We start from the raw sequence: 72,089 nt of genomic DNA on the forward strand, positions 1-72,089 counted from the left end.
TTAGTTAATATGAGATTGTGGGAACAACAAGTATAATAATACTATAATTATTTATGTATATATAGATATAAAATATCATAAAATTATGTTTAAAATAGTTAGATGAAGAAAGTGTCACACACCAGGACACTAATGACAATGCTTTAACTATGTGTAAATGTTTATTTAAAAAAAAAAAATCAATGAAAACAAAGTTAGCAAGAATATATACATAAATAAATATAAACAAATATAAATATACTGTATGTAAAAAATAAAATAAACATACCTCTTATAGTCTAGCTCTTTGCCAATATTTTGCAGATTAATTGCTCATATTTTCACTTTATGTGAGTTTTGTTGCATCTTTATATCTGCAATGTTTTCCCCAGATTATTCTTGAGAAAAAGTGAAAAGCCCTATGCTTTGACAAGTGCTGTTTCTGCTATGCTTTAAATAAAGTAAGCCTCAAAGACTCAAATAGCCACAAAGTAATAGTTTTAATGACTTATTTCAGCATTTTTATCAGGCGTGAGCATTATTTAGCAAGCCGCACTTCAGCTCCCAGCTTTATGAATAAATTATGCAAATGACTATGTACTGCTCATAGCTTTACTGTTTGCAGATTTTTTTATACCCTGCTGTTATTGTATTTTTTGTAACCTTCAGTTATTTGTCATTTTGTGATTATTCAGAGCTCATCTTATACTTGATATGATGTATTTGGTTGTCAACATTATTGTGACTTTTATGTCAAAAAATTAGGTCCACACGAGGCACGGGGTAAATGCACACAAATGAAAATATGCTAGAATGTGTAAATAATATCAAAATAAAAGTCATTGTATTGGCTTAATCTTACGGAGTTCATTGAATATATCTGGGCCAGCCTAGATTACTCAGTGGCCCACCGGGAAAACTCCTGGTGCTCCAGATGGCCAGTCTGCCCCTGCATGAAACCGTTCATAAGAAACTAACTATATCACTTAGCCTTGAAGCATGACAATAATAAAATATTAAGTTGCCCAAAGGTGCTTCCAATTTATAGCAGTTACATGTTGAAAAGCAGGCCTATCTCCATTCTAAAACACTTTCATTCATTAGTGTTAAGACACAATCACAAAATGATAAGACAAATGGGCGATAATGGAAATAGTGTCGCTGGACTCACAATAAACTCATGAAGACTTGACTTGAGGTTGAGCTCATTGAACTTTGAAATTAATTCACTGTTAACTTTGAGAGTTTTCCAGAAGAGAGATATTATCATTTAGCACATTATTCCTACTGTTAGCTCCAGGCGGAATAAACACCATTAGTCATTCTGAGCAGTAAATATTCAGTGATACCTGCTGTGTTGTTTTGTTTGAGTGATTTCGCAGCCAACATTTGCTGATTTACATCATCTTTACGTGACAAGTCTATTCTGTGTAAACACCATCAAAAGGAAACAATAGTTGAATTAAATCCATTCGAAATGAAACAGTAAAAGAATGCTAGCGCAAAGCTGCCTTCATCTTAAACACAATGTACATAACTATGTCTCAGATAACCAAGTTGTAATACTGTATTTGTTTATATAAGAGCTGAATAACACACCACCATGTTGATAAAGAAACAGGCGTTGTGCCCATGGACGTGTCAGCAAACATACACATTAACACGTGCGATCTTTGTACAAGAATTTTGTCCTCTTTACCTCCCAGGTGCAATGAGCTACAGGAATGGGTATAGGCTCAGTGCCAAATCCCAGTTAAGCAGCTCTTACTGCCCATTGAGCTGTGCCCGCTAGATCGATCATTGCAAGTATTTTGCCTAATGCTGCCATTTAGCGAGCAAAACTAATGGCTGATATCCCTGCTGCCTTAAGCACAGATTCAGCTCATGGGGCCAACTTTGTGTACCGCTGGTTACGTTAATTTGCATACTAGTAAAATATTTGGATCTAAATTTGGATAGAAGATTTTGATTCAGAATTAATATTGTATTATACTTATTATAAATTATTTTGATTGATATTAAGGATGTGCATTTTGAGCATCTATGTACACTAATCTTAAACCAAAAACAAAACAAAAAAGAAAATTTTCTCCATTTGCTCCCAAAACATTTTTTTTCTCTCTCTCTTTCTGCTACTGTTTGGAACTTCTGCTCTTTAGTGGGTGGGTCTTCTTGGTACCATTTACAGGTTGCACTCTTTTAACTTCTTGCCATTTATATTTTGAACAGATATCTGTCAGCTTTTTCAATTTCTTCAGTAATATCCTCTAAATAAAAAGCACAAAATGACTGACATTTGCAGTGTAAAAACATTACTAATAGTTGACCATTGTCACGGCGCTGGGGAAACAGGACCCAATAGCAGAGGAGATAAATGTCAGTCTTTTATGAAACACAAAAGGCGCTCCAGCGCCAGCTCATCCAAACTCAATAAGGAAAGCCGCTAAGCAGGCAAGGGATGAGAGTTCGTGAGATGGGTGTGTGCGTTTCAAGGCCCAGGCGAGTGATTCTCCCGACATGCGGGGACAGATCCGTGGAAACCTCCTCCAACAACACTGGCGATCTGCAGGAAAACACAATTCCGCATACACTCACAATCACTGTCACAAACGCACGACAGCAAGCACAAACAGAAATAATGATCCAACAATGGACATGGCACACGAGGGGAAATAAATAGGGGGAAACAAACAAGAGACCGTGACATTACCAGAGAGCACATGGTGGAAAATCGCACACAGCGATAACCCACCGCCAGACCTGTGCACCCACACAAAACATGAACACGAAACACAAGACAGACAGGGGACGATGATGTCATGGTTCTCGTCAGATAAACCTGACCGGTTGACAGAACCATGACATCACCGGAGAGCGCATGGCGGTGACACGTGCATGGTGGTCTAAACAACCGGACCTGTGTGCTCACACAAAGGGGGAATACAAAGCACAAAGGCAGGCCGATACTGCCATGGTCCAGTCAGGTAGAACCTCAACCTGACAAGGTGACTGGGCCATGACTGGGCAGTGACAGTATCCTCCCTCGAAGGGACGCCTCCTGGCAAACACTTAACAAAGAACAAACAACATCCAGGAAAGGGAGGGAAACCAGGGAGGGAGTTTAGGGACAGGGGTGGGGTCTGGCGGCCTGGGAGGGGGCCTCAGGGCAAGGACAGGGAACTGGGGGACCACTGCCAGACAAGGTTCAGGGGGAAGCGTCTCAGGGGGCGATGCTGTGGACAGCTCCAATGTGGATGCTGATAGCAGCAGGGGAACAGCCTTCATGGCTGTGAACACAGGCAGGGACAGGGAAACAACCTCCATGGTCGTGGGCACTGGCAGTGGCAGGGGACCAGCCCTCGTGGCTGTGAACATTGGCAGGGACAGGGGAACAGTCTCAGTAGCTGTGAGCGCTGGCAGTGACAGGGGACCGGCCTCCATGGCCGGGAGTGCTGGCAGCAGGGGAACAGCCTCCGTGGCTCTGGGTGCTGGCAACAGCAGCAGCAGTGGAACAGCCTTCTTGGCTCTGGGTGCTGGCAGTGGCAGCAGGGGAACTGCCTTCATGGCTCTGGATGCTGGCAGCGGCAGCAGGGGAACAGCCTTCGTGGCTCTGGGTGCTGGCAGCAGGGGAACAGCCTTCGTGGCTCTGGGTGCTGGCAGTGGCAGCAGGGGAACAGACTTCATGGCTCTGGGTGCTGGCAGCAGCAACAGGGGAACAGCCTTCATGGCTCTGGGTGCTGGCAGCAGCAGCAATGGAACAGCCTTCGTGGCTCTGGGTGCTGGCAGCGGGACAGCTGAGGCTTCAGGCACTGGCTCTGGGACGGACAAGGCCTTAGGAGCTGGTTCTGGGATGGACAAGGCTTCAGGCACTGGCTCTAGGACAGACAAGGCTTCAAGAACTGGCTTGTTTACTGTGGCAGGCATGGCCACTGGCTCATTGGCAATGGCAGGCGTGGGCGCTGGTTCGTTGGCCGTGGCAGGCGTGGGCGCTGGCCCATTGGCCGTGGCAGGCATGGGCGCTGGCCCGTTGGCTGTGGCAGGTGTGGGCGCATCCAGAGGCAAGCCAGGACCAGAAGATGGGCGGAGCCACTGAACTGCTGCGGTGAGCTCTGCCAGCTGCGATGCTATCCTCCCCAGAACGAGGCTCGAAGCGGAGATCTGAATCTGGTGCAGCCTCATCTGGGTTTCTCACTGCGAGAGGGCAGAGTGAAGAGATGATCCCTCTGCTGGGTCCATGTGTGGTTGGATCATTCTGTCATGGTGCTGGGGAAACCAAGAGCAGAAGAGATAAATGTCAGCCTTTATCAATCACAAAATCACAAAAGGCACTCCAGCACCAGCTCGTCCGAGCTCAATAAGGAAAGCCGCTATGCGGGCAAGGGATGAGAGTTCGTGAGATGGGTGTGTGCATTTCAAGACCCAGGCGAGAGATTCTCCCGGCACGCAGGCACAGATCCATGGAATCCTCCTCCAACAATACTGTGTGCTTCAGTCTGCAGGATCTGCAGGAAAACACACTTCCACATACACTCACAATCACTGTCACAAATGCACGACAGCAAGCACAAACAGAAATAGATCCATGGAATCCTCCTCCAACAATACTGTGTGCTTCAGTCTGCGCGATCTGCAGGAAAACACACTTCCATATACACTCACAATCACTGTCAAAAACGCACGACAGCAAGCACAAATAGAAACAATGATCCAACAATGGACATGGCACATGAGGGGAAATAAATAGGGGAAAACAAACAAGAGACATCTTCCGCTCGCAGCTGAAGGTTGTAACAAATCAGCGTTCCTATGGAAACAATCAGGGTTCACATGGAAGCACTGATCCAGCATGCCAGCAGCAGCTGAAAACCATAAGTGCAAAATGTAAAAACATTCTGACATAACAGACAAAGGACGATGATGCCACGGCCCTGCACAGTCATAGCACCCAACCTGGCAAGGTGCCATAACCGTGACATCACCAGAGGGCACACGGTGGCAAATCACGCACAGCGATAACCCACCATTAGACCCACGCGCCCACACAAAACACGAACACTAAACACAAGACAGACAGGGGATGGTGATGTCATGGTCCTCGTCAGACAAAGCCCAACCTGACCGGTTGACAAAACCATGACATCACCGGAAAGCGGCGGTGATGCGCACACGGTGGTCCAAACAACCGGACCCGTGTGCTCACACAAAGGGGGAACACAAAACACAAGGGCATGGTCCAGTCAGGTAGAACCTCAACCTGACAATGTGACTGGGCCATGACAACCATACTGTACATCCTTCCAGAAATCTTTTTTACACTGCTGAGCATTTACCTTTAAAATAAATAACTTGACCATAATGTGCAAAAAAACTTGGTGTGAACAGGCCTTTAGACAATCTTTCTTCTTCCCTGGGTGGGTTAACGTGGTGTGAGAGTGTCTTCAAATTCAGAAGGACATTATGTATAATCTGAATGGTTAAGTATAGTCTTATCTACTCAGGAGACCCAGAGACTCATCTTCCATGTGTCCCCAGCCCACATAGACTTGGGGAGCCATTTGAGGAATTGGGGTGGGGGAGATGAGATAAAGTAGGGATTTAAGGATAGAGACTAAGTAGACCCTTCCATCCTTGTAAATGGGTAATGAATGTATAAAGTAGCATTAACTGGGATCTTGGGGGGATGGTTTGGCTAGCAGTTGAAAGGACGATGGATGTTAAAAGAGGCTCAGGGGGGTTGGCTTTGGTTTGTGTTCCTGGGAGTTTTTTTTTTAAGAGGAGTCATTAAAAAATCCAGGAGGTTCACAATTCCATCTGTGCTTAGTTTGTAAGAGCACTCTATAAAAACATAAACTGTTCTGAGATCAGTTGTTGAATGTGGTCAGTAATTACATTAACCTGAGGACTCTCAATTTGGATGTACAATGTCTCCACAAGGGCCTAAAGCCACTACAAAACTGAAGCTTGTCACCCTGTGCACATTTAGTTTCTTGTTTTTTAGTCGACATTATGGTGGCACTTTATACAACTAATTGCAGACTACGCAGTGAACAACAAGACCATTCTCCTCTATGACCGCTACAAACTAGAAAGTTTATTCTTGGAGTTTATTCTTGTCAACATGTCAACAAAGAACACGAAAGAAGGATCTGACATTGTATTTATTGTGAATTGCACAGAGCATGACAAAAGAATATAAGAGACAAAAAATATGGCTGAGAGAGTCTTTGGGGGGACGCAGAAAGCAATTTGCGTGCTTTGATTGGCTCCCTCTTCCTAATGCATCACTCAGTATGTTTACATGCACTTTAAAAGTTCGATATCTGTCGGACTAAAATAATAATTCATCCTTTTAAAATGTAACCGCCTAAAATTGTACGAGTTTGATTTTTGCGAAGTCAGACTAACAGACCTAGATAATGTGGTTGAAGCTCAGCTTCGTTCGCATGTACAGTATACACGTTTATTGGACCACAGTTGGCCTCTGCATTGTGCACATGCTCTGAAAAAAAGAGGTGATTCACGAAGTGTAAAAACTCTTCCTCAGTTGACGTCCCTCCTTCAAACATTTGATGCCCAAATGACATTGTGTCTAGTGATGGGTCATTCATGAACGATTCGTTCATTTTGAACGAATCTTTTATGTGACTCAGAAGAACGAGTAGTCTCAGAGAGTGATTCGTTCATTTTGTGTTGGCTGCGCATGTGCATTGCGCAACCTCCGTTCGTTTGTTACGTTATAACTGCATAGGCACTGTACAGGAAACAGAAATGATTAGTTCACCTTTCAAGATTCCAGAGGTGAACTAATCATTTCTGTTTCACATAATTTGTCCTTGGCTGCATTATCAGTTTATCCTTATTGGGACTATAATCAAAGATTGCGTAAGTAGACATGTTGGGGGGGGGATTTGGCTATTGAAAATGTAACAGTTAATTCTCCTCAAATGAACGAAATGACTTGAATAAAGATTCATTAATTTTGCTGAACGAGACTCAAAGATCCAAGTTAGTAAAATGATATGATCTTCCCATCACTAGTTGTGTCATGTTTACTTGGACAGACAGATGAAGACTACGCAAAAACACTGTAGCTCAAGCGGTCTTTCGGTCTCACTATTTCATGGGCTGTTGGTCTTCGCTGCTGCCTCAATAATCTGGATAGTATGCACACCTGACGAATCTTCTGAAAGATTTCAAACCAGGACCCCCCCACCCTGAACAACAGAAAAATGACCAAAGAGAGAACCTGTTGCCAACCCTAAAAATTACAATGCCCACCCCCCAGTGATCGCACCGCTCCTGCTCAGTGAGCACACTAGAAACACATCTGGAGACATAAAACATCCAAGGGTGATGGGCTTCAGTCCTGTAATATGAGCTTGGCCTAAAACACAGAGCAAAGGTTTGCATGCCTGGTCAATTACACAACTCGGCCCAATACATCCAATAAGATTAATTTTTTATTATACATTTTATTATTATTTTCTCCCACAATTATGTCGCATGTCAACTGCAAGATTTGGACCTCGCTGATAGAGGTTCTTTCTTTACTAGAACCTTTCAATAAGACACAGTATTTCTCAGATGGGATAAACACATTTTTTGCTAGCTTGTGGAATTTATGAAACGTACACAGATTATGTAAAGGGCTGATATTATTGTCTTAGACATTGATCTAAAATAGTCTTTGGGAGGAAAGGGTCAAGAGGTCTAGAGCACATTCAAAATCAAACACAAACAATGACTAAATGGATGAAAGCTTTTCTCTTCCTCTCAATCTCAAAAGGAAGAGGAAATGAGTATTGATATAATCAGAATGTGAATGGACCATCATGTTAATGTGTGTGTGTGTGTGTGTGTGTGTGTGTGTGTGTGTGTGTGCGTGCGTGTGTGTACGTGAGTGCACTTGTGAGCATAACACATGATTGTTGGTAATTACTATGTGCTCTTTACGAGATAAAAACAACACTTGTATCCCTCAATGACAGTCATTCATTTGTGCACAGCGCACATAGGCCAGATATAGCGTTCACATTTAACTCATAATCTTTACATGCAGAGAAGCACTTATCAGATCCATAATGAAAAATTCAATACTTTATGTAGAATGACTTATAAATAAACCAATGATTCACATAATTATTGAAAACAAATGTATTTAGCAGTGAATATGAAAAATTAGTGTTGATATACAGCCCCACATTAGATATAATTACTAATTCATTTATATTCTACAACTGTGAGCAAGTTTATGTTTTCTAGGTGCAAGAGAAATAATGTTGGAAATGTTTTAGTTGCACACCCGCACACACACTCACGAACACATCCACGCACAGCAAAAATGTTTAGAACAAACAATTAAAAAGCAACTTTTTAATCATAATTTCAAATGTGCATATTTTATTTTAATGCAGATTTATTATCAAGTGGAGACATAGGGAATGGAGACCAGTGGGAAGTTGGTGAGAAAAAAAAGAAACGAAACGAAACTACATAATACATACTGCATCTACTGTAATTTCTTGGGTGAGTAAATTGTAAATAAAATTAAATAAATAAAACATTAAAAAAAATCTTTAATCCATCCATCCATCCAACCCTTTTTTTTTTTCATTTGACTTCATAATCAAATTTAGTTTGAAATTTGACATTTAAAATTGTTTAAGTATTTATCTTGAAATCCATCCATAGCACATAACATATCAGAGAGGGTTACATAAATTTTTGAGCTTTGCTCATAGTGAATCACTCTCTATGACTAATACAGATATTCCCATAATAAGCACATGTCCCTTTTCTCCTGTGTGTTGTACTGATTACATATCTGTGGTTCCTGGGCCTATTAATCAGCCTAATGGACTAGTAAATCTAGTTTTAAAGAAAATAACCTGTTTAGGGTTTATACATATGAAGCAACATGAGGATGCAGTTGGTGCTTGCAGACTTTGCAGATGTTTGGCAGACCTCACCAAGTCAAGAGATTTATGCGATCGAAGTGAAGGAGATGGTAAAAAAAAATGCTCATCTCAGATTCACTCTGTAAACATTTAAAGTGTTACTGTTCTCATGTCACCTATTCATGGGTTTAAGCCGACACCTGAGAATGAGTATAATCCCAGGCCATTCTCATAAAACAATCATAAACAAAAACCTTATTATTTCTAGTGGTCATTGTTAGTCAAGGCTTAATAACATTTATAGAAATGTTAATTCTGGTCCTTTAATGTGATTGGACAAGCGGTATACCAAGTGTGCTGATATTCAGTATAACAGTACTGGGACTCTTCACAGCATGTTTATATCACTCTTCACGTTTGTCTGTTTTCGTAGAGAGTTCTTAGTGCAGGGCAGTCTCATGATGAAGACATCACCTAAGCAACTTTTTGCCTGCATCATGAAAACGTCCTTGTCATTTCATTATCACCTCAGTTTGAACGATTCCATTATAAGCTTGCCAATCATCAGATTTATAATGCATTTACTGTAACCACAATATGTTTTATTATACTCATTAAAAATATATTATTTTAATTACATTATACTATAATATGGATATTTAGTCACACAGCAGTTCCATGTGAAGAACAGAGTGAAACTGAAGGTTTTAATCGCCAAAACCTCTCCATGAAGGCAGCCAAAAATATACATTTAAAACATTTGCATGTTGTAATCATTCACAAGATATGCAAGAGTCAACAGCATGTGACATCACTGATGTCAAAGCTGTCGTAACACTTGCTGAGGTGGCAATTTTTAATGTTTCAATGAGAGCAGGATTTGTGTGTTATGACAGAACAGGATGTTGATCATTTCATAAAGGCTTAAATTTGGATCTGTTCCTCAAACAAAGCGATCACACAGCATTGGAAGATCTGGAATACAGTGCACAAATAGCATGGATTATTTTTATGATAAATATATATATATATATATATATATATATATATATATATATATATATATATATATTTTTTTTTTTTTTTTTTTTTTTTAGCCACAACTCTGACGTTCTAAAAAATCCCTTTGTGTCCCACGGCAAAAAATACAATGAGCAAATAAGCTATACATAAATAAAGCAATGAGTAAATGATGATAGAATTTTCCATTAACTCATTTTGAAATGTAGCCTTTGGAAAGTACTGAAATCATTGAAATGAGGTGAATTTGACATTTAAAATGCAGTAAAAGGGTGACGTTTTAGTGATTCAGGCAACAGACCAAGGACGATGATTTGGTGGCTCTGGCAAAAAGTCATTATCAGAATCAGAATCAGAATCAGCTTTATTGCCAAGTATGCTTACACACACAAGGAATTTGTCTTGGTGACAGGAGCTTCCAGTGTACAACAATACAAAACAATAAAAAAAAAAAAAAACAGCAGCAAGACATAGATAATAATAATAAAAAAAAAAAATAGTTATACACATACGTACATACACACACAGACACACAAATACACTATATTGCCAAAAGTATTCGCTCACCCATCCAAATAACTGAATTCAGGTGTTCCAATCACTTCCATGGCCACAGGTGTATAAAATGAAGCACCTAGGCATGCAGACTGCTTCTACAAACATTTGTGAAAGAATGGGCCGCTCTCAGGCGCTCAGTGAATTCCAGCGTGGTACTGTGATAGGATGCCACCTGTGCAACAAGTCCAGTCGTGAAATTTCCTCGCAACTAAATATTCCACAGTCAACTGTCAGTGGTATTATAACAAAGTGGAAGCAATTGGGAATGACAGCAACTCAGCCATGAAGTGGTAGGCCACGTAAAATGACAGAGTATGCTGAGGCGCATAGTGCGCAGAGGTCGCCAACTTTCTGCAGAGTCAATCGCTACAGACCTCCAAAGTTCATGTGGCCTTCAGATTAGCTCAAGAACAGTGCATAGAGAGCTTCATGGAATGGGTTTCCATGGCCGAGCAGCTGCATCCAAGCCATACATCACCAAGTGCAATGCAAAGCGTCGGATGCAGTGGTGTAAAGCACGCCGCCACTGGACTCTAGAGCAGTGGAGACGCGTTCTCTGGAGTGACGAATCACGCTTCTCCATCTGGCAATCTGATGGACGAGTCTGGGTTTGGCGGTTGCCAGGAGAACGGTACTTGTCTGACTGCATTGTGCCAACTGTGAAGTTTGGTGGAGGGGGGATTATGGTGTGGGGTTGTTTTTCAGGAGCTGGGCTTGGCCCCTTAGTTCCAGTGAAAGGAACTCTGAATGCTTCAACATACCAAGAGATTTTGGACAATTCTATGCTCCCAACTTTGTGGGAACAGTTTGGGGATGACCCCTTCCTGTTCCAACATGACTGCGGACCAGTGCACAAAGCAAGGTCCATAAAGACATGGATGAGCGAGTTTGGTGTGGAAGAACTTGACTAGCCTGCACAGAGTCCTGACCTCAACCCGATAGAGCACCTTTGGGATGAATTAGAGCGAAGACTGCGAGCCAGGCCTTCTCGTCCAACATCAGTGTCTGACCTCACAAATGCGCTTTTGGAAGAATGGTCAAAAAGTCCCATAAACACACTCCTAAACCTTGTGGAAAGCCTTCCCAGAAGAGTTGAAGCTGTTATAGCTGCAAAGGGTGGGCCGACTTTTTGAATATACAAACTAAAGTAAAAAAACAAAACAAAAAAAAAACAACTTCATTCATATTCAAATGGTTTCCGCTTTTCGTGCCTTGCTTCTAACTGATTCTCGCAAAGCTGCGAGTTTAAGAGCTCAAGCTTTAAGAGCTTTGTGTTCGCGCTGCTCTGTCCATTGAGACGTATCAGTCTACAGAGCCATACAGGTGCATTAGCTGAGGTTGTGCCTCCACCTGTGTATTTGACGCTGCCAAATCAGATACTTCAGATGCGTCAATAGACTTCAAAATCAGATGAACTGCGGTACAAATACATACCAACCCGTATAATTGAAAACCAACTGATATACTCCAAGTCTAGATAAACGTTTTAATGCAAAGAGGAACTTGACGATACATTTGATTATTATGACTGATAAACGGGGGTGTTTATCAGTCATAATAATCAAATGTATCGTCAAGTTACATTTGTAACCTAATGACCGCCTCTCTACTAATTTGCTCTGAGCACCCCCTGGCATCCTTTGAACACCCCCTGGGGGGTGGTACCACCACCGCCACCATTCTAAATGAAATGATAATATACTATCCAGACCAGAACCTATTATTATTTTATAATTATTTGTATCAAGTGTAGGAATTACAAGTAAATAAAAAAAAAGTACTAATGTAATCAGTTAAGATATATGCTCTGACTTTTGAACTATGTTGTAACAAATCCCTTAGTTCCAGGAAATGAGGAAGCGGGAGACGGCTTACTTCATTCCAATATTACAGTCTTTTATTTAACACAAAACCTCACTTTTCAGCGGAACACTCTTAAATCACCCACACACACAGCTTGACGCTCTTCTCTCTCTCTCGTCTGCCGCCGTCAAACAGTTGTTAGCACATGTGTAAATCCTTAACCACTCGGCTTTCCTGAACCTCACTCTCCACAGATCGGCGCTCGATCACACCCCTGCCTCCACATACCCCATCGTCCAATCCGATAGATAAAATCGGCCACAGCCATCTGCACCCCCGGCCTGTGGACCACCTTGAATTTAAAGGGCTGAAGTGCCAGATACATACCAACAAGTGATCCACATGTTGGTATCCTTCATGCGGTGGAGCCATTGGAGCGGGGCGTGAGCTGAAGAGAGGGTGAAGGCCCTTTCAAGCAGGTAGTACCGGAGGGTGAGGACCTCCCATTTCATGGCCATGCACTCTTTCTCTATCGTGCTGTACTTCGTCTCTCGCACTGAGAGCTTCCGACTAATGTACAGCATGGGGTGTTCCTCCCCCTCCACTACCTGGGATAATACAGCCCCCAACCCCCTATCCGACATGTCTGTCTGTAACAAAAAAGGGAGAGAGAAGTCAGAGGATGCAAGAGTGGTCTGCCACAGAGTGCAGCTTTCACTTGTATAAACGCCTATTGTCATGGATCTGTCCACTGGACCGGGTCTGGTGTTCCTTTTTAGTGAGATCAGTCAGCGGGCTGGTGACATCCAAATATGTAGGTACAAACCTACTATAATAGCCAGCCAGCCCCAGGAACTATCTCACCTCCTTTTTAGTCTTGGGTCTCGGACAAGCCGAAATAGCTGCTGTTTTATCAATTTGGGGATGCACTTTTCCTGACCCAAGTGGAAACCCAGATACTGTACTTTCACCCATCCAATTGCACACTTCCTTGGATTCACTCCTGCCTGTCTTAGCAATCTCACGACGGCCCTCAGATGCTGTATATGCTGCTGCCAATCATTGCTATAAATAATAATATCATCTAGGTAGGCAGCGGCATATGCAGCGTGCGAGTGGAGAATTTGTCCATGAGTTGGTGCCCCATGAAACATAGCTGGGGCCCCAAACAAACCGAACAGAAGGGTAACGTATTGGTGTAAGCCAAACGGAGTGGAAAAGGCAGTTTTTTCTCGGGACATGGGAGTCAAGGGGATCTGCCAATATTCCTTTGTTAAATCCATTGTCGAATAAAAGCAAGCCGCACCTAACTGATAGAGCAGTTCGTCAATGTGAGGCATTGGGTACGCGTCGAATTTAGACATTGCGTTAACTTTTATATAGTCCACACAAAACTGGACTGTCCCATTGGACTTCAGCACCAAAACCACCAGGCTGGCCCAGTCACTGTGGGACTCCTCGATCACACCCATATTGAGCATGGCCATGAGTTCTTCCTGTAGCTGAGTGCCCCTGTTGTACAGCCAGCACTGTCGCTCCTGGGCCTGGAGCAAATTCTCCTGTGTTAGTTGCCCCAATGTGTGGAGTTTTGCTCTCAGGTCCAGAACGTATTGAATTTCGTTCTTACTCTCCGAAGGTCCCTCCTCCAAATTTTCCCTCAGAACATCTAGGATGCCCCGGGGCTTGTGCCTGTGAAGTAACTAAAAGGGGGGAAACCCTATGGAGGCCTGTGGGACCTCTCATACTGCAAATAACAGGGGTTCTAGCCACTTATCCCAATTTTGCGCATCTTCATGTACGAACTTCCGAACCATATTTTTAGGGGTCAGATTAAATTGCTCGACTAGGCCATCCGTCTGAGGATGATAAACACTGGTGTGGATCTACTTAATCCCCAGTAGTTCATAAAGTTCTTTCGAAGGGGACCTCGATCAATGGAAGAGGGTGTAATGGTGCTTTGGAGTGGCCGGTGGATTCACCAACTGACATTCGCGACATGCAGCACACCATCTGCGTACATCCCCACAAATGCCCGGCCAATAAAAACGGGCCATGAGATGGTTCAGTTTCTTATATTGCCCTAAATGTCCTGCCATTGGATTATAATGAGCCGCCTGGAAGACCATTTCCCTGTGGCTTTTTGGAATTAACAGCTGGGTTGTATCTACTTTTGATTGAGCGTCCTGCGTCACTCGATACAACCTATCTTTAATAATTGAAAAGTAGGGATAGGAGAGCACAACATGGGGCTGAAGCTCATCAATTACTCTCACTTGGTCAAAGGCGTGCCTGAGAGACTCATCTCTTGTCTGCTCCAGCAAACCCTCACTTCCCTCCGGTTTTCCCTGATGTGGAGCTGATGTCGATGGCCCAGGTGACACCTCCCCAGCCAATGCTGCACAAATCCCACACTGAATTACCCTATTGCAGGACCCATCCACACACATTCTCCTTAATAATGTTTGAAATGCTGGCCAATTTGTACCCAAAATCAGTGGATGGGTGAGGCGGGGACTAACCGCTGCCTCTATTCTATGTTTTTGTCCATGAAATTGAACAATAACAGGCACTAAAGGGTAATCATGTATATCCCCATGCACACACCTGACCTTTACCTGGTGTGCTATACCCAAAGCCTCACCTTGAACCAAGCTTTGGTGAATCGAAGTCTAATTACAACCTGAATCCACCAAGGCTTGATATGTACCCCCTTGGATACTCACTGGTATATGGTATATCCCTGCTTGATCGGCGGCTTGTGACGCGTCGGGAACCTGGACCCATGGACCCACGTCCATCACAGGGCATTGATCCTGGATGTGTTCCGGTTCCCCACAGCACCAGCACACCGGCCCAGACCTTGTCTCTACACCTGCGGCCCTGGTTTACCAACTTGGCGGGGAGGGGAAACAGAAACAAAGGGATTCAGAGCAATAGAACCCCCCCGGATGGTGGCACTGGACCCACTCCACCATTCCCTTCGGCAGACGGTCAACGAACTGCTCTAGCACCAACAGGTTGACCATTCCATTGGCGCCGCGATCCTCAGCCAGCAACCACCTCCAACAGGTGTCACAGAGCTGTTGGGCAAAGGCAAATGATGGCCAAACTCACCGAATGCTGTTCAGGGTTATGGCCAACCCGTTGCAGGATGGCTTGTTTCAGGTCCAAGTACTCCAGCAGACTAATGACAGATAGCTGTTGTGCCGCAAGCTGAGCCTCCCCCGACAACAGCGGCAACAGACGGACCACCCACAGTGCACGAGACCACCTGTGAAGGCTTCGGGGTCATCCTGTGATCCCATTTTCACCAGCGTGATCTGAGGCACAGCAGGCGCGGTCAGGGTCGCGGCTGGAGTACCCCTCTGTGGCAGCAAGCTCCAGATCACCTGCCAGTCCTCCGCCTGGGCTTGCATCAGGGCTTCCCCTTTTATCTCCATGTCACAGCTCACTGGGAATACAAACAGGTGTTAGCACAGGTGTAAATCCTTAACCTCTCAGCTTTCCCGGACCTCACTCTCCACAGATCGGCACTCGATCACACCCCCGCCTCCACATATGTATGCCTAATTTATTGTCTATATATATATAAATCAGTGATTTGTAAATTAAATTCACCATTTGCTATATTGAAAGCACTACAATTACACATTATATGATGTTATAATGTGAATTTCATTGTTTTTTTAATGTACAATCATTTTAAATCAGATGATTGCAACACGCTCCAAAAAAGCTGGGACAGTCGAGTGTTTACCACTGTGAAACATCACCATTTGTACTAATAACACTTACTAAGCATTTGGGCACTGAAGACACAAGTTTGTTAAGTTTAGAAAGTGGAATTTCCCCCATTCATCCATTGTGTAGGTCTTTAGCTGCACAATTGTACAAAGTCTTTGTTGCCATATGGTGTGCTTCATAATGTGCCACACATTCTTAATTGGAGACAGGTCAGGACTTCAGGCAGGCCAATCTAGCACCCACACTCTCTGCTCACACAGCCATGCACATGTAATCTAGGAAATATGTGGTTTGAAATTGTCCTGCTGGAAAATGCAGGGACGTCCCTGGAAAAGACGGTGCTGGATGGCAGTATATGTTGCTCCAAAATTTTTACATATATGTCTGCATTCATGGTGTTCTCACAGATATAGCACTGGCTTTTGGACCTCACTCTAATAACAGCTTGGATGGTCCTTTTCCTCTTTGGCCCGGATGACATGACGGCTGTGTTTTTCAAAAACTTTTTGAAATGTGGACTCTTCAGACCAAAAACACAGTTCCACTGTTCTACTTTCTATCTAAGATGAGACTGAGCCCAGAGAAGTCAGCAGCACTTCTGGACAGTGTTGGTGTAGGGCTTCTGCTTTGCATAGTAAAGACTTAACTTGCATCTGTGGATGCAGTGGTGAGTTGTGTTGACTAACAAAGGTTTGCTAAAGTTATCCCAAGCCCATGTTCATGATATACATTACAGACGAATGCTGTTTTTTAAGACAGTGACATCTGAGGGATCAGAAATCACGCACATTCAAAAGTGGTTTTCGTCTTGCCTTTTACACACAGAGATTTGACCAGATTCCTTGAAACTTTTAACTATATTGTGCACTGTAGAGTGTGAAATGCCCCAAATCCTTCCAATTTGTCTTTGGGGAACATTGGTCTCAAAGTGCGGGATTATTTGCTGAAGCATCTCTTGGCAAATTGACAAATTGAACGATCCTTGCTCTTGAAGGACTAGTTGTTTTTGGAGGCTCCTTATACATTATACAGTGCTATGACACAATTGTCTCACCTGTTCAACATCTCCTGTTTCACATCGCCTTGCTATTTCAACTAGTCAAACTGTTATTAGTCTTAAATTGCCCATCTAAACTTTTTTGGAGTATGTTAAAAATCAGCTAATTTGAAATTACTGTACATTTGAAAAAAAAAAAAAAACAATGAAATTCACATGGTAAAACATCATATAATATGTAGTTGCAGCGCTTTCAATATAGCAAAGGGTGAATATAATTTACAAATCACTCCTTTTTGTTTTTATTAGCATTATTCATACTGTCCCAACTTTTATGGAATTGGGGTTGTAGTTCATATAGTTACATATAGTTCAGCCAAAAAGGAAAATTCTGTCATCATATACTATGGTGTTGTTCTAAACCCCATATGATTTTCTTTCTTGCATGGAACAGAAAATGAGACGTTAGGCTATATGTTAGTCTCAGTCACCATTCACTTCCATTGAAAGTGAATGCTGACTGAGGATGACATTTTTCCAACATCTCCTTTTGTGTTACACAGAAGAAAGGAAGTCATATGGGTTTGGTACAACATGAGGGTGAATTTTTGTAATTTTCATTTTATATATATATATATATATATATATATATATATATATATATATATTACTTTTTTTTCAGTTAACTCTCCCTTTAAGTCTTTTTTATAAAAGCAATAGAATTATTGAACTCTTTAGTAAGGGCAGTTTGATTTCCTGAATTCAAACTGAGTAAAACAAATTAAAATAAACAAAAAATACTAAAATTAAGAACACAAACTACAAATCTCCCACATGATTGTCTCCGTCTTTTGAGTCAAAGAGGACACATAAGTGAGAAAATTAGTGACTAAATAATCCTAGAACTGGCAAAGATGAAGTGAGGAAAAAGAGTTGGTGAATGTGTGGAGACAGGGATGAAGAAAATCAATTAGCTGGCTTGCAGAAGGAAGGAGGCTAAGACATCAGCTGCTTGCTTCTGATAACAGCACAGCCATGTTACCCTCCACTCACTAATGCACCTACTGATCATCACTTGGCGAGTGTGTATGTGATGGCGCTGTTAAGAGTTCTGCTCATTAAGTAGCTGAGTGATGCCAGTGCTCTGTTGTACTGCCAGCATCTAACCACATTCTGAGGCAGAAGAGAAGCCAATGGCACACTCAAATCCTCCCGTCCATAATAAGCCAGGGCTGGGTCAATGAGAGGATGACCTCAACACATGAAGTGTGGGGCTTGTAATTCTTTCTCACATGTCAGCAATAGTGCTCAATAGTGCTCTTTTTCTGTGTGCACTTCTGTGACAAAATGTGTGCAGTCAGACATGTGTGTGCACAGTCATGGTGCTCTGGGCACTTGCAGCCATGAATAACTACATTGTGCAGAACACAAAGGCTTATACATATACGAGAAAGTGAACAAGATGGAAGAATAGTCAATGTATCTGGCACATGCTTTGACACCTGTTCTTAATATCAGTCAAGTGAATGAATTGACTGTGGTAAACAGTACAATAAACTTTATCGGTCTTGGAGACCAAAAGCTCTGTGATTACTGATTAGCTCCTTGTTCAACTACTAGTAATACATTTATACTAAATTCATAAAGCACTTTTTATTGAACACAGGCAATCTCTATTTATTGTGACAGATACAGTTAAAGATATGTTTTTTTAATTACTTTACTTCGGTATAGGAAAAAATAGTAGCTAAGGCTACAGGAACTTTAAACTACGTGTCTCGAGACACCTGCATTCGGTTCTATTAGTTGTGTTGCATCTAGGTTTTTTTTTAGTGCAATAATATTTTCGGTCTGATTGGCCCCTCAGCCATTTAAAATGACCATGGAAATATCACTGAAATACTCTGATAAAACATGCAACGTGTAATCTTACCATTTCCTTTACATTCAACTTATTACATCTAAATACTGCTGAACTGCAATGGACAGCAATATTTCTCAATTTGGAGAAGGCCATGGACAGGGTTATCATTGCAGTCTTGGTCAGGTTAAGTGGGACAGGCAACCCATTTTTCTGTGCAATGTTGTGCAGAGCAGCACTTCCCACCACTATACATCACATCGTATAGTGGGGCTGAAAAGTAGCGTGCCATCTGATTAGACCTCTCCAGACAGCAGTCAGCCATACAACCGAGTCTCACATTATACAGTTAATCTTGCCAGGCCATCTCACACATAGTCAGAGTCAAGTGCACGTCACAGATTGATTTTTATCTGAGTGGAAATGTTTTCTTTCTTTTTCAGACTCCGATTCCTGCAATTTAAAAGACAATTCCAAGTATAAGGCATTCGGACAATCAAAATTTTCATGAGCCAAGGAATCACTGCTGTCATTAAAACGCACTCCGTCTGTAGAATACAGTGAGAGTCATCCAAAAGCAGTGAGTCCATTACTAATATTTTCTTTATATAGTTATTTTTATGCCTTTTCAAGTATGTAAGATTAATATAAAGTTATCATGGATGATTACTTTTGATCTGAGTGCTTAACATGGGGGTGCCATTTTTGTTGTAAATGTGGTATATTAAATAAAAGCATAGTTTAGAATCATTTTCAGTTCATTACATGGCCACTAGAATGGCGTAATTGCTCATATCATAAAAATGTGTAGACAGAGCTGAGGGTGGTTGCAGCAGTGACATGCTTCAATAGTGCTTTCTGTTTCAACTTACTTTCTTTCTGATACCATGTTATGTATTTTATACAATTTGTAGGTGGACAGAGACGACACACTTGCTGGATCTCTGGTTCAACTGTGTTCTCTTAAATTATGTTGATTGTCAGTGACGTCATACAAGGTACGGGTACCCAATACACACAAAATACATGACATCCCCTTTCTTAAGTTTAACACATCCCGATTACTGCTATTATTATTCAACCAGTGTTAACTAACATCAACATGTTAGACAGCTTAGTTTGGAGAAACAAAGTCTCAAAATATGTCTTTAGACCAATTTTTTTTGTAGTTTAAACACTTGGCACCATAACATTTTAACATAACAGTTGTGCAGTAAATTAGTGCTTCTTTGTTTGTGAGCAATCTTAAGAACAGTTATTTCACCTGAACAATTTAGTCAAAAAAATAAATAAAACGTTGCAACTTATTGCAGTGTACATATGTTGTTTATGTTAGTATGTTCAGTCCTTGTACCTTGAAGTTATGTTCACTTGTCTACCTGATCTAGTAACATATCCATGTGGCTGAGGCTCAGTTAACTCAGTGATTTGTGTTTCAATTGTAGGTGAGTGAGTGTCAGTAACATGCGAGTCCATTTCACAGTTACTGTCAGTGACTGTGTCATCTGTTGTTGGTGTGGAACTTTTCTCTCCAGTCTTGAGAAGATGTTTTCTGTTCCTCCTGTATGTTCTTCCATCCGGAGTCTGTATGATGAACGACTTTAGTTGTTCATGCTTTCTGATGATCACTGCAGGCTGCCAGTCATGTCCTTGTTGCACTCTCACTCTTTCTCCTATGTGAACATCTGGAAGCAAACATGTTTGTCTGTCGAAGTAGGCTTTTTGTTTGGTTTGTCTGTATTTTAAGTTGTCCTGGATCTGTATTTTGCTTTTAGCTGCCAATAAGTTGGGGGAGGTAGGTAGCTTGGATTTCAGCCTCCGGCCCATTAGAAGGTGTACTGGTGAGTATCCAATACCTTCCAGTGGTGTATTCCGATACTCCTACAAGGCAATGTAGGGGTCACTTTTTGTTCTGAGCTTTCTTTAGCAAGTTTTTTATGGTTTGAACTGCTCGTTCAGCTTGCCCATTTGATTGAGCATGTCCTGGGCTTGATGTTATATGTTTGAATTCACATGCTTTTGCAAAGTTGCTGAACTCTGTGCTGGCATACTGTGGACCATTATATTATAACATCTGGTATGCCATGTCTCGAGAACATAGATTTCATGGCCAAAATTACACTCTGGGCAGTTGTATCAGGCAATTTGCTAATTTCTGGGAATTTAGAGTAGTAATCAACAGACAGTAGGTACTCTGAACCATTGTGGTTAAATAGATCTATGGCTATCTTTGACCAGGGTCTCCCTGGTAGTGGATGTGATATCAGTGGTCCTTTTGGATTGTTGTTCTTATGTGTGTTGCACACTGGACATTGTTACGCAAACTCCTCGATTTGTGTTGACATGCTTGACACATATAAAACATCTCTGGCTCTTTCTTTGAATTTTACATCTCCAATGTGCGATTCATGAATTTCCATCAGCATTTCATGTCTCAATTGGCTTGGAACAATGAGCTTTGTAGATTTGAAAAGGAGTCCTGATATGAAGCTGATCTCTTCTTTAAATGTCCAATATGCTTGAATTTCTTTTGGGACAGTGCCTTTTTCATTAGACCATCCATCCATGGTTGTTTTGCGCAGTAGCTTAATTTCCTGATCAGCAGCTGTCGCACTGCGGAAGATGGTCAACTTTTCATCAGACACAGGCAGATGCGATGTTATCTCACACAGTTCTAACTCCTGACCTAGTAAGTCTTCAGTATGCTCATTCAGGTATGCGCGGCTCAGAGCATCGGCGATATGCATCTCTTTATCTGGTTTGTATGCCACCTTTAGGCTGTATCTCTGACGTCTGAGCAGCATGTGCTGTAACCTGGGTGGAGCTTTGTGCAGCGATTTCTTGAAAATACTCTCAAGTGGTTTATGATCACTTTCAACTTCCACTTCTTTGCCATAGATATATTGATGGAATTTTTCACATCCATACACTATGGCAAGTAGTTCTTTTTCAATTTGTGCATATCTTCTTTGAGCATCTGTGAGTGCACGTGATCCATATGAAACATCATGGTTACTGGTGTAACCTCCGTTCCCTGATGGAGGAACGAGACATTGGTGTCGATGTAGTGACACTAGGAGTCACTCTTGGGAGCCCCAAACACCTCTGGTCTTTGATAAAAGGCCAATGAAAATTGGCGAGTGGTATTTGCATGCCACTCCCCCGGACATACGGGTATAAAAGGAGCTGGTATGCAACCACTCATTCAGGTTTTACGCTGAGGAGCCGATATAAGGTCCGGCCATTTCAGCAGGTAGTTCAGCGTTGTGGCAGGAGGGACCAACGTCTCGTTCCCTCCATCAGGGAACGGAGGTTACACCAGTAACCATGACGTCTGTCACTCAATCGACGTTGGTGTCGATGTAGTGACACTAGGGGTCCCTATACAAAACGCCACAAGGCTGAACGGTGTTACGTGAACTGGCGGTGTGTGGTGGGCAGACATGCTGTGTGCCTCATAGCCAGCACGCCAGGTCGACATGTAACCTCCCCCAACACAGTTATGAGTGTCGAACGGCCCTTTTTAGGGACAAGTCGACTACCCAAAGATAGAGACAGGCTTAACCCAGTCGTGGCCTCTTTTCCCCTTGTCTTTTTCCACTCCCTAAAAAAGAAGGGGGATTATCTGACTGGGCCGCCAGGTCTAGTCGGGGGGTGTCCCTCCCAAGGGGAGGACACCGCGGAGACCACACCTCGCCCCAAGAGAGGGGGGAATATTTTTAAGTGGAAAAATACATCACATGGTCTTTCCAACCAAGTGGAGAACCTTCAAGGTAGATCCTGCCCAATGGGGGAGGAGTTACTACAAACATGGAGACTGGGGCAGAGGGGCTCTGCCCAAGGAAGACGCAGTTTGCCAGCAGGGAAACAAACTAGCGGAAGATATAGATCGCATGGGGTTTAGCCTTACAGGGAACCACCACATTCGGAGCACCTACCCCAGAACAGGGCTCTTAGTTAACACGTGTACTGGGCCGGCAGTGAGTCTCACCGAAAACTCGACTGCCACAGGGCTCGGAGGAAGTCAACCAGGGAACAAAATTTTTTGAACACTACTGTGAATTAACGGCACACGTCTTCAGCTCAAAAGGAGGTGGAAGGCACTATGTGCAAGCGATACACCCGGCCGGCTATCCCGGGCTTATCCGCTTGTGTTGCATGCCACTACCTGGGATGAAACCAGTTCCACCCGGAGGTTGTAGAACCTTGCAAAGGTGTTGGGCGTTGCCCAGCCCGCTGCTCTGCAAATGTCTGTTAGACAGGCACCTCTGGCCAGGGCCCAAGAAGCCGCTACACCATGGGTAGAATGGGCTTGTAGCCCTACCGGGGGCGGCATGTTTTGGGTGAGATATGCCATAGTTATGGCGTCAACGAGCCAGTGGGCGATCCTCTGCTTGGAGACAGCGCTTCCTTTCCGCTGTGCACCAAAGCAGACAAAGAGCTGCTCAGAGACTCTAAAGCTCTGCGTATGATCCAAATAGATGCGTAAAGCGCGCACCGGACACAGCAACGACAGGGCTGGGTCTGCCTCCTCCTGGGGCAGCGCTTGCAGGTTCACCACCTGGTCCCTAAAAGGAGTGGTGGGAACCTTGGGCACATAACCCGGTCGGGGTCTCAGGATCACGTGAGAATAGCCCGCACCGAACTCCAGACACATTTCGCTGACAGAGAACACTTGCAGGTCTTCTACCCTCTTGATGGAAGTGAGTGCAGTCAGGAGGACAGTCTTCAGGGAGAGTGCCTTAAGCTCGGCTGACTGCAAAGGCTCAAAGGGGGCTCTCTGTAGACCCTGAAGAACTACGGAGAGATCCCATGAGGGAACGAGGGGCGGTCTGGAGTGATTCAGCCTCCTGGCATTTCTTAGGAACCTGATGATCAGGTCGTGCTTCCCTAAGGACTTACCGTCAACTGCGTCGTGGTGTGCTGCTATGGCAGCAACGTACACCTTCAAGGTGGAAGGGGACAGCCTCCCTTCCAGCCTCTCCTGCAGAAAGGAAAGCACTGATCTGACTGCGCATCTCTGGGGGTCTTCGTGTCGAGAAGAACACCACTTAGCGAATAGATGCCACTTCAAGGCATACAGGTGCCTCGTAGAGGGGGCCCTAGCCTGAGTGATCGTGTCTACCACCACGGGTGGTAGGCCACTTAGATCTTCCGTGTCCCGTCCAGGGACCAGACATGGAGATTCCAGAGGTCTGGGCGTGGGTGCCAGAGGGTGCCCCATCCCTGAGAAAGAAGGTCCTTCCTCAGGGGAATTTGCCAGGGGGGGCTGTCGCGAGGAGCGTGAGGTCTGAGAACCATGTCTGGGTGGGCCAGTAGGGTGCTACCAGGACGACCTGCTCCTCGTCCTCCCTGACCTTGCACAGGGTCTGTGCAAGTGGCTCACTGGGGGAAACGCATATTTGCGAATGCCAGGGGGTCAGCAGTGTGCCAGAGCGTCTATACCGAGGGGAGCCTCGGTGAGGGCGTACCAGAGCAGGCAGTGGGAGGATTCTTGGGAGGCGAACAGGTCCACCTGTGCCCGACCGAATCAACTCCAAATCAGCTGGACCACCTGAGGGTGGAGTCTCCACTCTCCCCTGAGGGAAACCTGCCGTGACAGCGCGTCCGCTGTAGTGTTGAGGTTGCCCGGGATGTGAGTGGCTCACAGCGACTTGAGGTGCTGCTGACTCCATAGAAGGAGACGGCGGGCGAGTTGTGACATACAGCGGGAGCGCAGACCGCCTTGGCGGTTGACATATGCTACCGCTGCCGTGCTGTCCGTCTGAACTAGCACGTGCTTGCCCTGGATCAATGGCCGGAACCTCCGCAGGGCGAGCAGAATTGCCAGTAACTCGAGGCAGTTGATGTACCAACGCAGCCGCGGACCCGTCCAGAGGCTGGCGGCTGCGTGCCCGTTGCAAACAGCGCCCCAGCCCGTTTTGGAGGCATCTGTCGTGACCACGACGCACCTGGAGACCGGTTCTAGGGGAACACCTGCTCGTAGAAACGAGAGGTTGGTCCAAGGGCTGAAAAGATGGTGACAGACCGACGTAATGGCCACACGGTGTGTCCCGTGGCGCCATGACCGTCTCGGGACTCGAGTCTGGAGCCAGTGCTGAAGCGGCCTCATATGCATCAACCTGAGCGGGGTGGCCACCGCCGAGGATGCCATATGCCCCAGGAGCCTCTGAAAAAGTTTCAGTGGAACCGCTGTTTTCTGTTTGAATGCCTTCAAACAGGCCAGCACCGACTGGGTGCGCTCGTTCATAAGGCGCGCCATCAAAGAGACTGAGTCCAACTCCAAACCGAGAAAAGAGATGCTCTGAACTGGGAGGAGCTTGCTCTTTTCCCAGTTGACCCTACGCCCTAGTCGGCTGAGGTGTGAGAGCACCAGGTCCCTGTGTACGCATAACACGCCTCGAGAGTGAGCTAAGATTAGCCAGTCATCGAGATAGTTGAGAATGCAAATGCCCACCTCCCTTAACGGGGCAAGGGCAGCCTCTGCGATCTTCATAAAGACGCGAGGAGACAGGGACAGGCCGAAAGGGAGGATTTTGTACTGATACGCCTGACCCTCGAACGCGAACCACAGGAAGGGTCTGTGTCGAGGAAGGATCGAGACGTGAAAGTACGCATCCTTCAGGTCTACCGCCGCAAACCAATCTTGATGCCGGACGCTCGCTAGAATGCATCTTTGCGTCAGCATCTTGAACGGGAGTCTGTGTAGAGCCCGGTTCAATACTCGCAGGTCCAAGATTGGCCGCAACCCACCGCCTTTTTTCGGTACGATGAAGTAGGGGCTGTAAAACCCTTTCTTCATCTCGGCTGGAGGGACAGGTTCTATCGCGCCCTTCTGTAGAAGGGTAGCGATCTCCGCGCGCAGGGTAACAGCGTTTTCGCCCTTGACCAAGGTGAAGTGAATACCGCTGAACCTGGGCGGGCGCTTGGCGAACTGAATCACGTAGACGAGTTGGACGGTCCGGACCAACCACCGCGATGGATTGGGAAGCGCAAGCCATGCATCCAAATTCCGTGCGAGGGGGACCAAGGGGACAACGTCGTCAGACGTACCGGCAGGTGGGGCCTCGTGGCGGGGCGGAGCATGAGGTGCCACAGCACGTCGTGGCCATGCTGAGTCTAGGGACATCGAAGCACTTACCTGGCTCCTTGTGACCACCCCCGGAACAGCCTGGGACAGGGGAGGAAGAGGCCTGTCCTCGCGACCCATGGAGACTGTCACATTGGGGGTGGATTTGTGCCACAGCTGGGCGCTCAGGGGCGGAAAGGGCACTGCTGGAATGCCAATCCTGCAAGAAAAAGCCAGTGGACGGTAGTCGTGGTGACGACCGTACACACCGGGTATGTGACCCAGGGAGGAAGGAAGCCGCTCTTTTGCTGATTTGGGGTCCTCAATGGGATCACCTCTGCCAGGTATCCCCCCGCGGACCTCCCATTCCCCAGCACGCTCGTCTGCCCCAATCTGGCTTCCGGATGAGTTTACCGGCTCGTCACATGGCGAGTCTGGCTTCTTGTTCAGGGCCCGCGAAGATGATGAGCTCTTGAGCGCAGCATCAAAGAGCGGGCATGTCCAGTCAGACGCAGAAGCCTCAGCTGGGCTTCCCCCTTCGGGGACGGTCGCCCAGTTATAGGCCGATGCCGAAATGACGGACATGCTTTCCCGGGCGGCCGCGAGCATCGGGCTAGAGTAGAACTCTCCGCTCTCCCCTGAACCCTCGCGGCTTGATGATTGGTTTCTGGGCTCACGGCACCGCTCAAAACAGCCGCGCCCCGCTCCAGTGCCATTCTTCCCGGAGGTGCATGAGGAGCTGACGAGGTTGTGGGAGGCACCTTTTACTGCCCGACCCTGACTCCGCAGTTCCCCCGCTCTCACTACCCTCGATGGCGGGGCAACCAGGGGCTATACGGCGATTTCCCACGGTGGATAAGGCGCTCACGGTGCACTTATGCCCGCAGAGCGCTGCCACCTGGCGTGGACGCCCTAAGCTCCCATCCAAGCCCTGTAGGCTCACGTCGTCCCTGACGGCTAAGGCCTACAGCGCTGCTGGACAAGCCGCCTCTGCCCTGCACGCCATGGCTCTCCTGCAGGTCCACCAAGCCAAGGCGCTGAAAGAACTGCATGAGGGTAGTTCCGCCCCAGATTTGATGCAGGAACTGCGCTCGGCGACCGACCTCACCCTCCGGGCGACGAAGAGCGGCTTGCTTTCTTACGAAAGCAAGCCGCGATCGCAACGTTGCCATGGTCATGTTCTCGCAGTGAGAACATGAACCATTCATAAACGCTGCCTCCGTGTGGGTCACGCCCAGACATGAAAGACAGCGATCATGACCATCCGAAGTTGAGAGAAAACGACCGCAACCAGGTATAACACACGATCGGAAAGGCGCATCTTTAAAAAGACGTTCCGTGTGTGCGCTCTTTTAGAGAAATATACTCTTTTAGAGGGGAAAAATGCTCTTTCAGAAGATATACTCTCTAGTTACTCTGCCGAAGCGCCCAGGGGCGTTCTCTGCAGTGCACCAGTGCAGAGGAGGGAGAAGCCGCTGAAATGCGCCGTCAGATCCAGCAGAGGTGAATGAACAGTGCTATTCAGCTCAATGAGCATGACCGTCAGGCTCCGAAGAGAAAATCTGAATGAGTGGTTGCATACCAGCTCCTTTTATAGCCGTATGTCCGGGGGAGTGGCATGCAAATACCACTCGCCAATTTTCATTGGCCTTTTATCAAAGACCAGAGGTGTCTCGGGCTCCCAAGAGTGACCCCTAGTGTCACTACATCGACACCAACGTCTAGTGAGTGACAGATAGGGAACTGGTTTTCCCTCTTGTAAAATGACTGCTCCAATGCTTTCAGAGCTGGCATCAACTGAAAGTGTCATTGGTTTCTGCACATCAAATAATTTCAATGTTGGTGCATTTGTTGGCAGGTTTTTCATCCTTGTGAAGCTTTTTTGTTGCTCTTCCTCCCAATGCCATTGAACCTCATCCTCTAGCAGCTTTCGAAGAGGAGCACTGACTTCTGATAAATTCGGAATGAATTTGGATAGGTATTGTACCATACCCATGAATCTCATGAGAGCTTGTTTGTTTTCAGGCAGTGGCATTTGAACTACTACTCTCACTTTTTCGTCCTCTGGCTTGAGACCTTCTTCTGAGATGATTTATTACATTTTTATCTGAAACTTGTGATTGTTTAGCTTTAGATTCCATTCTCTTGCTCTTTCTAGCAGTTTGATAAGTCTGCGGTCATGTTCTTCTATTGTGTCTCCTCATACAAGGATATCATCTATGACATTGACTACACCATCAAGACCATCTAGCATCTGCGCAACTGCATGCTGGAAGACTTCACTTGCTGATGCGCTTTGCGCGTTTGTCCATAAGCCAGGCATTTTCTGTATTCATGTTGGTAACCACATCTTGAACATTTAAGTTCTGCTTTATGGCAACTTTCCTTAGCATGTGGTCTGCTTTTCTGTTTGCTTTGTGCTGTTTTACTTCTTACACTTTTCTCCATGTTTTTGACTGCCAATCTTGTGCACGTTTACTTCATCGATTAGCATTTTCATCTGATTTGACGTTATCTCATTAGCGTGACAGGTGTCTATTGCTTTTGCCAACGTGAGGTCTGCTTCATGTAACAGTCTTACACAAACATTGTCATCTCTTATACCGCATTCGATTCTATCCCTGATGAGTGAATCAGCACACTGATCACACACACACAGCCAGGTTCGTGTGTCGTTCTCTCTCTCCCCTCCGGCGGTCTGGATTGCCCTCTTATCCCTCTCCAGCTCTCACTGTAACACAGAACAGCTGATAGAGATAATTTCTTACAGGTGTCAATCCTTATCGTTCTTCCTCTCCTGGCCTCTCTCTACACAGACATCACTTGGCCACGCCCACATCACCACAAGAACTTATTTTAGTCATAGTTCAAAAACACCATAAAAATCCACAGGAAAATCCAGAGGGAACCCATGATGAATTCTCTTCCAGGTCTGTGGACTATAAACTGAACAGCTCTGTTCTGGTCACTAAATATGGCCCAGGTCCCTCCTTCAGTGGTGCAATTTGTTATGGACTGTTTTTCCCCCTCTTCATATCAATCATATGTCAAATCCACATACAGTATGTTCAACAACCAGTATAAAGACTATTTCAGTTATGTTGGTGTTCATTCTGCATTCAAGTCCTTCTGGTAAGCTCGCACTTACAAGTTTAGAAGTTGTAATTGTGATGTAATGTGTATTCTAGTGATTTTAGTACAGTGAAAAAAGGGCCATTTTTTTTTCTTCACTTTTTCACTTTTCTTTCTTTTTTTTTAAGCACCGATGCAACAAAATAAAGACTATTCACGTACTTAATGGTTTTAATTAAACTTTATCTTATCTATTTTATTTGTATCATTCTTGTGAGCCACAAATACTGATGGTAATTGTTGTCACCTCATAAGCCTGCTAAATGAGTCTTATTTTCTGGCAAGCTTTATTATTCATCAATGGTACAAAAATGCATACAATCTAAACAGTACAGTCAAAATCCACAAGTAAAACAGAATTATGTACAATACCATTTTGCTTGATTCTTGCCATGATTCTTTAAATGACACACCCCTAACTCGGAAAACTGGGGCTCCAAGAAAATACCACTGGTAATTACGACTTTATGGTGCCTTTCATTTGCGCTTATCTTGTAAACATGATCACTGCGTCATGGCATGAACGCACCATTAATCATGTTGTTTACTTTGCTATTTTTCACCAGATGAGTAGTACATTTACTCCCTGACTAACTTGATCGGACCAGTTTTTGAGTTAACTCCTCCTAAAATAGACTCCAGCTCGGCACTGCCATTCAAATAAGTTGCCATGGGTATAATTAGCTGTGCCATAATTGATGCGATTTACTTCATCTGAGCTGAGTGTGTAATCTGATGTGGTGCGAGCTGCGAGGCGATCGTCTGTATTTCACGACTGCTGTAACGTGCGGGGAAGGGCAGCTGGTGGAGTTTATAGTGCCCTCCTAGTTAATTGGTGCCCTACGCAGACTGCGTTAAAGGCATATAGGGAGCGGTGGCCCTGATGAATACAAGAGGCTCTTCTATGGGCAGCATAAAGTAAATGAATAGAAAAAAAAAAAGAGTTCTAAAAATCAATAGTTGTTCTTAAAGACATAATCATTCCCCCTCAGCACTCTTCAGAGCCTCCCATTTTATTTTTTGTCTTTGGCATTTATTTATTTTCTCCCTTTGCTCCCTGCCATTCCTCAGATGCTTCTGTTCATCTCCTCCACTCGATTAACCATTCGTCCCCTTCATTTCTGTGAATTGTCCCCTTTGTCAAATTGTAAGAATAGCTTGAAATGAAAGATTTGTATATTAATTCAGTGGAGCAGACTCGCACACATATACACACACTTCCAATAGGGTCCTTTACTCTCCTGCCATAGATGAATTAATTTTTTCATGGCGAGGAATACATTGTTAGCCATGGAGAGTTGTCTGGAGAGCTTGTCTATATAAAACAAGTTTACTTTCAGAACTGTTTCAGAGGATCGAGCTTCTCTTCCAGGAGCTGAAACTGCTTGATTAAGGAACATAGGACAAAAAACTAATCCTGAGAGTGGATCAGTCAACTAACCAATCAATCAATCAACCAGACTACACCCATCTAGTTAGTGCTGAATCTAGAATTTTATTTAAAGGAATAGCTCACCCAAAAATGAAAACTGTAATTTTTTAATCACCCTCATGTCATTGTGAACCTTTATGACCAAACATTAGTGGTGTTCGGTTCAAATTTATCATGGTTCAGTTTGTGTAACAGTTTTAGGGTCATGGTTTCAGTATGGTTCGGTATTTGCTATGTTCAGAAAATAAAAAATTTGACTACCAAATCCAAAGAAAATATACTCTATTTGGTAACAAACACTTCAACAGGTTTGCCCTTAATAAAAATCAATAATGGTTTTATTACAGTACCTATATTTTAACCATGGTATTTATTTGTAGTAAAATCGTAGTAACCACAAAATTAATATGATTACTGTCATGGTTACATTACTGTAGTAAAATCATTATTGAAACTACAGTATTATTGTTGTAAAACTATGGCTAATTTTAACAAAACTATGATTTCTGCCAAGAGTACCATAGTGACACCAGTCATTGTTACTTCGGTTATGGTTACTACAATATTACTATAGGAAAACCATGGTTACTATGGATACTACAGTATTTTTGCATAACACCATAGTTAATTGTGCCATGACATGGGAAAAAAACATGATTTCTGCCAAGAGAACCATGGTGACAGCAGTCATTGTTACTATAATATTACTATAGTAAAACCATGATTAATTTTCATTAGGGTCCTAACTAATTAAAACATTTTCTTAAATTACTAAAACATCATTTTAACGTAATACCTGCATTATTACGCTACATGCATTATCATAAAATGAATTTCAAACTCAACTCAACAGATATTCAACATTCAGAATCTAAAAATGGATACATGAAAGAATGTCGTAACACGACTCGACTATTTTAATCAAATGCGGAAATCCCACGTCTTCATTAACAGAGTAGGGCAATATAACTTTGGCAATGAACACCCCAAGCACTTTTATTTATTGTTTCATGTCTGTCTGAATTAGCACTGAGTGCCTGCTTAAAAACGGAAGACAGTGCGTGCAGTTTCGGGCTCACCTGCGTCTCTGTGCGCGCCGCGCGCTATCAATCCCGGGGTGATGTCGGTGTAAGTAGCTAATCATTTATCGGTGTATTACCAGTACACGGCACTCGCGTCGAGCAATGTCTGCAAAAGTGCAAAAAATGTGTAAAATTTTTTTAACCATCGCTGTTGTAATTGACTGCAAAAAGAAAATGTTCAAAGACAGGAGACTTGAATGACGCATGGGGCTACTCTATCTGCAGCTTGTTTTCTCTGCTTGCTATCAACTACACACTAAACGTGTGGAGAACTGTGATGCCTTCAACTGATTTAACATACTAACAGTTAATAGAACAGCTTCTCCCTGCAGAAAGTTTACCCACGTGACACAGAGTCAGAGCGGATCCATCTACAGAGCCAAACAGGAGCATTAGCGGAGGTTGTAACTGTGCATGTCTATAATTTTGACACTAGAAGAACCGTGGTGCAAATGCTTACCGAACCGTGGGGTTCGTTTTTATACCGAGAACCATTACACCCCTACCAAACATCATGACATCATGTCAAAAGAACCAATGAGGTTTAATGTTATCAACTTGGCAACCTTATTGGATTTCAGCACTGTTTATGGACTTTAGAAATCATTTGATTTGAGTGTGAATAACAACTTAAGTTTCGATCAGTTCATCATACAAAATGATTGTATGGCTTACGAAAACTTGGTATATGATGCACAAGTTGTATGGACTATCTTTATGACACTTTTGGGTGTTTCATTAAGTGATAAAATGAGTCCCTATGCACAGCAATTGAACTGAATTCAGCAAACAGGACATGCATTATTTCCTTTTGTGTTCCATACAAGATAAAATGTCATACAGGTTTGGAAAGACATCAGGTGAGTAAAGAATGACATAATTTTCCTTTTAGGGTGAACTGTTCCTTTAAGTCAGCAGATTCAGAGCTGAAATCTTTAGGGTAGTGGAGCAATCATTCATGTGTAATTCATTCATGCACCATCATTGATAAACACAACAATTAAATAAGCCAACTAGACTAGACAATATTTTACTTATAAAAAATGTCTTTTGTTACTTGTTTAGAGTTGTATTTATGAAGAAGGTTCTTTTTATGAACCACTTGCTTCATAGAAAGTTTAATATGTTTTTAGCTTTATTAGCTTTGCTTGAAGAATGAGTCCATACATAAAATCTCTCCAAAGTTTCACTAAAGATGCTGAACACTGTTTGGTCAGTCTCTTCCACAAGAAAACACACTCTTGTTCACCTAGGGAAAAAAAATACCCAGATGGCTGTTTCCTAGCAACAAAGCATTGTTTTCAAACAGAGCTCTTTCAAACAGTAGCTTGTTTTTCTGCTACATTTAATTTGATGGTAAAATGCCATGCGTCGTCAAATCAGAAAGAAAAGGAGAACCAGTTGTGGAAACAATTTCCAAAGATAAAGGGATGCTCTTCTGTGATATACAAAAGGAAGTACATTAATGACAGTTGTGTTTAGCGTGTGAGGAGCAAAGTGGAACTAGACGAATGTCACAGCTTGTTACTGAGGATATTAGTTTGGTGGTTTAAGCGGTTTGTTACATTGCACTCCTTATGACTATGATGGGAAAGGTACTACTGTATAATATATATAAAATGTATGTATAATGTTTTTCCTCATTATACAGTTACATTATACTGTATAGTGTATACATTAAGAGAGTAGTATAGAGTGTATTCTAATATCGGTTTTTTTTTATTTTTATTATTTAATATGACTGTTTTCTGTGCTCTCAAGTATTACCATTTATGTTTATACGATAATAGAAATTAGGGTGTATTTATCCAATTGTTTTTCTAGTGTGTATTCTTTCATGGCATGAACATTCACAAGCAATAAAAAGGAGAGCCTCCAAACAAAAGCCTCCAGGTCTGTTTCCTAGTGAGTGGTAAGCTTCGGTTCTGTTCATAAAGATTATTCTTTATTCTATTATACTGTAGGTTTACAGCAAGCAGTCAACTTCCAAAAACTTTAAAATTACGCTTCACACAACAGCAGGAAGATTGAGATTATGTGTAGACATAAGCATGAGAATATGGGTTGAACTGGTATTACTGATATGTTTACAATTCTTTGAATGTCTTTTAAAAGTATTAAAAAGTGTTACTTCACTTGTCTGGGTTTGTTATTTGGTTTTTTTGAATTACCAGTTTAACATTCCATAGCAGTACTTCTGCATAAATAAATAAATACATAAATAAATAAATAAATAAATAAATAATAATAAAATGGAATTTCTAAAGACCAGTGAACTGAATTAGAAAAAAACACCCAAAAAAACACAATAATCTTCTGAATCTTCTGAGAATCTTTCTGGCAAATAGTTCCACATCTTGATCTGGGATCAGAATGACCTCTTCCCACACTGTCTCTTTTTTTGAAGATCAAAACTAGCAGAAAAGCTGGAAGAAGAGCCTTTGAGATATCCTGTGATTAAAGTCTCAGAACGAGTAATAGCTTGTTTAGAGAGAGCCAGGTGAGGATAACTTTTTAGTTTTGAGTTTCAGAGCACATGACCTTCTAACCAAGTTAAGTCTGAATAAGACTGAATAAGCAGTTAATTAAATCTTACATTATTATTCTACTCTCAGATGTGTTGGTGATTCAGATGTCTTCATTCACAGTAGTGTGGAAGAAATGAACTGTACTTGTCCAGACTTCCTTTCCTATTCAAATATCAAATATACTCATAAGGGTCAGTTCTGCTACTTGTGATGATCTGTGAAGAGGTGACAATGAGGTCTCCTGTCAAATATACTGTATGGTGCAAAGAGAAACAGAGCAAGGTGAATCAGCCTCTGTAGGGGTTCTCTGCAGGGGATCGGGATGGGATTAATGAAATGTTAAAAAAATAATAAAGTGTGTTTGAATATTTTTGTGCTACCCTCAATCCCATTTTCCCTGCAGCAATAGAAAATAACTCTGTGCCACCCTCTACGGGGGCTTTCAGCTTTCAAAGGAGGGGGTTGTGGAATGAGAGAGTGCCATGAATTTAAAATAATGTTGTTATGCTTTCAAAAGGTCAGCTTGTTATATGTTTGAGTTACGACCAGAGACAGCTGAGTTGGTGGCATGATGAAAGTTAGCTGTGAGGGAGAAAGGCTGTCATGAGAATTAAAATGTTACCATTCATTATGACCAAACACATCCCTTCAAACTGATGTTGTAACGAGTGTATGAACTGTACATTCTAATGTCACTGCAAGGCACTGAGTGAGAAAAAATGATGAGAAGGAAAAATATGTGTATTCAAGGTTGAAAAACAAAAGTATAAAAACACACACAAAGCCACTTTAGATACTAGCAGAGGTCACTCTTGGTCCCTTATGGTTTGTTGCTCAGTAACGTATCCTGATTCAGCCTGTGGGGACACGTTTGGCTGATATTTACGGACTGTAAATTACAGTGGCTTCCTGTGTGGTTCTATTCCCCTGTTCCCTTTGGCCTTTTGTGAATGCCAGACATGGGGAACAGAGCCGGAACAGTAGGAAGTTCCAGAGCAGAGCTCAAGGGAACATCACAGATAATTACAAAGCTCTCAGTGATGCCCTGCACTGACAGACAGACACAAGATTGGTAGAATCACAGATGCAGAAACTATATATAGAGACACTATATAGAGATACACATGTTAGTAATCGGAATAATGTAGAAGGTCTGAATCAACTTGACACAAGCTTAATTTTTACCAGTTTAACCTTTTCCTCTGGTCTAAAGTACTTCAAATATAATTTTTAAAGACCTGTTTTTCTTTTCCAACCAAGCTGTTCAAGCCATAGAGACTGTGGAGAGAAGTTATTTCTATCCAAAATCAAATCTTCTCTTTAAGAACCACTCACCTTACATCTCATCATTAATTCAATTCAATCATTTGGAAACTCAGACTATGAAAACGTATTGAACTATTTCAATATAATGGACAAAGTTCACAACTATACAAAAAGAGGATATTCTGATACTGCACACAACCATATACCCAGTCAAAAACCTGAAAGAACCACTCTTTCTATGACTGGTACAGTTCATAAATCAAAATAAATTTGTGAAAGATTTCTAAGTTTCCATATCTCGTCTATTAATTCATCACTTTTGTTTAAAAAAAGGAGAGACCTTAAGCAGTAGTTCACCACAAAATTATAATTCTCTCATCTTTTTCTCGCTCTCATGCTGTTCCAGACACGTATGACCTTCTATTTTTTATGTAATACAAACAAATAATTATTCTGAAGAATGGATGGGGTATTTTTTCCATACAATGCAAGTCAATGGGGTTTAAAACTTTCAAGCTCAAAAAAACCACATAAAGTTAGCATAAACATAATCCATCCATTTCCAGTGGTATAGACCACATCTTCTGAAGCGATACGATAGCCTTGGGTGAGAAACAGACCAGAACGGCATAAGGGTGAGTAAATGGCGAGCAAATGATTATTTCTGGGTGAACTATTCCCTTAAATTTAAGACTTTTACAGCAAAAAGTATTGGCCTATGTAAGACTTCTCAGTGGAAGGAGGAGGCGAGAAGCAGATTTCCTGGTTCAGGTAAGCGTTTTATTCTCCTTACTACAGCAAATATACACGTTCAGGGCTCTTGCACTGTTCAATGATTAACTCTAAAAAAAAATACAAACTACTTCACAAAAATATACTCTTGAAATAATAAACTCGTGGCTTCACAATCGGCTCTCTGGTGCCCAGGCTCTCTCCCTCGTCTAACTGCTGTGTGGCTCTATTTATGCCACTCTCCCCGTGCTCACTGAAATTAGAGACAGGTGTTAGACATAATTTAACTCAGGTGTAAGCGCCCTTACCGCTTTCTCTCTCTCCTGAGAGATGCTTGACCACGCCCCCGCTGCCACATATCCCCACCACCCGACTAAGGCCGGGGTGACATCCGGCCTGCCTACCACTCCCCCCCCATTCCTGGAAAGGAAATCGGCAACAGCCATCTGCGTTCCCGGTCTGTGGACCACCTTGAACTTAAACGGTTGAAGTGCCAGATACCAATGGGTGATCCGGGCATTGGTATCTTTCATACGGTGGAGCCACTGGAGTGGGGCGTGATCGGAACAGAGGGTGAAGGCCCGCCCCAACAGGTAGTATCAGAGAGTGAGGACCGCCCACTTGATGGCAAGACACTCCTTTTCCACGGTGCTGTACTTAGTTTCCCTCAACGAGAGCTTACGGCTAATGTACAGCACCGGGCGCTCCTCCCCCTCCACCACCTGCGAGAGTACGGCCCCCAGCCCCCTGTCTGAAGCATCTGTCTGTAAAACAAAAGGGAGAGAGAAGTCAGGTGAATGTAAAAGCGCCCCCCCGCAAAGTGCGGCTTTTACTTGCATGAATGCCCGCTGACACTACTCCGTCCAATGGACTGGGTCTGGAGCTCCCTTTTTAGTGAGATCAGTCAGCGGGCTGGTGACGTCCGAATAATTAGGTACGAACCTTCTATAATAGCCAGCCAGCCCCAGGAACTGTCTCACCCCTTTTTGGTCTTGGGTCTCGGGCAGGTCGCAATCGCCGCTGTCTTGTCAATTTGGGGACGCACCTGCCCGTGGCCCAAGTGGAACCCCAGATACCATACCTCCACCCGTCCAATCGTGCACTTCTTCGGGTTCGCTGTGAGTCCCGCTCGGCGCAGCGATCTCAGAACCTCCCTCAGATGTTGCACATGCCACTGCCAATCATTGCTGTAAATGATGATGTCATCTAAATAGGCAGCGGTGTAAGCTGAATGCGGTCTGAGGATTCGGTCCATGAGACGCTGAAACGTAGCCGGGGCCCCAAACAAACCGAACGGAAGTGTCACAAACTGGTGTAATCCAAGCGGTGTGGAGAAGGCGGTTTTCTCACAGGAAATTGGTGTCAAGGGGATCTGCCAATAACCCTTCGTCAAATCCAATGTCAAATAAAATCGAGCAGTGCCCAACCGATCGAGCAACTCATCAATGCGAGGCACTGGATACGCATCAAATTTAGACACCGCGTTGACTTTTCTATAATCCACACAGAATCACACAGACCTGTCGCTCTTAGGCACTAGAACAACTGGGCTGGACCAATCACTGTGGGATTCTTCTATTACCCCCATATCGAGCATTGCATCCAATTCTTCCCGAACGATTTTCTTCTTGTGTTCGGGTAATCGATAGGGGCGGCTACGTACCGCGACCCCCGTCTCGATGTGGTGATGGATGAGGTTTGTACGTCCCGGTAGAGGGGAGAACACATCTTCAAACTCCTGTTGCAACCTAGCAACCTCCGCGAGTTGGCTCGGTGAGAGGTGGTCTCCGCAAATGACCGGGGTGAACTGTTTATGTTTTGAACTCACCTCCAGTCCGAGCTCCGCCTTCTCGGGAACTACCGTAGCCAACGTCACGGGAACCGCCTCCCTCCACAATTTCAGGAGATTGAGGTGGTATATTTGACGTGCGCCCCCTCTATCAGTTCGTTTAACCTCATAATCGAGATCTCCCACTCGTCGTGTGACCTCAAAGGGTCCTTGCCACTTGCCGATTAATTTAGAGCTCGATGTGGGAAGCAATACAAGCACTTTATCTCCCGGTGCAAATTCCCTTAGCTGAGTTCCCCTGTCATACAGTCGGCGCTGTCGTTTTTGAGCTTGGAACAAATTCTTCTGTGTTAGCTGTCCCAAAGTGTGGAGTTTTGCTCTAATATCAAGAACGTACTGAATTTCATTTTTACTGTTTGAAGGTCCCTCCTCCCAGGCTTCTCGCAATACATCAAGCACACCGCGTGGGCGTCGCCCATAAAGCAGCTCGAATGGGGAGAAGCCAGTGGAGGCTTGCGGAACCTCTCGTACTGCAAATAACAGGGGGTCGAGCCATTTATCCCAATTTCTAGCATCATCGTGCACGAACTTACAAATCATGTTTTTGAGAGTTTTATTAAATCGTTCCACCAGGCCATCCGTTTGAGGATGGTACACGCTGGTACGAATCGATTTGATACTCAACAATTCGTAAAGCTTGCGTAGTGTCCGTGACATAAACGTTGTGCCCTGATCGGTGAGGATTTCTTTCGGAATCCCCACCCGGGAGATCATTTTGAAGAGTGCCTCCGCAACACTGCATGCTGAGATGTTGCGAAGAGGCACTGCTTCCAGATATTGCGTTGCATAGTCCACTAGGACCAATACAAAGCGATATCCGCGTGCTGACCATTCTAATGGCCCGACGAGGTCCATTCCAATTCTCTCAAAGGGGACCTCGATCAGAGGGAGAGGGCGCAATGGCGCTTTTGGGGTGGCCGGTGGGTTAACCAGCTGGCATTCGCGGCATGCTGCACACCACCTGCGGACAACGCCGCCAATGCCCGGCCAATAGAAACGGGCTATTAGACGGTTCAGTGTCTTCCTTTCTCCTAAGTGACCTGCCATGGGATTATAATGAGCCGCCTGGAATACCATTTCCTGACGGCTCCTTGGAATCAAAAGTTGGGTTGTATCCTCTTTGGTCCAAGTGTCCTGTGTCACTCTATACAACCGCTCATTTATAATTGCAAAATAGGGGTATGAAAGGGCGATGTCAGGCTGGAGTCGTTGACCATCGATGACTCTCACTTGGTCAAAGGCGTGTTTGAGGGTTTCGTCTCACGACTGCTCCAAAGGAAAATCCCCCTCAGGGAATTCCCTGAGAAGGGGAGGGGTTGTAGCCTCTCCCCCTCTCTCGTCATCATGATGTGGAGCTGTCGAGGACGGCCCCGGCTCCGCCTCCCCTGCCAGAGCATCGCACATTGCACATCTCCCTAACTTCATACAGGACCCATCCACGCAAATTCCCTTTAATAAAACTCTAAAATCAGGCCAATCAATCCCCAAAATCAGCGGATGGGTGAGGCGGGAACTAACCGCAGCCTCCACTCTATACTTTTTCCCCCGGAATTTAATCGTCAGGGTCACCACCGGATACTTGTGAATATCCCTGTGCACACATTTCACCCTCACCGTTTTAGTTGTGTCCAATGCCTCGGGTTGAACCAAGCATTGGTGGATAGTGGTTTGATTACACCCGGTGTCCACCAACGCTTGGTGAGTACCCCCCTTGACACTTACCGGTATCTGGTACGCTCCAGCTCGGTCGGGGGCAGCCTGGGGGAGGTCAGAGACCCGCACCACCGTCCCCAGCTCCATCAGAGGGCACTGATCCCGGAAGTGGTCCGGGTCCCCGCACCTCCAGCAGGCTGGCCCAGGCGCTACGCCCGCACTTACATCGGTGGGCGCCCCCCCCCCCTGAGGGGGTGAGTGGTGGGGCATCGGGATAGGGGAAGGTGTCGGCTCCCACACCCGGGGAACTGGTCTCAGTGGCTGAAGTCCTCCTCGTCTGCGTGGGGCAGGAACGGGACCTGGAGAGAGAGCAGAACGAGAGGAGACAGGGGAGGGGAATGAGACAGGGGGAAGAGAGAGAGAGAGAGGGCGGGCTCTTCTGCCCTTGGGATCGCCACCATGTGGTCCTCCGCAAGCCAGATGGTTTCTTCCAGCGATGCCGGGTGGTGGCACTGGACCCACTCCACCGTCCCTTTTGGCAGTTGATGTACTAATTGCTCCAGTACCACCTGGTCAATGATCCCATCAACACCGCGGTCCCCCGCTAGCAACCATCTTCGGCAGGAGTCGCGGAGCCATTGGGCGAAGGCAACCGGGCGGTCGGAGTTCTCCAGCTTCAGGCTCCGGAAGAGCTGATGACTTTCTTCCGGACTCCGACCAACCCATTGCAGGATGGCTTTCTTTAAGTCTCCGTAGGCCAGGAGGCTCATCGCTGGTAGTTGTTGAGCCACGAGCTGGGCTTCCCCGGACAGCAGCGGTATGAGTCGGGCCGCCCACTTCCCGAGCGGCCAGCCCCAGATCTCGGCGGTGCGCTCGAAGAGATCCAGGAATGCCTCTGGGTCGTCCGCCGCCCCCATCTTCTGTAACGCAGGTGGGGGTAACAGCGTGTGGGTGTCCGGGGTCGTGGCTGGGAATGCCTCCTGGCTAAGGAGGCTCCGGATCGCCTGTCGGTCTTCTGCTTGAGCGCGCATGAGCTCCACAAACCGGCGGTCTTGATCTTGCTGGAGCTCAAGCAGGGATTGCTGGTGGCTCCGATGCAAGCCAGCGAGGGTTTGGAGGATCTCAGCCAACCGGGAGGACTCTACGGGGTGACTTCCGTCCATCTTTGAACTTTTCCCGGGTTTTGGCACCAGTGTAAGTCTTCTCAGTGGAAGGAGGAGGCGAGAAGCAAATTTCCTGGTTTAGGTAAGCATTTTATTCTCCTTACTACAGCAAATATACACATTCAGGGCTCTTGCACTGTTCAATGATTAACTCTAAAAAAATACAAACTACTTCACAAAAATATACTCTTGAAATAATAAACTCGTGGCTTCACAATTGGCTCACTGGTGCCCAGGCTCTCTCCCTCGTCTAACTGCTGTGTGGCTCTATTTATGCCGCTCTCCCCATGCTCACTGAAATTAGAGACAGGCGTTAGACATAATTTAACTCAGGTGTAAGCGCCCTTACTGCTTTCTCTCTCTCTCCGGAGAGATGCTTGACCACGCCCCCGCTGCCACAGCCTACAATCAGAAGATCAGTGGACCTATTACTTCATATTCCTTCTATCCCACTGATTATTCTTATAAATAATCAGTGGGATAGAAGGAATATTCTGGGTTCACTACAAGTTAAGCTCAATCGATAGCATTTGTGGCATAATGTTGATTACCACAAAAATGAATTTCAACTCATCCATCCCTTACTTAAAAAAAAAAAAAAGACAAAATCTGGATTACAGAAAGGTACTTACAATGGAATTGAATGGGGCCATTCCATAAATGTTAAAATACTCATTGTTTCAAAAGTATAGCCACAGGATGTAAACAATATGCATGTTAATTGTGATAAAAACACTTACTAACCTTTTCTGTGTAAAGTCATATACAATTTTACAAATTCGTTTGTTGCCATGACAACGTAACGCTGTAAACCCTAAAAAAACATAAAAATTTAGATTTAAATACAGCAGCTTCACAGCTTCAACAATACAAGTTTTAACAGAAGTATTTATGTAAGCACTTTTATAAAATTATATGCTTCACATTTCTGCCTTTAAACCCTCAAAAAATTGGCCTCATTCACTTCCATTGTAAGTGCCTCACAATAAGTATTTTTTTTTTTTTTTTTTTTAAGGAGGTAAGAGTCTAAATAGTTTTTTGTGCAATCAACATTATGCCACAAATGCTGTCGAGCTTAACTTGTATTGAGCCCCGAATATTCGTTTGAATAATGCTTCAACTATTTTCTCATCATTATTAGCATCTACATCATCATCACCACCACATCATCAGCATCACTGACCTCATGTGAGTTGTTAGCCACTAATTACTCCATCAGTGAATGTCACCTTTTTATGTGCCAGGCTCTCTCTCTCTCTCTCTCTCTCTCTCTCTCTCTCTCTCTCACTCTCTTTTTCTCTTTGATGCATGCTGGGAGAGGTAGTGTGCATGAGAGTGGCATCTGCAGTTTTTTTCAGCTTTCTAAATCTAAAATGTTTTCCTTTCTTTTCTGTTCTTTTGTGCACTTAGTTTAAGAAAGGCACTGCAAGGCCGTGTTTTGCACGGTGTGTGTGTGAGGTACCATGGTGTCTACCCCTGTGGGGGGAGCGTTGCCTCTCTCCCTCCAGAATGGCCTCAGGTGCCTTCTGGATGCAAACATGTCTATCGAGGATGTTTCCCTTGCTGTGGATGAACAGGTGGGTCAGGATAACATTCCGCTTCGCGAATGAACAAGGCAGTTGTTGTTTTCCTAAAAAACGAAAATCTAGTCAACAAGTTAATTGAGAGCAGTATTTGGATCAACAAGACTTATGTGCATCTTACACCACTGTCTGCCCCGGCTTCCAAAGTTACCATCTCCAATGTGCCTCTGTTCATTGGTAATGAAGCAATTGTTAAAGAATTAACAAGATTTGGCAAAATTGCAGGTGCGATGAAAATTATTCCTGTAGGTTGCTAAAACGCAACACTTAAACACGTGCTATCTTTCAGGAGACAAGTTTACATGTTTTTGAACTCTCCCACTAAAACACTTGATGTGTCCTTTCGGGTGATTAGTGAGGAGAGTTCTTATATGGTGTATGCAAGCACGGAGAGTTTGCACTGTTTTGAATGCCGGGATATCGGACACAAACAATTTACTTGCCCACTTAAGGAACATACTGTTGATGAGGAAGGTCTGTCTGTAGTTCAGAGGATACAGTAAAGGATACTGATCCGGCAAAGGCACAGAAAGTCGCCAATATGGAGGTAAGACTAAATGTTTCATTTCGTATAAATGGGACTAGAGAGCCATGGGACCAATCTAAGTGTAGGAGTAGCTATACTTTTTTCCCCTAGATTGAGTGTAAAAGTCCTATCTGTTAATGAGGTAGAGAAGGGGAGCGTTTACTTGTGATCAGTGCAATAATAAAAGATATGGAGTTTGTGTTTGTTAATATCTATGCTCCAAACATTTGTAAAGAAAGAATTAGACTTTTTAAATTTCTAAAAGATGTAATTGATTCCTTTTCACAAGATGTATTTTTGGTCATGGGAGGAGATTTTAACTGTACACTTGATTTCACAATAGATATAAATGGTGAAGAACCTCATTTTCTGTCTGCTAAAGTTTTAGGAGAGGTGATTTCACAGCTTGGGCTAATAGATGTTTGGAGAGAAAAAAAATAAAGATGTTAGGCAATATAGTTGGATTAAAGTGGCAGCAGGGAGAGTTAGTGCTACAAGTTTAGATAGATTTTAAATGAATAGTACAAACTGTAATAGAGTGATAGGTGCATATGTTACTCCTTGTATTTTATCTGACATTCATCTCATCACGGCAAATGTATTTTTGTCACAAATATATTTTTTATTTTTTTTTTGGCATTTTTATACAAAATTAATGCAAGACTTGGACTTTTGTGAAAACTGAATAAAACAAAAGAATTATGAAAGTCTTCTTCAGTGGTGGGAGGTAGACAAGGCTCAGATAAAGCTGTTTTGCCAACAGTTTACATCAAACACCTTCAATAAAATTAAACAAGCTATGTTTAATCTAGAATCTGATATCTCAGGAATCCAAAATATTTTAATTTACCAAAATAATATAAATTTGCAAAAAAATCGTGTTCAGACGAGACTAGAATTAAGATGTGTTTTGCAACAAAAGGCAAAAGGAGCTATTGTCAGAGCACGTTTTGTTTCAGTACGTGACATGGATGCTCCTACAACATACTTTTTTAATCTAGAAAAGAAGTCTGTTCTTTTTTTTTTTTTTCTTTATCCCCTTCCAATTTGGAATGCCCAGTTCCCACTACTTAGTAGGTCCTTGTGGTGGCGTGGTTACTCACCTCAATCTGGGTAGCGGAGGACAAGTCTCAGTTGCCTCCGCTTCTGAGACCGTCAATCTGCACATCTTATCACGTGGCTCGTTGTGCATGACACCGTGGACACTCCGCATGTGGAGGCTCATGCTACTCTTTGTGATCCTTGCACAACTTATCATGTGCCCCATTGAGAGCGAGAACCCCTAATCACGGCCATGAGGAGGTTACCCCATGTGACTCTACCCTCCCTAGCAACCAGGCCAATTTGGTTGCTTAAGAGACCTGGCTGGAGTCACTCAGCACACCCTGGATTCGAACTTGCGACTCCAGGGGTGGTAGTCAGCATCAATAATCACTGAGCTACCCAGGCCCCCTAGAAGACTGTTCTTAATAATTGTATGCATGTTCCCTATCTGTCACTCACTCGACGTTGTGTCGATGTATTGACACTAGGGGTCACACTTGGGAGCCCGAGACAACTCTGGTCTTTGATAAAAGGCCAATGAAAATTGGCGAGCGGTATTTGCATGCCACTCCCCCGGACATACGGGTATAAAAGGAGCTGGTATGCAACCACTCATTCAGATTTTCTCTTCGGAGCCGAACGGTCATGCTCACTGAGCTGAATTCCCACGACTGTTCATTCACCTCTGCTGGATCTGACGGCACATTTCAGCGGCTTCTGCCCCCTCTGCACTGGTGCAATGCAGAGAATGCCCCTGGGTGCTTCGGCAGAAATAAAAGAGTATATTTCTCTAAGAGAGTATATTTCTCTAAAAGAGCGGCACACACGGAACGTCTTTTTAAAGATGCGTCTTTCTAAAGATGCTTTTCCGAGTGTGTGTTATTCCTGGTTGCGCTCATTATCTCTCGCCTTCTGATGGTCACGATCACTGTCTTTCGTGTCTGGGCACTGCTCACGCGGAGACAGCATTCGTGGATGGTCATGTTCTCATTGCGAGGACATGTCCATGGCAACGAAGCGGTCGCGGCTCACCTTTGTAAGAAAGCAAGCCACCCCAGATGCTCCCCGCCTCGGTCCTTTTACCCACGGGTATGAGGCCAGCGCGGCTAGCACTGGGGGCGATTTGGGGACCCCAATGGGACCGCTTCCGCCGGGTATCCCCCCGCGGACCTCCCATTCCCCAGCATGCTCGTCTGCCCCGATCGGGCTTCCGGATGAGTCTGCCGGCTCGTCTCACGGCGAGTTCGACCTCTTAATCGGAGCCCGCGAAAGTGATGAGCTCTCGAGCGCAGCATCGGAGAGCGGGCTCGTCCAGTTGCAAGCCTCAGCTGGGCTCCTCCCTTCGGGGACGATTGCCCAGTCACAGGCTGACACGGAGATGACGACATGCTTTCCCGGGCAGCCGCGAGCGTCGGCTAGAGTGGAACCCTCTGCTCTTCCCTGAACCCTCGCGGCTCAATGATTGGTTCCTGGGCTCGCGCCGCTGCTCAAAGCCACACCCCGCCCACATTCCTTTCTTCCCGGAAGTGCATGAAGAGCTGACAAGGTCATGGGAGGCACTTTTTACTGCTTGGTCCCGATCTTTTCAGCCACCTGGTGCGGGTGCCCAAAGCCCCCGTCCAAGGCCTGTAGGTTTACGTCGTCTCTGACAGCCAAGGCCTACGGTGCCGCTGGACAAGCCGCCTCCGCCCTGCACGCCATGGCTCTCCTGCAAGTCCACCGAGGCACTAAAGGAACTGCACGAGGGTAGTTCCACCCCGGGATTGATGCAGGAACTGCGCTCGGTGACCGACCTCACTCTCCGAGTGACAGAGGTCACGGCGCAGTCTCTCGAGCAGACGATGTCCACATTAGTGGTCCAGGAGCGCCACCTTTGGCTCAACCTGGTCGAGATGGGTGAGGCCGACAGGACACAATTCCTTGCTGCCCCCATCTCCCAGGCTGGCCTATTTGGCGACACCATCAAGGACTTTGCCCAGCAGTTCTCAATGGTGGAGCAGTAGACGGATGCTAGCCGGCATATCCTGCCACGGCGTGGCTCAAGATCCCGCACCCTGTCTACTCATCACCAAGGGCGACCCCCTGCTGTGACTGTACTGGCTCCGCCGCAGCCCGCCCCTTTGGCCCGGCCCCGGCGTGGAGCCCACCGCAGGAAGCAGACGCCACCCGTCTCGTGGCCGCCCAGAACCCGTGAAAGGCTTCAAAGCGCCCTTGAGAAGGGCGACCCAGGGACGACGAAACCCGCTGCTCTGGAGCTGGTAAGCATATCTCTCCATCTTTTTGTTACCTTTTGCATTTAATTGCGCTGCATGCCCAAGTGGCTGCAGTACTCAAGGGTTCAGCAAGAGCAGTTTCCTTGTTCCCTGGGTCACGTATCCGGTGTGCATGGCCGTCATCATGACCACCGTCCACCACTCTATTTGGCAGGTTTGGCGCTCCAGCAGTGGTCTCCCACCCCTGAGTGTCCAGCTGTGGCACAAATCCGCCCCTGATGTGACAGTCTCCACGGGTCACGAGGACAGGCCTCTTCCTCCCCCATCCCAGGCTGTTCCGGGGGTGGTCACAAGGAGCCAGGTAAGTGTTTCAATGTCCTTAGACACAGCACGGCCACGATGTGGTGTGACACATTGAGCTCCACCCCGCCACGAGGCCCCACCTGCCGGTACGTCCGATGATGTTGTCCCTTTGGTCCCCCTTGCGCAGAACTTGGATGCGTGGCTTGCGCTTTCCAATCCATCGCGATGGCTGGTCCAGACCGTCCGACTCGGCTACGCGATTCACTTCGCCAGGCATCCGCCCAGGTTCAGCGGTGTCCTTCAACTTGGTTAAGGACGAAAACGCTGCTACTTTGCGTGGAGATCACTACCCTCCTACTGAAGGGCGCGATAGAACCTGTCCCACCAGCCGAGATGAAGAAGGGGTTTTACAGCCCCTACTTCATCGTACCGAAAAAAGGCGGTGGGTTGCGGCCAATCTTGGACCTGTGAGTACTGAACTAGGCTTTACACAGACTCCCGTTCAAGATGCTGACGCAAAAACGCATTCTGGCGAGCGCCGGCATCAAGATTGGTTTGCGGCGGTAGACCTGAAGGATGCGTACTTCCACGTCTCGATCCTTCCTCGACACAGACCCTTCCTGCGGTTTGCGTTCAAAAGTCAGGTGTATCAGTACAAAGTCCTCCCTTTTGGACTGTCCCTGTCTCCTCGCGTCTTTATGAAGGTTGCAGAGGCTGCCCTTGCCCCGTTAAGGGAGGTGGGCATTTGCTTTCTCAACTATCTCAATGACTGGCTAATCCTAGCTCATTCTCGAGACATGTTGTGCGCACACAGGGACCTGGTGCTCTCACACCTCAGCTGACTGGGGCTTCGGATCAACTGGGAAAAGAGCAAGCTCCTCCCAGTTCAGAGCATCTCTTTTCTTGGTTTGGAGTTGGACTCAGTCTCCTTGACGGCTCGCCTTACAAACGAGCGTGCCCAGTCGGTGCTGGCCTGTTTGAAGGCATTCAAACAGAAAACAGCGGTTCCACTGAAACTTTTTCAGAGGCTCCTGGGGCATATGGCATCCTCGGCGGTGGCCAACCCGCTCGGGTTGATGCATATGAGGCCGCTTCAGCACTGGCTCCAGACTCGAGTCCTGAGATGGGCATGGCGCCACGGGACACATAGCGTGGTCATCACGCCGATCTGTCACCGTCTTTTCAGCCCTTGGTCCGACCTCTCATTTCTACGGGCAGGCGTTCCTCTAGAACTGGTCTCCAGGTGCATCGTGGTCACGACAGACGCCTCCAAAACGGGCTGGGGTGCTTTTTGCAACGAGCACGCAGCCGCCAGCCTCTGGACAGGTCTGCGACTGCATTGGCACATCAACTGCCTCGAGTTGTTGGCAATTCTGCTTGCCCTGCGGAGGTTTCGGCCATTGATCCAGGGCAAGCACGTGTTAGTTCAGACAGACAACACGACAACGGTAGCATATGTCAACCGCCAAGGCGGTCTGCGCTCTCGTTATATGTCACAACTCGCCCGCCGTCTCCTCCTCTGGAGTCAGCAGCACTTCAAGTCACTGCAAGCCACTCACATCCCGGGCAACCTCAACACTACAGCGGATGCGTTGTCACGAGGTTACCCTCAGGGGAGAATGGAGACTCCACCCTCAGGTGGTCCAGCTGATTTGGAGTCGAATCGACAGGCACAGGTGCACATGTTTGCCTCCCAAGAATCCTCCCCACTGCCCGCTCTGGTACGCCCTGACCGAGGCCCCCTTCGGCATAAACGCACTGGCACACAGCTGGCCCCCTGGCATGCGCAAATATGTTTTCCCCCAGTGAGCCACTTGCACAGACCCTGTGCAAGGTCAGGGAGGACGAGGAGCAGGTCGTCCTGGTAGCACCCTACTGGCCCACCCAGGCATGGTTCTCGGACCTGCAGTGGTAGACATGATCACTCAGGCTAGGGCACCCTCTACGAGGTGCCTGTATGCCTTTAAGTGGCATCTGTTCGCTAAGTGGTGTTCTTCCCGTCGGGAAGACCCCCAGAGATGCGCAGTCGGATCAGTGCTTTCCTTTCTGCAGGAGAGGTTGGAAGGGAGGCTGTCCCATTCCACCTTGAAGGTGTACATTGCTGCCATAGCAGCACACCACAACGCAGTCGACGGTAAGTCCTTAGGGTAGCACGACCTGATCATCAGGTTCCTAAGAGGTGCCAGGAGGCTGAATCCCTCCAGGCCGCGCCTCGTCCCCTCATCAGACCTCTCTGTAGTTCTTCAGGGTCTACAGAGAGCCCCCTTTGATCCTTTGCAGTCAGCTGAGCTTAAGGCACTCTTCTTGAAGACTGCCCTCCTGACTGCGCTCACTTCCATCAAGAGGGTAGGTGACCTGCAAGCATTCTCTGTCAGCGAAACATGCCTGGAGTTCGGTCCGGGTTACTCTCATGTGATCCTGAGACCCCGACTGGGCTATGTGCCCAAGGTTCCCACCACCCCTTTAGGGACCAGGTGGTGAACCTGCAAGCGCTGCCCCAGGAGGAGGCAGACCCAGCCCTGTCGTCGCTGTGTCCAGTGCATGCTTTACGCATCTATTTGGATTGCACGCAGAGCTTTAGAATCTCTGAGCAGCTCTTTGTCTGCTTTGGTGCACAGCGGAAAGGAAGCGCTGTCTCCAAGCAGAGGATCGCCCACTGGCTCATTGACGCCATAACTATGGCATATGTCGCCCAGGACATGCCGCCCCCGGTAGGGCTACGAGCCCATTCTTCCAGGGGTGTAGCGGCTCCCTGGGCCCTGGCCAGGGGTGCCTCTCTAACAGACATTTGCAGAGCAGCAGGCTGGGCAACACCCAACACCTGTGCAAGGTTCTACAACCTCCGGGTGGAACCGGTTTTGTACCAGGAAATGTCACGCAACACAAGCGGATAAGCCCGAGATAGCCGGCCGGGTGTATCGCTTGCACATAGTGCCTTCCACCTCCTTTTGAGCTGAAGACATGTGCCATTAATTCCCAGTAGTGTTCACAAGTTTGTTCCCTGGTTGACTTCCTCCGAGCCCTGTGGCAGTCGAGTTTTCTGAGAGATTCACTGCCGGCCCAGTACACGCGCTAACTAAGAGCCCTGTTCTTGGGTAGGTGCTCCGCATGTGGCGGTTCCCTGTAAGGCTAACCCCATGCGATAAATATCTTCCGCTAATTTGTTTCCCTGTTGGCAAACTGCGTCTTCCTTGGGCAGAGCCCCTCTGCCTCAGTCACCATGTTTGTAGTAACTCATCCCCCATTGGGCAGGATCTACCTCGAAGACTCTCCACATGGTTGGAAAGACCATGTGACGTATTTTTCCACTTAAATATCCCCCCCTCTCTTTGGGCGAGGTGTGGTCTCCACTGTGTCTTCCCCTTGGGAGGGACACCCCCCGACTAGACCTGGCGGCCCAGTCGGATATTCCCCCTTCTTTTTTAGGGAGTGGAAAAAAAGAAGGGGAAAAGAGGCCATGACTGGGTTTAGCCTGTCTCTATCTTTTGGGTAGTTGACTTGTCCCCAAAAAGGGCCGTTTGACACTCATAAATATGTTGGGGGAGGTTACGTGTCGACCTGGTATGCTGGCTATGAGGCACACAGTAGTCTGCCCACCACACACCGCCAGTTCACGTAACACAGTTCAGCCAATTGTGGCGTTTCGTATAGGGACCCCTAGTATCACTACATCGACACAACGTTGAGTGAGTGACAGATAGGGAACGTCATGATTACTTGTGTAACCTCCATTCCCTGATGGAGGGAACGAGACGTTGTGTCCCTTCTGCCACAGTGCTGAACTACCCGCTGAAATAGCTGGACCTTATATCGGCTCCTCAGCATAAAACCTGAATGAGTGGTTGCATACCAGCTCCTTTTATACCCGTATGTACGGGGGAGTGTCATGCAAATACCACTCGCCAATTTTCATTGGCCTTTTATCAAAGACCAGAGGTGTCTCGGGCACCCAAGAGTGACCCCTAGTGTCACTACATCGACACAACGTCTCGTTCCCTCCATCAGGGAACGGAGGTTACACAGGTAACCATGATGTTTTATGTAGGTCTGATGGAACAGTTACATCAGACCCGGTGGAAATGACAAGAATAGCTGTTGATTTTTATTCTACTTTATATGCTGAATAGTTTACAGAAAAACAATACTTAGATGAACTTTTTAACAACTTGCCTGTGTTGGATAAGAAACAAAAAAATACTCTGGACTCATAACTGACTTTTGAGGAGGTAACTACTGCAGTGTATCAGCTCTCCTCTGGGTGAGCACCTGGACTTTATGAACTACCAATTTAATTTTATAAAGCTTTTTGGGGAGTCCTTGGTAGAGACTTTTATGAAGTTCTTCAAGGAAAGCTTTAAAGCTAAAATGCTCCACAAAAGCTGTCAGCGTGCTGTTCTCTCTTTTCTCCCAAAAAAGGAGATCTTTGCTTGCTTAAAAATAGGAGACCAGTGGCAGTTTCATGTTCCGATTATAAGATCCTTTCCAAATGTTTGGCAAATAGACTTCAGGGAGCCCTTGATGTGTTGGTTCACAAAGATCAATCATATTGTATACCTAAAAGTTCAATTTATGACATTTTGTTTTTAATGAGGGATCTTTTAGAGTATACAGAAGTATATAATGTTGATGTAGGTCTGCTTTCTCTTGACCAAGAGAAGGCTTTTGACCATACAGACCATCAATATTTATTTAAGGTGCTTAAGTGTTGTGGTTTGGTGAATTTTTTTTTATCATGGGTCAAAATATTATACACAGATGCTACTTGTATGCTTAAAGTAGGGGGAGGTCTAAGTGTTCCAGTGCAAATGAAGAGAGGAGTTAGACAAGGTTGTCCTAAGTCCGGTCAATTATACAGCCAAGCGATAGAACCTTTGCTTTGTTTATTAAGGAACAAGTTAACAGGTTTATTCATCAGTGGGAGTAAAGGAGCTGAATCCATTAAACTCTCGGCTTACGCAGATGATACTAATGTCATAATACAGACAAAACAGGATATTCAAGTTTTAAGTGATGCTTTAAGAGTTTATGAGAGAGCATTATCAGCTAGACTAAATTGGCAAAAAAACAGAAGCATTGTGGTATGGCTCTAATGAGAGTATTTTACCTGAACTTCCAGAAAATATTCAGTGGGGAAAGAAAGGAATTAAATGTTTAGGTGTGTACCTTAGAAAAAGTGAATATATATAATGAAAACTTGGGAGGGCCTAATAGAAAATATTTGTGCTATGTTGTCTAAATGGAAATGGATGCTACCCCAGCTATCATATAGGCTTCAGTGCTCTGGCACAAATTTGTGGTTCTAGATCCACCAAGAAGTCTGATAGAGGTAATTGAAAGAACCCTTGTTTATTTGTTTTTTGGTCAGAGCTGCCTAAGAGCTGCTGTCCTTTACCTTCCAGTTTAAGAAAGGGGGACAAGGATTAATTGACATCAACTCTAGGGTGGCTGTCTTTCGTCTACAAGCAGTGCAGAGACTTTTATATTATCAGCACCACCAGTGGATGGATGTGGCATGTACTTTGTTATGGATGGCTTGTTATGGGCCTAGTTAGTTGTTTCCTCTGTCTCTAGAGAGAGTGGATTTATAAGGACTAACACCTTTTTATCAAAGTGTTCTGCAAGCGTGGAAGACCCTGTCCTTTTCAAGAGAATGTGGAAGACCCAACCAGTTGTTATTTGAAGAGCCTTTGTTTTTAAACTCGCTTATCACCACTGAGATGCTATGCTCAGCCACCATTCGGTCTGCACTGATGGAGGCAGGACTTTTTAAAATATGTCATCTGAGGAGAGGAACGAGTTGGCTTACAGCTGAGGAAGTGGCTGTTAAGGCAGGTTTTAGGTCTGTGCGTCTTGCTCAGCGGATGCAAGATGACCTGGAGGCTGCTCTGCCTGCAACAGCAAGAGATTTTTTAAAAGATACTCCAGTTGATAAAGAGGACTGGCAAGAAGAAGCTGGAAAATTACTTTCCTTGGAAATTCCAGAATTACACCTTTTTAGTGACTTGACTAGAAAGGCTCTTTACAGAGCTCTTTACAATCAATTATCAACATCTTAAAGATGTAAGAGACACTAAATGGACAGAGGCGCTGGTTTCAGGCTCTTCCCCGAAAGGTAGTTGGAGGTCACTGTACAAAAGACCCATTGAAAGGAAGGTGGGAGATCTTCAGTGGAGAATTGTACATGGGATATTAGCCACAAACAGACACATAGCATGGATAAATTCCTCTCATGAGATGGGATGTCCCTTTTGTGGAATTTCTGAAACCATTTTTCATGTTCCCATTTAAATCAAATCTTAAATTTAGTGGAAGTTTGGGGTCAACATTCTACAGGCAAGTTTAATCATGCATTGTTTATTTTTGGTCTGAAGTATTCTGTGAATAACAAGCATAAAATGGTGCTACTTTTAATTTGATGCTGCACAACTAGCAATATGGTATACAAGAAAAAAATTAAACAGAAGGAAAGAGAGGGGTAGATCCTGCTTTTATGGTAAGGGGTTTAATAAAGAAGAGATTAACTCTAGGATATGCCTATTATAGTCTTGTAAATTATGTCAGTTACTTTTTTCATGTATGGGGTGTTGAAAATCTTTTATGTGAGCCTGATGATGAGGGTTTTAAGCTACATTTCTGAAATGTTATTTTATTTTATTGTTAAATTGTACAATGGTGTGTATTTTCTTGCATGTTGAGATCCTTTTAACTTTTATCTTGTTTTTATAAATAAATAGGTCTCTCTTAGTTCAAATTGAATTAATAAAAAGAGACCTTAAAAGTCAAAATCTCTCTCTTTCTCGCTCGCTCTCTCTCTCTCTCTCTGTGTGTGTGTGTGACATGCTGAATTGCAGAGAAGAGGAGAGCATGTGATGTGAGCATGAATCAATAAAAGGATTCTTTCCTTCTCTCTCCACTTTGCTCATTCACTTTTTACTGCTGCAGATATGGCTTCATTCCTCACCAATCAAATATGGTGGAAAATCACCACTTGTCTTTCTCTGCTCCACTCTCTCCTCTGCAGTTCTACAATATCTTGTTGCCATCAAGGTTAAGATTTACCATTTATAAAGCTCATCCTGCTCTCCTCTTTCTCTTTCTTTTTCTCACTCTGTTTCTCCCTCACACTATCATTATATATTAATAGCACTGTTTCCTTTGCTTTTATTTATCCCCACCAACTGTTGAAGGGGAGTATGGTGCAGTCTGGTTTAATTACATTTTCACTTTCATTACTTTTATCTCTTTGTGTGTGTGTGTGTGTGTATGGCTTATTTTGTGTCTATAGTACAATGACGGAAATGGAGAAGTTTTGGTTAACTGTCTCTTTCTGAATTGGCTAAAGATGGTTATTATAGTGGAGTGTTTGTGCACGTGTGTGTGACAAGAATAAATGGAAGGAAAAAATATACTTCTGTCTATGCTTCCATCATCCACTTCTTTAATTTCTTCAATTCTACAGATATTTTCACTTGTTTTTTTGCTGTCACATCAACTGTCCCTTCCTTTTCTTCCCCAACCACTCCCTGGTTTGCCACTCTTCTCAAAATGTTTTACAAACTGTGGCTCTGGCATTTGAGGAAGAGCATTGCAGGCCATTGCCTCTACACAGATCTTTGCTTCTGTCCACATGCTCCAACATCTGTAAAATTACACATGTCTGATCATACACACACAAACTTATATAGAGCAGCATGCTGTATGTATAAAAAAAAGAACACATACAGAGCCAAAACAACAAAAAATAACACTGAAATACAAACCAAAGGCTGGTGCCACATGCCCAGATTCATCATAGGCTCACTTGAGGGCATAAAGGGATGGTGGTCGCCGCCATCTTATCAGCTTGATTCTTGCCAGTGGTGCCACTCTGTCCTTTGCCTAAAGCTGGTCTTACTGGAACCTCCAAACACACACACCTCTGCATCCAAATGCTCCCCCTCTGTCCACTATCAAGTAGTCTCAGCATGTGGCAGGTTGTTGCCTGAGGCCCTATGAGGGTTTAGACTGCACACTTCAATCCTTTTACATTAAAGTATGCACACTCTGTCCATGCCGATATGTGACTTGTGTGCATCTCTATGAGAAGAAAGTAAAATTTTATGGAAAACTCATCAATAAAGAAGGGATACATAATACATGTGTCTTGGTTGCAAGGAAAGTTTCAGTAAATCAAAGAAAAGGCTGTAAAGATTAAAGTGAAATTTTACTGTAGCTGTTCTTTTTCTCCCTCAGTTTCTCCCTCACACTATCATTATATATTAATGGCACTGCTTCCTTTACTTTTATTGATCCCCCCACCGCTGAAGGGGAGTATGGTGCGGTCTGGTTTAATTACATTTTCACTTTCATTTATCTCTTTGTGTGTGTGCATATGACTTATTTTGTGTCTATAGTACAAGATGGAAATGGAGAAGTTTTGGTTAACTGTCTCTTTCTGAATTGGCTGAAGCTGGTTATTAAAGTGGAGTGTTTGTGCACGTGTGTGTGACAAGAATAAATGGAAGGAAAAAATATACTTCTGTCTATGCTTCCATCATCCACTTCTTTAATTTCTTCAATTCTACAGATATTTTCACTTGTTTTTTTGCTGTTACATCAACTGTCCCTACATTTTCTCCCCCAACCACCCCCTGGTTTGCTCTTCTCCTCAAAATGTTTCACAAACTGTGGCCCTGGCATTTGAGGAAGAGCACTGCAGGCCATTGCCTCTACACAGATTTCTGCTTCTGTCCACATGCTCCACCATCTGTGAAAACACACACTTCTGATCGTACACACAAACATATGTAGAGCAACATACTGTATATATATATATATATATATATATATATATATATATATATATATATATATATATATATATATACACTATATTGCCAAAAGTATTCGCTCATCTGCCTTTAGACACATATGAACTTAAGTGACATCCCATTCTTAATCCATAGGGTTTAGTATGACGTCGGCCCACCCTTTGCAGCTATAACAGCTTCAACTCTTCTGGGAAGGCTTTCCACAAGGTTTAGGAGTGTGTTTATGGGAATTTTTGACCATTCTTCCAGAAGCGCATTTGTGAGGTCAGACACTGATGTTGGACGAGAAGGCCTGGCTGGCAGTCTTCGCTCTAATTCATCCCAAAGGTGCTCTATCGGGTTGAGGTCAGGACTATGTGCAGGCCAGTCAAGTTCTTCCACACCAAACTCGCTCATCCATGTCTTTATGGACCTTGCTTTGTGCACTGGTGCGCAGTCACGTTGGAACAGGAAGGGGCCATACCCAAACTGTTCCCACAAAGTTGGGAGCATGGAATTGTCCAAAATCTCTTGGTATGCTGAAGCATTCAGAGTTCCTTTCACTGGAACTAAGGGGCCAAGCCCAGCTCCTGAAAAACAACCCCACACCATAATCCCCCTCCACCAAACTTCACAGTTGGCACAATGCAGTCAGACAAGTACTGTTCTCCTGGCAACCGCCAAACCCAGACTCGTCCATCAGATTGCCAGATGGAGAAGCGTGATTCGTCACTCCAGAGAACGCGTCTCCACTGCTCTAGAGTCCAGTGGCGGCGTGCTTTACACCACTGCATCCGACGCTTTGCATTGCACTTGGTGATGTATGGCTTGGATGCAGCTGCTCGGCCATGGAAACCCATTCCATGAAGCTCTCTACGCACTGTTCTTGAGCTAATCTGAAGGCCACATGAACTTTGGAGGTCTGTAGCGATTGACTCTGCAGAAAGTTGGTGACCTCTGCGCACTATGTGCCTCAGCATCCGCTGACCCTGCTCTGTCATTTTACGTGGCCTACCACTTCGTGGCTGAGTTGCTGTCATTCCCAATCGCTTCCACTTTGTTATAAATCCACTGACAGTTGACTGTGGAATATTTAGTAGCGAGGAAATTTCACGACTGGACTTGTTGCACAGGTGGCATCCTATCACAGTACCACGCTGAAATTCACTGAGCTCCTGAGAGTGGCCCATTCTTTCACAAATGTTTGTAGAAGCAGTCTGCATGCCTAGGTGCTTCATTTTATACACCTGTGGCCATGGAAGTGATTGGAACACCTGAATTCAATTATTTGGATGGGTGAGCGAATACATTTGGCAATATAGTGTATAAGGAACACATACAGAGCCAAAACAACAAAAAATAACACTGAAATATAAACCAAAGGCTGGTGCCACATGCCCAGATTCATCATAGGCTCACTTGACGGCATAAAGGGACGGTGGTCACTGCCATCTTATCAGTTTGATTCTTGCCAATGGTGCCGCTCTGTCCTATGCCTAAGGCTGGCCTTACTGGACCCTTCAAACACACACACCTCTGCAACCTCTGCATCCAAAAGCTCCCCCTCTGTCCACTATCAAGTAGTCTCAGCATGTGGCAGGTTATTGCCTGAGGCCCTGTGAGGGTTTAGACTCAAAACTTCAATCCTGTTACATTAAATTATGCACACACTGTCCATGCTGATATGTGACTTGTGTGCATCCCTATGAGAAGAAAGTCCAATTTTATGGAAAACTCATCAATAAAGAAGGGATACATAATACATGTGTCTTGGTTGCAAGGAACATTTCAGTAATTCAAAGAGAAGGCTGTAAAGATTAAAGTAAAATTTTAGTGTAGCTGTTCAACAGAGTGAAGACAGAAAAAAATCCTTGCTTCCCCTGTCTCTGTACCAGAGTAAAGACTTTTCATAAATGCACTGTTAACACGCAAAAGCAGAAACACAAAATATTCCAATTTTGGGGGACCCGTCGGATGACAAAACTTTCAAGGGGTGACGCTTTGTTCAGTGTTCACACTCAGTGCGCATGACACACAGTTTTGGAGCTTGACCACATTTTGCACACATGTGAGGACTGGCCTCTATCATATATCATTTTCGCATTTCATGTTTGTATTTCATTTTTTGTATTTAATTTCTGTTTTTCATTTGACTGTTTTTCATTCTACAGTGTTTCATTGTGCTGAAATGTAAAATCAATCTATTTTTATATAAACTACCGGTCAAAAGTTTTGAAACACTTGACTGAAATGTTTCTCATGAGCTTAAAAATCTTTTGATCTGAAAGCATATGCTTAAATGTTTGAAATGAGTTTTTTTAATTAATTTATATTAATTTTAATAATATTAATTTATTTAATTATAAAAATAATATGTAATAAAATAAAAAGTTTTTTTTTTTTTTTAATTGATGACTTGGACCAAATAATAAAGAAAAGCTGCCAATAAGTACCCAACTTAGATGGGAACTCCTTCAATACTGTTTAAAAAGCATCCCAGGGTGATACCTCAAGAAGCTGGTTGAGAAAATGTCAAGAGTACATGTCTGCAAATTCTAGGCAAAGGGTGACTACTTTGAAGATGCTAAAATATAACACAGTTTTGATTTATTTTGGATTTTGTTTAGTCACAACATAATTCCCATAGTTCCATTTATGTTATTCCATAGTTTTGATGACTTTACTATTATTATAAAATGTAAAAAAAAAAAAAAAAAAAAAAAAATAATAATAATAATAAAGAATGAATAAGTGTTCCAAAACTTTTGACCGGTAGTGTATATATATAAACGCTCCCATCGACCACTGTTTTTTTTTTCTTCTTTTAAACAGCTGTCAGATACGTGCCTGTATTATTTTTTACTACATTTTTATTCAGTTAAACATTTTGAATCTACTTAGCTACAATGGCTGACAACAGCTGAACTGTGTTACATGAACTAGCTGATGCAGGTGCAAGCAAGCTGCTGCGTGCGTAATAGCAGGTGCATCAGTCTGCACGTAGCCTCCCCCAATGCCCCAAAAGACGTCATGTAGTTCCCCACACCCCTGAGGGGGGGAAGCGACGTAACTAGCATGGGAGCAGGCAGCGCCAGCCGCAGCCTTTTCTCTCTATGTTTTCTCTCCACAGAGTATTAGATTCGGCTGGGGCCATCTAACGCTATTACACGTGCTGGGGAAGGTGTTCTTTTCCTTTCCTATTCTTTCAGGGGGAAAAGACACCGCGGAGACCACATCCTGCCCGAAGGAGAGGTAACATGTGGCAATACATCATAAAGCTGCCTCGTAGAGGGAGCCCTGGCCTGAGTGATCGTGTCTACCACTGCTGGTGGCAGGCCACTTAGGTCTTCCACGTCCCATCCATGGGCCAGACGTGGAGGTTCCAGAGGTCTGGGCGTGGGTGCCAGATGGTGCCCCATCCCTGAGAGAGGAGGTCCTTCCTCAGGGGAATCTGCCAGGAAGGTGCTGTCGCGAGGAGCGTGAGGTCCGAGAACCAAGTCTGGGTGGGCCAATATGGGGACTTGTTCCTCGTCTTCCCTGACCTTGCACAAAGGGGACAATCACGTCTAACGTACCTGTGGGTGGGGCATCGCGGCGGGGGGGAGCAGGAGACACCACATCGAGAACTTGTGGCTGCGATGAGGGTGCCCTCGAAGCACTTACCTTGCTCCATGTTCCCGGCATCGGGGGGATCGGCGACGGGGGAGGAGGGACTTTTTGACCATCCTCGTAGCTCGTCACAACCGCCTGGCCGTGGGTATGAGTGTGGTGCGGTCAGGCGCGCGAAGGCGGGGAACAAGAGTTTAAACTTTGCCGGTTACAAGCGGCTTTAAAAGGAAATAATCCTCCGATCGGAAAATGTAAAAAAGCGGGTACACTTACAAGAATGAGACCTTCACGAATCTTGTTTTATGTGTTTGATTTCAACATGCAGGGACACTTATGAGAAGCATGAACAACTGCAGTTCAGGTTAATACAGTTAATCCATTAAAATAACAGTCAGTTCTATCAGGAAGACTTGCAGACTTGAGTGAAATTCAAGATGACATTTATTTGATGAATATAAACAGAAAATGTAATGTCTCTCTTTGGCGTAACCCCCGTCTGGCGGTCCGAAGAAATTGTGCTCGGAACCGTCATATCCTGCCGGGGATAGGAGGCAGGGGCAAGGAGCCTACTCCTGTGCAGGATGGGACTTGACTGGTGGTGGTGGGGTGGTGGAGGTTGCCGTGTTAGAACAACTGAAACAGCAATGTGATAGAATGTGAGCAGACTTAAAAAGCAATGGCTTACATGTGATTGGCTAGGAGTTACCTAGCTAATGGTGCGATGAAGTACAGCTGCTTGTCTTCCCACTAGAACTACGCTGCGCATACATTTCTATCAGGAAGACCTGCAGACTTGAGTGAAATTCAAGATGACATTTATTTGATGAATATAAAACAGACATGTAATGTCTCTCTTTGGCTTAAGCCCTGTCTGGCAGTCCGAAGAAGTTGTACTTGGAACCGTCATATCCTGCCAGAGATAGGAGGCAGGGGCAAGGAGCCTATCCCTGTGCAGGACGGGACTTGACTGGTGGTGGTGGGGTGGTGGAGGTTGCCGTGTTAGAACAACTGAAACAGCAATGTGATAGAATGTGAGCAGACTTATAAAGCAATGGCTTACATGTGATTGGCTAGGAGTTACCTAGCTAATGGTGCGATGATGTACAGCTGCTAGTCTTCCCGCTAGAACTACAATGCGCTTACATTTCTGCTCGGCTTTTGTGCATAAATCAAATTTCAGCTGCATCTGGGTGAAATAGCATGCCATTTTTTCGCACTTTCTTTGTCTTTTCTGACTTTGTTGTGCTTAAATGTCATGGGCTGCATCCGAAAATACATGAAAATGCTGCCTTCAGTGGATGTATACAGAGGCAGGATGAAAATAAGATGATTTTCAAAATGTTTGGAGACCAGTTTCCTTAAGTGTTCCATTCATTTAAAACAGCTGCAAGTTAAGCCATTAACTGATTAGGCAGCAAGGCAGGAAGTCAGCTGCCTGCGTTTTCGGATGCAGCCATGAAGCAACATAGGCTGTGTCTCATTTGGAAGGATGCGTCCTCTGGAGGTCGTGTCCTTTGAAGGCTGCAATATACCGAATGTTCTCCTTTAAACAAGTCTTTTTTAAACAAGACGGCCTTCGTAGGACGAATGGAAACGGACTGTAACATGGTTGCTATGACAGCACGCCACTCTTTAACAAGCACGAGCATTTTGAATGAGAAGGGAACAAAGTCCCTCTGGAAGGGAATGCATGAGGTACATTTTAGGAGAGTTATGATGTTGAGAGAAAAGAAATAGATTTTACAGGTGTACTTTTAGTCTAATACTTTATTTTAATTATATATGAATATAATTATACATATTATATACTCTGCACCCATCTACTGAGGTACTTCAACAAGGGAATTAACATTACTTGCGTTTGAACATCATATTTATGGGCAAATTGCCATTATTTTTTTTAGACATTTCCGTTGAAGGAAAGAATTGTGGGTTGTGAGTGCCCACAAAGGATACACCTCATGCATCCTCTGAATTCCCATGAAAGAAGGTCGCATTCGAAGGCTGCATTCGAAGTGTCCTACTCGCTTTTATGAAACGAGACAGCCTCGATGAGGTATGCAGCCGACAAATGCAACCTCCGGAGGACACAGACTTCCAAACGAGACACAGCCACACTGACATAGTGATGACTTATGTATGTCGTCATAAAACAGAGTCCCTCCTGGGGTGGGGGGGGAGCCGTTGCACACCGTCTCCAGGACGCGAGCGGAGTCTAAGTTGGTGGCAATTGGTGTGGCAAAACTCATTTATAGGGTGGCAGCACCCTGTGCAAGCCTTCTGGCTCCGCCCCTGGTCCCTCCCCTCCAAATCCGATCACAAGTGATCACAGTAGACACATTTAAGTGACCAGTTGTAAACAGTGATGTGTCTCACCTGACCACATGAGATCGGATCACCCGAGACACATCTTAAAGGAATAGTTAACCCAAAAATGAAAATTCTCGCATCATTTACTCACCCTTGCCATCCCAGATGTGTATGACTTTCTTTCTTTTGCTCAACTCAAATAAAGATTTTTAGAAGAATTTCTCAGCTCTTCTGGTCCATACAATGCAAGTGAATGGGTGCCAAAATTTGAAGCTCCAAAAATCACATAAGTCAGCATTAAAGTAATCCATAAGACTCCAGTGGTTAAATCAATGTCTTCAGAAGCGATATGATAGGTGTGGGTGAGAAACAGATAAATATTTACTGTAAGTCCTTTTTAACTATACATTCTCCTCCCTGCTCAGTCAACCTCCACTTTAACTTTCACTATTACATTCCTTTTCTTGTGTTTTTGGTGATTCATATTCTTCATGCATATCCCCCCCTAATGGGCAGGGAGAAGAATTTCTAGCATAAAAGGACTTAAATATTGATATTTTTCTCACCCAGACCAATCATATCACTTCAAACGATGTGGATTAAAAAACTGGAGTCCTATGGAATAATTTTAATGATGCCTTTATGTGCTTTTGGAACGTTTTGGCACCCATTCATTTGCATTGTTCACTTGACCTACAGTGCTGAAATATTCTTCTAAAAATCATAATTTGTATTCTGCAGAAGAAATAAAGTCGTACACTTCTGGGATGGCATGAGGATGAGTAAATGATGAGAGAATTTTCATTTTTGGGTGAACTATCTGTAGAGCTGAGGAGGGTGGGGCCGGGATGGAATGAGACACACCCGGTCCCCAATCAGCCTGATGGGGCGTGCGAGGGATAAAGGCGGCCGGGGACGACAGTTAGAGAGAGAGAGAATTGCAGGCAGCTGTACTGTGTGGTTTTTGGTTGTGCGTTTGTTTTAGTTGTTTATTAAATTATTATTTAAGTTGTCAAGCCGGTTCTCGCCTCCTCCTTTCCACTGAACCCCCTTACACTGGTGCCGAAACCCAGGAAGGAGGAGGGATTCCCGTCGCAGAGTCCTCGACACTGCCGTCCACCCAGGGGAGCGCCGCTGCCATCCGATGGGAGACGGAGTAGCCCGACCACCCGGACGCGGGGAACGGCCGCCATCCGCGAGGCGAGTGGGGACGGGACTCCCTGACTGCCTGGAGCGAGGGAGCCGCTGCCGGGGGCGGAGGAGTGCCCTGCCGTCCCCCGGGAACGCGGAGGGGTCGAGGGAAGACCACCGTCCACGGGGGGGGAGGAGGGAAGTGACTCCCCGACCGCCTGGAGTGGTAGGGCCGCTGCGGGTATTATTTATTTATAAATAATAATAAATTATTATTTAAGTTGTCAAGCCGGTTCTCGCCTCCTCCTTTCCACTGAACCCCCTTACACTATCCATTTAATACCAGGTGGAAACAGGGTTGTAGTAGTAATAGTAGTAGTAGTAGTATTTAAATCAGAAGCTTATATTATATAATTTACACCAGGATTGTACCAATGTTTACCTGTTAAACTAAATAAATTGCCTTTAGACACACAAATAGAGCCTTTTATATGTTATACATGAAATGCCCCTGAATCAAAACAGCAAATTTGTGACTTTGCTCATGGAATGCTCATCTTGTTATCGCAGCAGGTATGAGCGCAGTGGGCATGATTGACCCCGGAATCACACGTGGACTGCACCTGTGCATGTTTGTAAGTAATTGTTGTAAAAAATATAATTGATGCTAAACTGACTCACACCAAGATGATCGTCTGATTAATCCCTGTGCTGTCAGATATAATCACCGGCAACTGGCAAATGTATGTGTAAAGGAGGAGGTGAGAAGCAGCTTTCCTTGTTTAGGTAAGGATTTATTTTCTCTCTTTGCAGCACAATTTACAGTCTCGCGTTATGCACTAAGTTAAACAACTATCACACACCGCTTCACAAAATAAACTCTCATTACTTGTAATAAAAAATCTTTGCTCTGGTTCGGGTCTGTCGTGCCCAGTCTCTCTCTCTCTTCTATTTGCGGTGTGTCTATTTATGCCACTCTCCCCGTGCTCACTGAAACAGGTGTTAGACATAATTTAACTCAGGTGTAAGCGCCCTTACCGGAGAGATGCTTGACCACGCCCCCGCTGCCACATATCCCCGGCATCCGGGCTGCCAACCACTTCCCCACCATTCCTGGAAAGGAATTCGGCGACAGCCATCTGCGCCCCCTGGTCTGTGGACCACCTTGAACTTAAACGGCTGAAGAGCCAGATACCAACGGGTGATCCGGGCATTAGTATCTTTCATGCGGTGGAGCCACTGGAGTGGGGCGTGATCTGAGCAGAGGGTGAAGGCCCGCCCCAGCAGGTAGTATCGGAGAGTGAGGACCGCCCACTTGATGGCGAGACACTCCTTTTCCACGGTGCTGTACTTAGTTTCCCTTAACGAGAGCTTACGGCTAATGTACAGCACCGGGCGCTCCTCCCCCTCCACCACCTGCGAGAGTACGGCCCCCAGCCCCCTGTCTGAAGCATCTGTCTGTAAAACAAAAGGGAGAGAGAAGTCAGGTGAATGTAAAAGCGGCCCCCCGCAAAGTGCAGCTTTAACTTGCGTGAACGCCCGCTGACACTGCTCCGTCCACTGGACCGGATCTGGAGCTAGTGAGATCAGTCAGTGGGCTGGTGACATCCGAATAATTAGGTACGAACCTTCTATAATAGCCAGCCAGCCCCAGGAACTGTCTCACCCCTTTTTGGTCTTGGGTCTCGGGCAGGTCGCAATCGCCGCTGTCTTGTCAATTTGGGGACACACCTACCCGTGGCCCAAGTGGAACCCCAGATACCGTACCTCCACCCGTCCAATCGCGCACTTCTTCGGGTTCGCTGTGAGTCCCGCTCGGCGCAGCGATCTCAGATCCGCCCTCAGATGTTGCATATGCCGCTGCCAATTATTGCTATAAATGATGATGTCATCTAAATAGGTAGCGGCATAAGCTGACTGCGGTCTGAGAATTCGGTCCATGAAACGCTGAAACGTAGCCGGGGCCCCAAACAAACCGAACGGAAGTGTCACAAATTGGTGTAATCCAAACGGTGTGGAGAAGGCGGTTTTCTCATGGGAAATTGGTGTCAAGGGGATCTGCCAATAACCCTTTGTCAAATCCAATGTCGAATAAAAATGAGCAGTGCCCAACTGATCGAGCAACTCATCAACGCGAGGCATTGGATACGTATCAAATTTAGACACTGCGTTGACTTTTCTATAATCCACACAGAATCTCACAGACCCGTCGCTCTTAGGCACTAGAACAACTGGGCTGGACCAATCGCTGTGGGATTCTTCTATTACCCCCATATCAAGCATCGCATCCAATTCTTCCCGAACGATTTTCTTCTTGTGTTCGGGTAGTCGATAGGGGCGGCTACGTACCACGACCCCCGGCTCGGTCTTGAATGTGGTGATGGATGAGGTTTGTACGTCCTGGTAGAAGGGAGAACACATTTGCAAACTCCTGTTGCAACCTAGCAACCTCCGCGAGTTGGCTCGGTGACAGGTGGTCTCCGCAAATGACCGGGGTGAACTGTTTAGGTTTTGAACTCACCTCCGGTCCGAGCTCCGCCTTCTCGGGAACTACCGTAGCCAATGTCACGGGAACCGCCTCCCTCCACAATTTCAGGAGATTTTTGGGTGGTATATTTGACGTGTGCCCCCTCTATCGGCTCGTTTAACCTCATAATCGAGATCTCCCACTCGTCGTGTGACCTCAAAGGGTCCTTGCCACTTGGCGAGTAATTTAGAGCTTGATGTGGGAAGCAATACATGCACTTTATCTCCCGGTGCAAATTCCCTTAGCTGAGTTCCCCTGTCATACAGTCAGCGCTGTCATTCTTGAGCTTGGAACAAATTCTCCTGTGTTAGCTGCCCCAAAGTGTGGAGTTTTGCTTGAAGATCAAGAACGTACTGAATTTCATTTTTACTGTTTGAAGGTCCCTCCTCCCAGGCTTCTCGCAATACATCAAGCACACTGCGTGGGCGTCGCCCATACAGCAGCTCGAATGGGGAGAAGCCAGTGGAGGCTTGCAGGACCTCTCGTACTGCAAATAACAGGGGGTCGAGCCATTTATCCCAATTTCTAGCATCATCGTGCACGAACTTACGAATCATGTTTTTGAGGGTTTTATTAAATCGTTCCACCAGGCCATCCGTTTGAGGATGGTACACGCTGGTGCGTATCGATTTAATATTTAACAACTCGTACAGTTCGTGTAGTGTCCGTGACATAAACATTGTGCCCTGATCGGTGAGGATTTCTTTTGGAATCCCCACCTGGGAGATCATTTTGAAGAGTGCCTCCGCAACACTGCGTGCTGAGATGTTGCGAAGAGGCACTGCTTCCGGATATCGCGTTGCATAGTCCACTAGGACCAATACAAAGCGATGTCCGCGTGCTGACCGTTCTAATGGCCCGACGAGGTCCATTCCAATTCTCTCAAAGGGGACCTCGATCAGAGGGAGAGGGCGCAATGGCGCTTTTGGGGTTGCCGGTGGGTTAACCAGCTGGCATTCGCGGCATGCTGCACACCACCTGCGGACATTGCCGCCAATGCCCGGCCAATAGAAATGGGCTATTAGACGGTTCAGTGTCTTCCTTTCTCCTAAGTGACCCGCCATGGGATTATAATGAGCCGCCTGGAATACCATTTCCTGATGGCTCCTTGGAATCAAAGTTGGGTTGTATCCTCTTTGGTCCGAGTGTCCTGTGTCACACTATACAACCGCTCATTTATAATTGCAAAATAGGGGTATGAAAGGGTGATGTCAGGCTGGAGTCGTTGACCATTGATGACTCTCACTTGTTCAAAGGCGTGTTTGAGGGTTTTGTCACATGACTGCTCCAAAGGGAAATCCCCCTCAGGGAATTCCCTGAGAAGGGGAGGGGCTGCAGCCTCTCCCCCTCTCTCGTCATTATGACGTGGAGCTGTCGAGGACGGCCCCGGCTCCACCTGCCCTGCCAGAGCATCGCACATCACACATCTCCCTATTTTCGTACAGGACCCATCCGCGCAAATTCCCTTTAATCAAACTCTAAAATCAGGCCAAACAGTCCCCAAAATCAGCGGATGGGTGAGGTGGGAACTAACCATGGCCTCTACTCTATGCTTTTTCCCCCGGAATTTAATTGTCAGGGTCACCACCGGATACTTGTGAATATCCCCGTGTACACATTTCACCTTCACCGTTTTAGTTGTGACCAATGCCACGGGTTGAACCAGGAGTTGGTGGATAGTGGTTTGATTACACCCGGTGTCCACCAACGCTTGGTGAGTACCCCCCTTGACATTTACCGGTATCTGGTACACTCCGGCCCGGTCGGGGGCAGCCTGTGGGAGGTCAGAGACCCGCACCACCGTCCCCAGCTCCATCAGAGGGCACTTATCTCGGAAGTGGCTCGGGTCTCCGCACCTCCAGCAGGCCGGCCCAGGCGCTACGCCCGCACTTGCGTCTGCGGGCGCCCCCCCCTGAGGGGGAGAGCGGCGGGGCATTGGAGTAGGGGAAGGTGTCGCCTCCCACACCCGGGGAACTGGTCTCAGGGGCTGAAGTCCTCCTCATCTGCGTGGGGCAGGAATGGGACCTGGAGAGAGAGCAGAACGAGAGGAGAGAGGGGAGGGGGAAGAAACAGAGGGAGGAGAGAAAACGTAGGAGGGCTCTTCTGCCCTTGGGATCGCCGCCATGTGGTCCTCCGCAAGTCGGACAGCTTCCTCCAACGTCGCCGGGCGGTGGCACTGGACCCACTCCACCGTCTCTTTTGGCAGTCGATCTGTGAATTGTTCCAGTACCACCTGGTCGATAACTCCATTGACGTCGCGGTCCCCCGCTAGCAGCCATCTTCGGCAGGCGTCACGGAGCCGCTGGGCAAAGGCAAACGGGCAGTCGGAGCTCTCCAACTTCAATCTCCGGAAGAGTTGACGACTTTCCTCCGAAGTGCGACCAACCCATTGCAAGATGGCTCTTTTTAAATCTCCGTAGGCCAGGAGGCTCGTCGCTGGCAGTTTTTGAGCCGCGAGCTGGGCTTCCCCGGACAATAGTGGGATCAGTCGGGCCGCCCATTGGCCGAGCGGCCAGCCCCAGATCTCGGCGGTCTGCTCAAACAAATCAAGGAAGGCCTCAGGGTCGTCCGCCGCCCCCATTTTCTGTAAAGCTGGCGGGGGTAATGGCGTGGGAGTGCCCGGGGTCGTGGCTGAGGATGCCTCCTGGCTGAGGAGGCTCCGGATCGCCTGCCGGTCCTCGGCTTGAGCGTGCAGGAGCTCGACAAACCGGTGGTCTTGATCTTGTCGGAGCACAAGCAGTGTCTGTTGGTGGCTCTGATGTAGGCTGGCGAGGGCTTGGAGGATCTCCACCAACTGGGAGGACTCTACGGGACGACTTCCATCCATCTTCGACCCAAACTTCAATCCCGAGTTTCGGCACCAGTGTAAAGGAGGAGGCGAGATGCAGCTTTCCTTGTTTAGGTAAGGATTTATTTTCTCTCTTTGCAGCACAATTTACAGTCTCACATTATGCACTAAGTTAATAAACCACTAACACACACCGCTTCACAAAATAAATTCTCATTACTTGTAATAAAAAATCTTTGCTCTGGTTTGGGTCTGTCATGCCCAGTCTCTCTCTCTCTTCTATTTGCGGTGTGTCTATTTATGCCGCTCTCCCCGTGCTCACTGAAATTAGAGACAGGTGTTAGACATAATTTAACTCAGGTGTAAGTGCCCTTACCACTTTCTCTCTCTCCGGAGAGATGCTTGACCACGCCCCCGCTGCCACAGTATGCAAATGGCTAACATGACAAAAACATCTGTGCAACGATTATAATGTTTTGGTTGGCTTAAACTGTGTGCTTTAAAGATCACTGTGGTGATGCTTGTACAATTAAACAACCTACTGATTTTACACTACTTTGAGACATCGGTTTTTGTATTACCCTATCGAAATCAATGTAAAGAGGCCCTATTATGCTTTTTGGGATTTTACCTTTCCTTTAGTGTGTAACACACCTCTTTGTGCATGTAAAAGGTCTGCAAAGTTACAAAGCACAAAGTCCATGCAAAAGGGAGTTATTCTCTCACACAGACAACACTGCTCAAGAACTACAAGAAATGACTGGATTGTAGTCCTGCCATTTCTTCTGTAAAGTATCTACGTCACTATGTAACACATTTGCATAATGTCCACCTACGGGCTACTTTGGCCTGCCCTCAAACAAAGGTAGTTATAGCCGAGGCCAGGATGAGTTGGGTTAGTGTTGCCGCCATGTTGAGAAGATGCTTTTTTCTTCACTGTGAAAGCAAAACCTCTTTGTTTGGACTTCCAAAGGCAGATGAATTGAAGTATCAGTGGTTAAAATGTATTTTTACCACTGTTCTTCAGCAGTACAACCACAACCAATGCCCGATTTTCAAGTCGGTTACCCCTGAAAGATGGTGCTGTTCCCACAGTGTTGGGACAATCTGGCACTTCAGAATCACAACCTGTAAGTATGCTTGATTATTTGTGGATTTTTCTGCTACTGAGAGTTCAAATGCGGAGTTTTGTGTTGTAGCTATGGTGTACATCCAGTGCATAGCTGTAGGCCTCTGCTTAACCTGCTAGCTAATGTTATTGTGTTGAAATAGTTTTGTTAATCAGCTGTGGGCCCACTTTTACCTACAATTGTGTAGAATTATGCAGATTGTTTGTTGTTCTTACTATCTTGAATAGTGATCAAGTGTGGAGATGGATTTATTTTTACAAACGGTTATTTTATGTCTGCAATCCATGGTAGTGCTCGGCTAACTTGCTATGTAATGTTATTGTTTTGGTTAGGGTTTACTATTTAGCTGTGGGCCAGCTTTTACCTAAAACTGTGTAGCAAAATGGTCGATCTCAAGAGTCTTATATAATTATATAATTACAAGCTGTAATGTTACGGCCACTATCGGGCAGCCCACGGCTAACTTGCTCACTAACCAGGAGTAAGCCTCTGTTCTCCATTCATATTTCTGGCTACATCCATTCCAGCAAAAGATGACTGAATTCGATGCACTACATGTCTTTTACTTGAAGCTTTGTTAGGTTCACAATAATCAAAAGTGTACTTGTAAGAAAGCTACTAAATTAAAACTTACCACTGTGAAACGTCCTGCTCAAGTCGTGCTTGCGAAGGTGGTTCGGGTCGATCAGCTTGTTCTTCCAAACGTTCATTATTTCATTCATTATTGGACTTGGGCTCAAAATGGCATGGCAAAAACGACTCCACTGTTACCATAATTACAGTAGTGTTTACAGCTGCTTGGGAGCTGAAACTTATGGTAAAGGGTGTTACATTTCTGACACACGCTCTACGCGGTAGACCAATCACAACAGACTAGGCCAGCTGACCAATCAGAGCAGACTGGGCTTTTCGGAAAGGGGGGCTTTAAAGAGACAGGAGGTAAATCAGAGCGTTTTGGCCAGAGTATGAAGAGCGGGGAGAAGAAATGTACAGTATGAGAAAAAGAATGTGTTTTTTGAACATTAAAGCATGTAAACCTATTCTAGTAGACCCCCAAAATAAAATTATGAACCTGTAAATTAGCATAATATGGGCTCTTTAACTTATTTCTCTCACACAGCTGTGGGTTGAGTTTCACAGCGATGTGGGCATTTCTTTCTCGACGAGGGTGTGGAGAAGTCAGTGACTGTGTCTCGTTTGGAAGGATGCGTCCTCCGGAGGTCACATTTGTCGGCCGCATACGTCATCAAGGCTGTCTCGTTTCATAAAAGCGATTAGGACACTTCGAATGCAGCCTTCGAATGTGACCTTCTTTCACAGGAATTCGGAGGATGCATGAGGTGTATCCTTCGTGGGCACTCACAACCCACAATTCTTTGCTTCAACGGAAATGTCTAAAAAAAAAATGACGCCAATTTGCCCGTAAATATGATGTTCAAACGCAAGGAATGTTAATTCCCAAGTTGAAGTACCTCAGTAGATGGGTGCAGAGTATATAGTATGTATAATTATATTAATATATAATTAAAATAAAGTATTAGACTAAAAGTACAACTGTAAAATCTATTTTCTTTTCTCTTTACATCATTATAACTCTCCTAAAATGTACCTCATACATTCACTTCCAGAGGGACTTTGTTCCCTTCTCACTCAAAGTGCTCGTGCTTGTTAAATAGTGGCGTGCTGTCATAGCAACCATGTTACATTCTGTTTCTGTTTGTCCTATGAAGGCCATGGCCCTGTCCCAAATGGTGCACTTCATGTGGACTTGCGGTCTCGTGGCCTTCAGTTGCACATGCTTTGTGAAGTCTACGAGTCCGTAGTGTGTCCTATTTGTGATTTTAGCGCTTGCGAGGGTTCTCGCGAGCGCCCCCTTTGTGCCCTCGATGCGGTCTTTGTCGAAGCCCGCACTGCTCCGGGCTCACGGCAGTCCGCTACCCAACAGTCCTTGCGACAGACCAATCAGAAGGACTCAAGTTTCTGAGCTGGAGGAAAAAACATGGCGGACAAGGCGATGTTCAATTGCGGATTAAACATTTATTTTAATAATTGCTTTTTCCTGATTGTCAATGGCAGATCACTTGCTTATCATGGGTATATAGAATCACTTTAAAGGCTGATGTGTAGAACTTGTTCAAAACTTTGTTTTATTTAATTTTCTAGAGATATGGAATTACTCCTATTCAATTTATTGTTATTGTTGTTTCAAAGAGGATTTTAGAATTATTGTGAGTCTCTAAAATATCAAGAAAAGAATAATTTAATGCACATGACTGTAGCTTGTAAGATTGCTTATATTTATTGATATAGCAACATTCGGTCTAACAGTGCTATTTATACCTGCAGAAGTGTGGCTGTGTATATTTTATAACTATTTTTGCAAACATATGGTGGTATGTTCTTCTATACATTTTACTGTGTTCTAAGCTGTACCCATCCATGTGTCTGAATAATGTTTATTTGTTTTCTAAAGATATAAAACAGTAGTCATATGTGCACTTTGTTTTTCAGAGGTTCTTTATTATCTTATGCTTTATTGTCAGTGTGTCGCTTGAAATTATTTAATAATAAAAAAATATTCAATAGTTAGTTTAAAGTGTGTTCTTTTACCCTATCCATCAATGCCATGACTTTTTTAAATAATAATTTGTAAAACTGCATGTAAATAAAAACAATGTAAAAAAATGCGTCATCTGATTGAAGTCTCGATGTCTGTCCCAAATGCACACTTTTACCAATCATGCCCCCTCATGGACTTGCTGACTAGTGCCCCATCGGTCTGCAGTCTCTTACGTCATCAAAGTCTGCACTCTGAGGAAGACCATAAGGGCGGAGAGTGCCATTTGGGACAGGGCCCGTCTCGTTTAAACGAGGCTTGTTTAAAGGAGGACACTTTGTATGCTGCAGCCTTGAAAGAACGCGTCCTACCTAGCATGCAGCCTTTCAAACGAGACACAGCCAGTGTCGACAATGTCTGGGCGCGAGAGCAAAATGAAGAAGAAAAAAGAAAGAAATTGACTGGTGCGTCCTTAATGGGCAGCTTCTGAAGCTCAAAGAGAGCAAGAAGCTTGGCACACACGTAGGAACTACGTTAATCTGTCCTGCCGCGTTAGGCTTAAGGAGACATTCCCGCCCTGTTCAGCTCCGCCCGATAATCTAGGACACCCTGGGAAACGGATTTTATTCCCTTCTCAAGTCACAGCCAACTACTCCCATGCGAACCACTCGCGAGCGCTGCGCGTGAAGCAACATCTTTTACCACCACACTCTGTCCATCCCGCTCTGTAAGGGCTCAGACCTCAAAGGGAATACAAAGTGCTGTTACATCACTTTAAATAGAATTTTCGGGACTGTTCGCCCTGTTTTCATTA

General features: G+C 45.1%; 1 protein-coding gene across 3 annotated transcripts in view; it reads left to right on the top strand.

Annotated features, from left to right (window-relative positions):
- Positions 1 to 71,942: 71,942 nt before the first annotated feature.
- Positions 71,943 to 72,089, top strand: part of fibcd1b (fibrinogen C domain containing 1b) — a 181,923-nt gene continuing 181,776 nt past the window's right edge. For all 3 annotated transcript variants that reach the window (XM_051696547.1, XM_051696546.1, XM_051696548.1), the window contains exon 1: positions 71,943 to 72,089. This exon is cut by the window's right edge and continues 607 nt beyond it. The gene's annotated coding sequence lies outside the window, so the exon portion shown is untranslated.

The sequence above is a fragment of the Myxocyprinus asiaticus genome, chromosome 4 (assembly GCF_019703515.2).
Source record: "Myxocyprinus asiaticus isolate MX2 ecotype Aquarium Trade chromosome 4, UBuf_Myxa_2, whole genome shotgun sequence".
In the NCBI taxonomy this organism is placed as follows: domain Eukaryota; kingdom Metazoa; phylum Chordata; class Actinopteri; order Cypriniformes; family Catostomidae; genus Myxocyprinus; species Myxocyprinus asiaticus.